Source organism: Meriones unguiculatus, chromosome 7 (assembly GCF_030254825.1).
Source record: "Meriones unguiculatus strain TT.TT164.6M chromosome 7, Bangor_MerUng_6.1, whole genome shotgun sequence".
NCBI classification, from domain to species: Eukaryota; Metazoa; Chordata; class Mammalia; order Rodentia; family Muridae; genus Meriones; species Meriones unguiculatus.
This window is the reverse complement of record NC_083355.1, coordinates 78240010-78302738: the sequence shown is the minus strand read 5'-3', so window position 1 is coordinate 78302738 and position 62729 is coordinate 78240010. Positions and strand designations below refer to the sequence as shown.

Sequence of the window (62729 nt, the reverse complement as noted above, 5' to 3'; positions counted from 1 at the left end):
GAAACTGCCAGATTGTTCCCTTAACATTTCTGATAACCTTGCGTCACTGCCAGTGCTTTGTATGCTCAGCTGTATTGAATACTTTTTAAAAATAGGTGGCATCAACCAGGCGTGGTGTCACAAGCCTTTAATTCCAACACTTGCAGAAGCAGGTGGATCTGTTGAGTTCAAAGCCAGCCTGATCTACAGAGTGAGAGTCTAGGACAGCCAAGGCAACACAAAGAGACCCTGTTGTGAAAAACCAAAAGAGGAAAAAGTGTTATCACAAGTTCTTTAATGAGAAATTTAAGATTCTCCAGACTTGCCTGAAATCCGCTGTTTCCCAGGTTAACCCCTAAATTGTCCTACCACCTCTCCTGAGCCAGAATTACAGTGTGTGCAGTACCATGCCTTGTCTGATTTAAAACAACTCATTATCTGGGTGTAGTACAGACAGTTCACCTGGTCAGTTACAAACAGATAGTCATTTAATTTGTGCTAAAAGTATTCATCACATGAAAGGCGTTTCGTGAGGATAAATGTTGGTGTTTTTGAGACCGTTTTGTGGGAGTATTTAGAACTGTCTTCCTCTTCAAAAATAGCCTAAGTATGGGGAATACAATATGGACATAGTGGAGTTGTGCCAGAATATAAAATGTAGGTCAGCTCTGGATTACATTCCAAAAGACATAGCAACATTAGAAAATTCCTCAGTTAAGACGCTGTCATTTGAAGTTTTCTTCTGGTATCTCTATTATCAGCATTGTGGTATATATATATATATATATTTTTTTTTTTTTTTTAATTATTTTATGTGCATCAGCGTGAAGGTATCAGATCCCTTGGAGCTGGAGTTACAGACATTTGTGAGCTGCCATGTGGGTGCTGGGAATTGAACCCAGGTCCTCTGGAAAAGGAGACAGTGCTCTTAACCACTGAACCATCTCTACAGCCCCCTGTGGTATATGTTTATAAAATGTTAAAAAATTGTCTTACAAAGGAAATTGTTTCAGAGATAATTCATCTAAACTTGATTTTCTTTCTTCTCTTTCAGGACTTATATAGAAACACCAACCCTCTCAAGAAAAAAAGCATAACAGAAATAAACCAAATGAAATCTTATCAGATACTACAAATATATCTATTACATGAACTATTTAAGCCCAAATTTGATACTTTAAAAACTTTTTGTTGTTGTTTCAGGTGACAGTGTCAAGACTTATTTCCACTTATAAGGTATTTACTCAATCTGAAAATAAATGCTGTGGTATGTCTGTGTCTGGATGTGTCATGTTTTCCACAAAAGCCTGGTTATTCCTTGGTAGAGGTTACAGAATGTTCCTACATTGAACCTAGACTTTAAAGTAGTAATGCAAAAGTCGTTTCTTGCTTTTAAAACACCAATACTACCTGAGATTCATCTGCTGATTTTGTTGGGAGGGGAGGGGCCAGGTGCATTCGCTGGTCTTAGCCAACCAGCACTCCTTTCAGTATGGGCTAAATGCATAGGTTGTAAAGTGTAGCACACAGAAGTTACACTGATAAAATACGTGTCTGTTGTAAGTAAATTAAAGGAGTGTTGGGCTACATATGATCATATAGCCCTATGATTATTGCAGCAGTATTATTTAACCCTCTATCACAACTAATAAGACAGACAGCTGTTAAGATTTTATACTTGCCTTATTTGCCTTGGGCCAGGCAGATATTCCTGCCTACACTGTCTAAATCACCTCACCATCCATCTCCCAGCCCCTACCCAATGCCATCCTCTTTAATCATCCTATCTTCCATCCATAATCTTATAAACTTGCTTTTATTCTTCATCTGGACCTTTTCACGTGCTTACTAGAGTCCTTTCTCCCAGCCCCACAAGGTTTCTTCTCCAGGACAATCCATCATTGTCCTCCTCATTCCCCTCTTCCAGTCCATCAGTTTCCCTTGATCCTTTCTTGAACCCCAAAAGCCTGGGAACCTTAGCCACACCTACCCGATTTTGCCCTCCCCAGGTATAGGTAGGCTGTTTAATCAACCAATCAGATGTCTTAGGCAGATTTACAAATGAATGATAAGTGTAACCAGATCTTAAGGGCTAGCAACACACATCTGACCAACCTCCGACACTTGTCTTTAAGTGTCTTATGTGGATGGCATAGTAGTTGAGCCACACACGTTTTAAGTCCAGCACAACCCAGCATCTCAACTCCATGACCAGGTTAGCTTCTTTGGAAAGCCCACAAGTTAAATGGGCACTACTTGCTTAAACCTGTATCCTCGACCTTAATTCAAATTTTTCTGCTCCTATTACAGTTATGACATTTGTGTTTCTCATTACTGAAAATACTGGTACTTAAGCAATGCACTGCCAGGAGTCAATCTTCATGTACACTGGTTCTAACCAGGTCTTATGGAGGGATTGGGTTTTGTATCAAATTATTGTGATTGAAAAGAAATTGATCCATATCATCCACTCTTTCAACAAGATAAAGGCAAAACTATTTACTCTTTATAAATATGGACAATAGCTTTCATCTGCCACAGAATATGATCATTCTAGTTACAGAGTGCTGAAGAGATAGCTCAGTAAATCGGACTTGTTGCTTTTACACAGGACCTGGGTTTAGTTCCCAGCACCCACAGCGTGGTTGACAGTCAGCCATAACTCTAGATTTAAAGTCATCTTCTGACCTCTGGGAGCACCAGGCACAGGCATGGCAGTGTATGTACAAATACACAGAAATATGACACAAAATGACCCTAAGATACATATTTTAATTTTAGACAAGACTAAATGGAATTTTAAATTAACTTGTGGGCTCAACCCTTCTGCCTCAATCTGGGCACTATGTTTTTTGTTATGAAGACTGCCCTCAAATTCAGGGATACGCCTGCCTCTGCCTCCAGAGTGCTGGGATTAAGAGTGTATCATCACACCTGAATAGCACCAAGATTTGGCGTGTGTGTGTATATGATTTATAAATATACAATTTATGTACATTGGTGTTTTGCCCGCTTGCATGTCTGTGTGAAGGTGTCAGGAATACTAGAACTAGAGTTAAAAGACAGGTGTAACCTGGCCATGTAGGTGCTGGGAATTGAAACTGGATCCCCTGGGAAATCAGCTTTTAACTACTGAGACAACTCTCCAGCCCCACCACTACATTTGCATAAAAATTCATCTACATGTTAATATTTTTCATATATCCTCGATTACTCAACAATATAAGACAAAATTTAATGGAAACTGGTCAGTGGGTATATATAATCCATGGGGCTAGTCATGTGGAACTATCACAGAAATGTGAGACAAAGGATGGTGAGGAGCAGGTTACATATTCTCATCATCTGATTCATCTTCTTCCTTCAGAGATTCCTGTTAAAAGAAAAAAGTATAAGTTTTTCATCATTATATCCATTGAACCTGGATTTTAAACATCTTTAACTACAAATTATTTATACCTAAAAAACACTAAGGGAAGATAACTAGCAATAATTATCTAGGGGGAAAAATGGGAGTTTTCTTTGGTGGTTGTGTGTGTGTTTTTGGTTGGTTGGGGCTCTTGGTGGTTTTGTTTGTTTGTTTTAGAAACAGGGTTTCTCTGTAGCCGTCTGGTCTGGAACTCACTCTGTAGACCAGGCTGGCCTCAAACCCAGAGATTCACCTGCCTCTGTCTCCCTATTGCTAGGAGTAGATGTGTGTGCCACCATGTACAGCGACCTTGAAATTTTCAAGCAGGCTTTTTTAAAAAACGAAACAAAGTGAGGTTTAGAGGTAGGACAACTATATCCCCATTAGAGATAACCTAAAACCTGTTTAAACATCAACCACACTGTTTTCTGACTCAGACCTTATACTGTTTAGAACAATGTTGATGTTGCTTACCTTGGCATATTTCTCAGCTTCTTCCCTTATGTCTTTTGGAACAATTTCATGTCTTCCTTTAGTTACTGAAAAATGAAACCATGTATTAGAAATGAGGACTGTGATTTGTAATCTTATGCACTAGGGAATCTACAGGTAGGGTTCATTTTTGGTTGTTTGCTTCCCCAATAATCATTGTTCCCAAGAGTAGCTAACTTGGAAGTAACAGTAAGTTGTTGTTAACAGTAAATTAATATTGACAAGGAGATAAAACATGATGTAGATTTTTCAATGACAATTATTCATGACAACTATTTATAACATCAGTTATTTCATTAACTGCTTAAAGTGCAAATGAATTCTAGAAAACATAAATGTCCAAATGTAACTTACATTCACCAACCCAGCTGAGCTCTAATTCAAACGCTTTATCCTTAACTTCATCATGTACTATGTAAATTCTGTAAGAGGAAAGAAGAAATTAACACAAATTTGGTCAAGTCCAAAAATAATTTCTAAAAACAGTACAAGGTAGTCATTGTGTCTGGTGTTACTTATAAAATGATATAATCCCCAGTCTAGTTGAACGTTAGAAAAGACTAATTAGGGGCTGGAGAAGAGATGGCTCAGTGTTAAGAGCATTTGGGTTTGCTTCTTAGCATGCACATGATACTGACTTAAAACCATCTGTAACTTTTTCCAGGATATCTACAACTCTCTCCAGTCTCCTTGGCATCACATACATGCATGGTACATGCAAGAAAACTATTTGAAGAAAATAAGTAAAATGGCAATTTGAGAACTGAGAAGCATTCCCTACAAATACTGACATTTCTATTCCTCATTTCAGTTTATTTTGATAGTGTTTCAAAGCTTCAAATTAAAAAAACAACAAAAATCAAGAATGAAAAACAGGCTCAAGTTAGAAAGGCCATAAAGAACTGTCTTTTCAAGATAAATAGTTCGTCAACAAATATTTCAAAAACTAACAGTAATTTAACGCCTCCCCTCCCCCTACAAGTACAAGTAGGCCAAATTCCACTCAAACTGTTTCTTATGGTGTAACAGGCAAACAAGAAGGAAACATAAGTTACAGTAACAGTAAATAACTGAGTGACAGCTGACAGCAATAGCTCATGCCTATAATTCCAGGACATTCCTGAATTTGAGGCTGTCCTGAAAATGACAAAAAACCCTCCCTATAACAGAAAAAGCAAAGGTAACTAAAGAAAGCTTTCTGTTTCCATCCATCCTTTTAGATGCCTTACTGTAATACCAGAAAGCACCTCAGTTACAGGATGGAAGGATGGCTTCCTGACAGTACCTTATAGTATACAAAACTGTGTAAGGTGCTAAAGGGCTGGCTGATTTCTAACAGTAACATCACAGACTGCCTCAGTGAAAGAAACTGGACTATACCATACTCAAACTATTTTGAGGAAATTATTTTACTTTCCAGTGTAATACAGTTAACTGATTAAACAAAAAAACAAAAGAAGACTGCTTCACAGATGAATGAAGGGAGAGAAGTCTTGGCAAGAATAGGAATAATAAAAAACAAAATCCCATTTTATTATGATAGATTCCAGACTTTTTTTCGTGTTTGTATTATCAAATGCAAAACCTGGAAAATAACTTGCATTAAGAACCAACTCAATAAACTTGTTTCTGTAGTTTACCTAAAAAGGCACCTAGTATTTAAAAAGTATTTAAAAAGGCACACAGTATTTTAAAAGCAAGTGCTTTAACATTTTTGTTTTTGTTTTTTTCTAGACGAGGTTTCTCTGTGTAACAGACCTGGCTGTCCTGAAACTTGCTCTGTAGAGCAGGCTGGCCTCAAACTCAGATATCTGCCCGCCTCTGCCTCCTACTTGTTACGATTGGCCTGCATTGCTACTCCTGACAAATTGATTACTCACCCTGAATTACCATTCATCAGGTTTTCTGACTTTACTGCTTAATATTTCATAACTTGTTAAACTGGACTCACCATAGGCCTGTAATGTAAAGCCTGCTTTCTTATGCTATTTTTTTAATGTTTTATTAAAAACTTTACTGCAGCTTGTATTACCAAAACAGCTTCATAAATCACACACAGAAATAGCTATAAACATATAAGTTAGTGAAGCTAAGTGTGTGGTTCAATGTCAGTACATGTTGAGTACATGTGAGGCTCATGTACTGCTCTAACACTACATATTACTGTTTCTTTGAGCTTCGTTTCTTTGGTTTCTCAAAACAGGATTTCTCTTTGTAGCTCTGGATGTTCTAGAACGCACTCTGTAGACCAGGCTGGGCTTGAACTCAGAGATCAACCTACTTCTGACTCTGAGCACTAGATTAAAGATATGCACTGCCGCCAACACCACCAGGTTAAGCACCATTTTTAATAAGATTTTGTGGTTTTCTTTATGTGTGTGTGTGTGTGTGCGCTTGTTGCCTGTGGAGGTCAGAAGAGGGACAATCCCAGGTCCCTTCAAAATGAAGTTACACCATGTGGGTGTCTGGGAATTAAACCCAGTTTCTCCTGCAAGAGAAACAAGTGCTCTTAACCTCTGAGCCATTTCTCCAGACCCCTAAGCATTCAAAAGTAGAGTTTCTAAATGTCTACTATGAGAAAACTAAGTTTTCAGGCATGGGAGCACATGCATTTAATCCCAGCAGAGGTAGAAGCAGGTGGATCTTTCAGCTTTCTAGGGCTGTGTTGTCAAAATTTTGCTTCTAAATAAGACTAAAGATGTAACAAATATATTCACACTCAGGCACTATATTAGTGATACTGCACATGCTTAGCATATACAAAGCCATGAGTTTCCAGTATAAATTCCCAATACACAAGAAGAAAATTTTCATCCATAATAGCCTTTTACGAGTTAGGGTAGCCATGCATGGCACATGCCTTTAATCCTAGCACTCTGGGAGGCAGGGGCAGGTGAGTCTACAAATGAGGCCTGGACAGCTACACAGAGAAACCCTGTCTCAAAAAAACAATACAAAGCAAAAAGAATTAAGGTATACAGAGATTAAGATTAGTAAGGTATTTTTGTGGGTGACAGATAAAGATTCAAACAACTTACATTTTTGCAACTTCTTTAACTACATCACGGCAAGTCATTTCTTTCATCTACAAGAAAAGCACACTGATTACTCCATGTCATGTGTAAGACTGGGAGTGATCGTGATGCACATTTTTAGGCAGATCGTAAGTCAAGGCCAGTTTGGCCAACAAATCAAGGTCCAGGACAGCCAGGGCTACACCTAATCATCTCCACAGAAAAAGAAAACGAGAAAGGAAGAGATGTGTTACGCTCCTATTTGCTTAACTATTTTCATAACAGTATTACCAGTGCTCACTCTTTAGCTTTTGACAATAGCTTAATTCAATTAATTATATAGGTGGTAATGAACTGACAGGTGTATGCTCTGAACGGAAACCAGGACCTCTGCAAGAATAGTAAGTGCCCTTAACCACTGAGCCATAGCTGCAGCTTAGGGACAATTTTTAAATTAATAAATAAAGGCTGTCGAGATTGCTTGGTTTTGCTACCAAGCCTGACAATCCGAGACTGAATCCTAGGACCCATATGGTAGGAGAGGACAGACTTCTTTCTGTAAGCTATCTTCTGACCTCTACTCATAAGCCATTGCATGTGTGTACTTAAAGAATTAGACAACACACACACACAAAAAAAAAGAATTTGAGAGACTGTCTCACTACATGTCCCCTTGCTGGCCTCTTTTAACACAGTAAGATTTCATTAAGCAAGTTATTAAAGGAATTTTATGTATAATACATTAAATGAATTGTGTTTCCTTTTATTTCATAAAAGCTAAAAGTACAAAGCAAAAGAAAGAAGAAAGAGCCTGGTGTGGTGGCACATGCCTTTAATCCCAGCACTTGGGAGGCATAGGCTGGACGATTTCTGTGAGTGCGGTTACACACACAAAAACCCTGCCTTGGGAAAAAAAAAAAGTAAAAAGCCAAAGGCAGGTAAGATGGCTCAGTATGTAATGGCATATAACCCCATCCCTGGTACTTGAAAAGTTGTCTACATTAGCAATTATTAATTGTTCCTTCAATTAACAACTGGATTGGAAATCAGAAAAATCTCATTAGGTGTCCAGCTGAGGAGTTTGACTACTGTAAGCCTCAAAAGTGTGCTGACAGCATACACCCGTGACTATAGGCACATTACTGTGTACTGTGTGAAGATTGAAATGCTGATTTCTGAGCCCTTCCCCTGTATCTGATTGTAATCCTTGTTCTAATAATCTCCTGTCTGAACATTGTGTAAACACCAATCCCCAATTGTTCCCTAATGTGTCAAAGAAGGTTCACAGCCAGTAAGGAGCAGCAAAGAGAATAGGGCTGGGGAGGAGGCTAGGGAAAGGAAGTGGGGATTGTGCTCCATGGAGAGGTACAGGAGAGAGCAGCAGGGGAAAACAAAGGCATATGTGCAAGTATCTCAGGGATTTACACTCGGAAGCCAGATCAGCTCCGGCCTTTACACTGCTCAGCTGTTGTGCCATAAAGCCTATTAAACAAAAATAGTAGTTTAGACTCAATTATCTGGGTGCTAGTGGGTTAAGAGAAACTGCGGGACATTTTTACAACTACCAGTAACACGACTGCAGCACTGGGGAGGCTGAGGTACCAGGGTAGAGTTGAAGGTACAACAAGAGGTTAAAAATAGTGTTTGAGCCTGGCATGATGGTACATACCTTTAATCCCAGCAGTTGGAGAGACAGAGGGAGGTAGATCTCTATGAGTTCAAGGTCAGCCTGGTCTACAGATCAAGTCCAGAACAGCCAAGGATACACAGAGAAACCTTGTCTCAGATAACGGAAAAAAAAAAAGATAAACACATTTTCATTTTTCATCACTAAAGTGATGAAAGATCAATACTGAGTGGTTCAAGTTGTAAGATGAAACTCAATGTTCACTTTCAAAGAGATTAATATTTTGCTGTTTCCTGTTTAGGACCAGCACACATGTCAGGCAGCTAATGGCCCCTGCCTGTAATATGAGCTCCAGGGAAGGCAACACCTTCTATCCTCTATCGGCAACTGCATTCGAAAGTGCACAGTACCATACATTTAATTAAAAAGAAAATCTTTGAAAGTACATGTAACAAAAGCAAGCCAATAGCCAAAGTAATTGGGAAAACTAGGATTTAAAGAAAAGATTCTAATTACTAGTAACAAAGTAGTAACAAGTGAGTAGTTTTCATCTTGGGGTTTTGTTTTGTTTCTCTGTGTAGCCTTGGCTGTGCTTTGAAGACCAAGCAGACCTTGAACTCACAGAGATACACCTGCATCTGACTCCCCAATTGCTGGGATTACCCAGCTAGAAGTGAGTAGTTCTAACGTGAGGTAACACCTCACTGTATTGCCCAGATTGGTCTCTAAGCTTGCAGCAATCCTCCTGCCTCAGCCTTCTGAATCCCAGGACTATAGGGATTCACCAAGCCAAAGTGGGTACTTTTAAACTTCCTAGTTTCCTTTAAGCAAAAAGTAAGGAAAAACACTTAATAGACACTAAGATTTTTTTTAAGATAAAAGCTATGTCCAAAGACAAGTTGTAGAAGGGGGTTAGGGGTGGGGAGAGCAAAAGTTTTTTTTTTGTTTTTTGTTTTTTGTTTTTTAATTGCAGCTGACCTAATAATGAACTTCTAGGATTTTTACAGCAGTATATTGTTTGGGGAAAGCAGTATAGTTGTTTTGGGAAAGATGGCTTAAAGGTTAATTGCACCTCGTGTAAGGCGGAGGAATTTAAATTCAGTTCCCAGCACCTACATGTTGGCTTACAATTATCACTAACTCTAGTGCCAAGGAACCCAATGCTTTGTTAGGGCCTCTTTGGGTACTGGGCATGCATGCATTACAGACATGAGCATAGGCAAAACACTCATAATCTTTAAAAGCTGTTTTGTATTTTTTTCGAGGCATTACAGAGGCATCAAAATCATAAAGCAATACATGATACAAGTCATAAATAATGTGTTACCAGGTTTCCTATTTAGCCCATTAGCTTTAGCCATAGGCTGCATTATATTTCTGGACCAAGGGTTTGTAACTACACTTCTAGCAAAATCCCAGCATTCAATATACTTTACCTGAAGCTTTTCTATTTCTGTCTTTGCAGCTTGCCTGGCTTTGCCAATGGCACAACCCCAATAACCCTATTTTAAAAAAAAAGAGAAGAAAAAAGTCAATTAGTATATATTATCTGATATCATTAATAGAGTTACTAGTTAGTCTTTTATTTGCTGGTTGTGGTGTTGCACACTTTTAATTCCAGAACCTGAGACAAAGAGGCAGGTAAACAGATAAATCTCTGCGATTCAGAGGTCAGCCAAGACTACATAGTGAAACCCTTGTCCTGACACCCTCCCCCCCAAAAAAAGTTAAACAAAATAGTCAAATAAATACATTCACATGAACATCAAGGAGTCTGAAACAGCAAAACTAATTCTAGAAGCATCTAGGTGGGGGCCACAGAGGCGGCTCAACAGTTAGGAGCACTTGGTGGCCTTGCAGAACCATACTTAACTCCTAGCACCCACATGATTGCTTATAAACATCCTTAACTCCAGTTCCAGGGGACCCAAAGCCCTCTTCTGACCTTTGCAGTCACCAAGCACAGAAAGGTATACACATGCAGACAAAACATAGACAAACGAACAAGAAATAAATGAATCTAGTTTAAAAATTCAGGTTGCCCCCACTTCCATGCTAGATTTCCAACAAAAGGCCTTGCAAACGCTAGGCCACTGAGCAGGGTATCTTGTCATATAGTCACATTTAAGATACAATGATGAGACAATCACAATCAAAATACTGTGTTTACTACGTAGTTCCTGTACAGTCATACACTTTCTCTGCTTCACTGCAATATGTTCATTAGTATAAAAATTTACTTTCCTTAAATGAGTTTTGGGTTCTGTCCTTACAATGCTGTGGTTTGAAGGCAAGGCCTCATTCTCCCAGGTGGTGCTGTTACTCTGAGACCAGGTCTTTAGTAAGTTGTCAAGATCATTTTTTGATGACCCAAGCTGACCTTGTATTTGTGATCCTCCAGCCTCACTTCATGAAGTAGCTAGAACTACTGGCCTCCATCACTATGCCCAGCTTTAAGAGTTTAAGCAAAATTTTATATAATCCAAATGAGATAAATGTTAATGAAAGACTATTTCACTACAGAAGAATCTTAAATAATTTAAAATTTACTTACATATGATACACCTGATGGGTCGATCATATAGAGCTGTGCACCATCATTCGCACTGTAAGACCCTAACATGAAACTGCATAAAAACAAATTGTTTAAAACATGGTTTGCAATCCCATTGTATTTAAGACCACTGTGATGAAACTGGAACTAGATCTTCTCATATAAATTGCTAACAGGTAACTTACAGTAAGTTCATTGACAAGACAGCTTCTCTACAGTATTCAGAATCTGTATGTGACTTGTTTGCTTAGTCAGCTTTTCTTAGGAAACTATTCTGCAATGTCGGAAGGGTAGCAAAAGGAGTAAGGACAGGTAATCAGAAAACAACTAAAAGGCCTGATGAGCAAAGTCACTGCACAATAGAAGGCCAAGAGAACAATTTGTGGTGAAAAGCACCTTTTCATTTTATAACCAGTACTTATTCCACTCGTTTCTGCAATGGTTACTAATAGCTCAATATTTTTATAGGTTCAACAAGATAAAATTAGATTGTTAAATGATCATGAATTAGCAATTTTTTGAAACTATTTCCTTTAGAGAATTCAGCCTTGTGTTAGCCAATTACAGCTTATGGAACATTCTAAGAGCCAACAATCCCAATCTGTGCCCAGCATTTCCCCTTCCAAACTGGTGCCATTCCCCTTTCAGAATATATACCTGATAATCATATAAGAACCCTTCAGGGGGCTGGAGAGATGGCTCAGAGGTTAAGAACACTCAATGTTCTTACAAAGGTTCAATTCCCAGCAACCACATGGTGGCTCATAACCATCTATAGTGAGATCTGGCGTACAGGCAGAATGCTGTATAGATAATCTTTAAAAAAAAAAAAAAGCCTTCAGCACTCTGGCCTCTGCACATCTGCAGTATCATTTCTACACCCCTTTTTACTACCTCTGCACTCGTTAAAATGGCCATTTTTCACACCTGCACATAAGAGAGTCTTCTTCACCCATCCCCCAGTGACCTCTCAGGAATAGACCAAACACTCCTTAATTGCTACTCAACAATATTCAGAACCAATGCCTGGATCCTAACGTTTCATCTCTAAGCTTTGTTTCATCAGTGTGACATCTGTGTCCCCACATTTAATAACTAATTCATGCTAAATGCCCAAGAAGCTACTATTCATGGAAAGGAGCTAATGAACATGGAATTCACAGAATGAAAGGCATTTTATAAAGTCAAAAGAAAGTTTCATGGGTAATTTCAGCAGAAACACTTAAGTAATGTAACAAATGCTCTACTGAACTCAAACGTTGCTAGCAAAACTCAGGTTTTCACTAGATCTATCATTTTATAAATATGGTTGATAAACAACTTAAAGGCAGGACTACAGCTATACTAGACTGTGATAAAGCACAGACAACTAGGTTTTGTTTTCTTTACTTAGTGACAGTCTCTTGTATCCCAGGATGGCCTTAAACTACATGGCTAAGAATAACCTCTGACCTTTCCACCCTTACCTCCTGAGTACCGAGATTAGACACTAGTATGCCTAGTTTATGAGTTGTCAGGAAACAGACATAGGGCCTTACTTGTACAGACACGCACCCTGAGTTACACCTCCAAGCAATAAAGTAATGTCTTCATTTCAAATATAGCAATTCTCCCAAGAACCCTTATGACAGTGTTAACAGCTAATCTACTTCTTGCTACAACTGAATCCCCTCTTTCTCCAGCTAAACTCCATCTTAACAGCAGAAACTGTGACTACTCTAAATTATGAAATGTAATTTTTGTACGAAATCCTTGCTGACTGCTTAAAAGAAAAATTGACCTCCATTTAGAACCATTTTACTTAGGTGTTTAAACAGCTGTTCCTCATGTCAAGAATCAGATAAGAGACTTACATTATAATCAGATTATAACATATTATTATTATAATCAGATTAAAACTTAAAAAAAAATTACGTTTCCTCCTGATTTTAATGATTTCTTTCACAATCTCAAAAGTTCTGGTGAGTTGTTGTTCTTGTTGTTTTTGGACAGGGTCTCTAGATAGCCCAACTTTGAACTCACTATGTAGCCTAAGCTAGCCTTGAACTTGTGGTAATCCTCTTGCCTCAGCCTCCAGAGGACTGAGATCAGAAACATGTAACATCGCACCCAGCTTTTTTTTATGTATGCTTTTAATGGTTGCCTACTACTTCCTGGTGAGAATTTATCTAAGTGCCTAAGAGGAGAAATCTGGGGACTCAGGAGCCATCTCAGTGAGGAGCGTGCTTGTTATACAGGCATGATGACCTGAGTGTGGATCCCCAGCAACACATAAAAGCTGATGTACCAGCACACCAGTGCAACAGATAGTAACTTAACAAAAGGCTAATTTGTGGGGGGGGGGAAGTCACTGTAAATGACTTAAAGGTCTCATAAAATTTCATACCTGCAGCCAAAAGGTCTAACAGCACTGTAGAGTGTATAAGCGTGTACATACATGGCCACTCTGTCTGCAAGGTGCTGTAATTATGAGAGGAAAAGACCTTATTAGTACATTCCCATTATTGTACAAAAGGGTTCTCAACATATTATTGACTTACTTTTAGAGGAATGTTATAGCCAAAGTTGGACCTAAAGTTGGAGGCTTCTTCTCTTGCTATGTCTGCCAAGGAGCGTGCATCTGCCAACAAACCTGCGACGGCCTGAGGAGAAAGTACCAGTTTAATACACAGCCCTGTAACAAACCAAAAGGCAGGCAGTTTATTACTGACTTATCTAATAGGTTTTATGTATCATTTAAATACGCTCGTTGCTTAGAAGTCTTTAAAAGGCATTTTGATATTTTAATGTCAGATCACAGCTAACTTATGACTTAGTTGTTCCATGTTCAAAAGGAACATTTTATCAGAGCTCACTTTCTCAAATTACCATCCTTCATAAGGTCAAAACAAAACAAAACAAACTGATCTTACACAAGATTGATTTTTATTTAAAGTTATACATTCAAAAAATTATTAAAAGCTTTCATCTAAAAGCTAATAGCCAAACTTTTGTAGCCAACTGGATGAAAACTGCAAGTAGCTAAAATACAACATACCGTTTTATAGAGTGGATGGCTTAAAACTACAAGTCCTGCCAATGTGTTAAGACACCCTGAGGCACTGAAGTAAACACCTAAGTAGCAATGTGGAGAATTTCACATTTGGAGAAAAGCGACAAATAGCTAAACCTCTGGAGTATCATATTCAAATAATCTTACTCAAACAAAACAAAAGGCTCTTTTTGCCTTGGTAAAAACAATTTGTGAAGTCTTATTATTGTCAAGTCACTTTTTTCTTTTTTGAGATGAGGTTTCTCTGTATAGCCTTGGCTGTCCCGGAACTCTCCTGGAACTTGGCTTTGTAAACCAGGCTGGCTTTGAACTCTCAGAGCTCCCTGCCACTGCCTTCAGAGTTCTGGGATTAAAGGAGTAAGCCACCATGCCCTTCCTGTCAGGTCACTTTGAATATGAAAATTACAGAAAGAGGAAATTAAGCCTTAACTTTCTCTGCCTCTTTCAGTGCCTAACATTTTGCCAATTTCTGTATGGCTAGGTTCTCTGGAGTAACACTGAACTCAAGTTTGAATCCAGCTTTTTTTTTTTTCTTTAGTAGCTGGGCATCTGTTAACTCCTAGGTAAAAGTAGGACTGTCAGAACTAAACGATATAAATTATGTGAAAAGCAATAACACAGCACACAGGTTGCTTTCTTGCCATTCAAGTAGCTGAGTTAGGACGAGTTCATTCTTAATTACACTTCTTACAGAGTAAAGCATCACCTACATATGATGATGTCAGTACATACCAACAGTATATTTACTGCTTGGATCACACTTGAGCAATGCATTCAGACAGCATATCAGCTGCATGACGAAGAGATGCATGAGAAGCTGCTCATATGCTCACTCCTTTCACTTCATACCATTTCCTCTTCCTCTACTATAAAGTGTTCTGTTAACATTTAGTGACAACCCCCATGATGGATACAAAAAGCTTAATATTCTTTGCCCGTAAATATTTATCATCCCCCTGGTGATCTATGCTGCTAAGATCTTAGTTCTGCATATTCCACATCCTTCACCCTCTCATCCTAAGGCAACCCGAGTTTTCTTGTCAACAGTAAGTTTATGAAATTGCTTTCTTTGTTAAAGATATGGAGTTGCTCAAAACCCAATAATATATATGGCTGTTCAAACATATATTACTCCCTTAATTTTAAATGAATTAACTCTTAAAAAAAGACTTTAGTGTATTTTGGTTATATAAAAAAATTGGAGAAAATAGGGATGAACATTTTAAAAGTGTGATCTCACCATTCCAACATGTCGATCAACATTAAAAAGTCGCTTATTGGATCCTTCTTCATAAAGTTTAGAAAGGACTAGCTTTTCTACCCCAAACACAACTCCGTCTTTACATCTGATCCCAATAGCTGTACTGAAACAAGAAGAAAATAATTTTAGCTGAATCAGAAGAAACTTAGTAAGCGTATATTTAAAAGAAAAAAAATCAAAGGGTTTTTAAATCCTGTTCAGATGACAGAATGATGGCCAGCACATGTAGCAAACAAAGGTATGTAATCCCAGTACTTAGAAGACCAAGGCAAGACCATCCAAAGTTCAAGGTTATAGGGAGGCCAATCTGGACTACATGAGACTTAGTCTTAAGGCTAACTTTGGGCTGGGATGACAGCTTAATTGATGGAGTGTTTGCCTAGCATCAATGAAGCCCTTGGTTCAATCCCCAGCACCACACAAAAGCAGGCATAGTGGTGCACACCTGTAATCCCAGCACTTTAGAGCAAGATTAGAAATTCAAGGTTATCCTCTACTACACAGTAAGTTAAAAGACAGCCCAAGATACATGGGACCCTATCTTAACAATAAACAAATAAAATGTAGTATTTAAAACATATAAAATACCTTTTTGTTCTGTTTTGCTTTTCAAGACAGGGTTTCTCTGTGTGTAGCACTGGCTGTGCTGAATTCACTCTGTAGACCAGGCTGGCCTCAAAATCACAGAGATCCACCTGCCTCTTCCCCAAGTGCTGGGATTACAGATGAAGGCCACCACACCTGGCCTTCTGAGTACTTTTTAACTTCAGCTGTTTGAACCTTAGTATGTAGAACTTGTGTAAAGTGACCTAACTGTATTTACAACTATAAGCCATTTTAGTAAATATTAGCAATGTTTATTAGTAATGATATTAAATAGTAAAAAAGTGAGCAGTTTACCATTAGGTATTTGTTGTTACAACCAATAAATTCTCTGTCAACTTGTGCTTTTCTTCAGGAAGGCTTTTTTTCTTTGTCAGGTAGTAAGGATGGAACCTAAAACCCACACATGCTGGGCAGTACTGTACCACTGAATTTACTACCAACCAGCAGGCCCCATATATTGGCTAATTCATTCAAGAACTTTGAAAAACAGTATCATATTTCACAAATGAAGAAGCTGAGAAAAACAAATATATGCCTATCACTAGCAAGTAATGCAACAATGGTCAAACTTCAGGTGTTAAGACCTCTGTTCTGAGAGCTTTGGGCTTCTGCCAGATCCTGTCTTCCCATGTGTCTGGTTAGGAACACCCCCTATAAGATCTACAGGGAACCAGGGCTAGGGAAAGACAGAACTATTATCTGAACAGAAGCAATATAAACTTATATTACTCAGGTAAACTAATATTTAAACTTACAACTTTTATTTCTAATATGTTAAGTAATGATATAACTGATACTCTGCACTAATAAATGCTTTTTGAGATTCCAATAATTTTTTAAAATATGAGGAATACAAATCTGAGCATAATGACATGTATTTATAATCTCAAAGCTGATGCCAGAGGATCACAAGTATTTTTTGTTAAGATTTATTATTATTTATATAGTATTCTGCCTGTCTGCATGCCTTCATACCAGAAGAGGGCACAGGACCTTATCATAAATGGCTGTGAGTCACCATGTAGTTGCTGGGAATTGAACTCAGGATCCTTGAAAGAGCAACCAGTGCTCTTAACCTCTGAGCCACCTCTCCAGCCCAGGCCACAAGTTTTGAGGCCTAGGCTACAGAAGTCCTATGATAGTTTGGGCTGTATACTTAGTATGGAAAATAAAATAAAGGTATAAAGGTTTGTGGGGCTGTGAGATGACTAAGTGGATACCCGTGATGACACAACTTCAATCCCAGTTTGAATGTCCATAACAGAAAAAGAAAAAAACTATCCACAAACTGCCTTCTGATCTCCACTCACACACACACTAAATAATTTTTATTTTTATTTATTTTTTTTACAGCTGGGTGGTGGTGGTACACACCTTTGATCCTAGCAGTCAAGAGGCAGAGGCAGGTGGATTTCTGTGAGCCTGAGGCCTAACAGTAACAACTTTCATAGCTGGGCTCTTCCCTGAGACTAAAAAGAAAGATTAAAATATCACCTTTGTCTTTTCACATAACCATCTAAAAGCATACTTTTTATTATTTTTAAATTATGTGTATGCACTTGTGTGGGTACATACAAAACCGCAGGTGCCCAACTCCCCAGGAGTTGAAGTTACAGGTGGGTTGGGAGCTGCCACTAGATCTGGGAACCAAACTCAAGAACAATACAGTCTTAACTGCTGGGCCACCTCTCCAGCCCAAGAGAATACTTTCAGAAAGCAGGTATCATCACAGCATTTGTATCTACTATAGTGCTTTTAAGAACCTACTGGTATAATGCTAATTTGGTATTTCCTAACTTAACAGGTACTCTAGTGGCAAAGCACTTCCCTAAATACCCCAATGCAAGAAAAAAGTTAGTCACCTTTTGATAACAGAACACAATCTTCAAATGATTAGCTTAAATGTTTCCTACCTGTTTGAGCTCCACACCCAGTTCATGAGATGCTGGAGATAAACCCAGGGTTTTGTACACACTATACAAACACTCCACCAACTGAACTACATTCAGAACAGTTTATTCTTTTTCCTAAACATATCTTTACAAGATTTTTGGGTTTGTTTTAAGACAGGGTTTGTGTAGCCCTGGCTGTCCTGGAACTCACTAGCCTGGCCTCAAACTCACAGAGATCTGACTGCCTCTGCTCCCGAGTGCTGGGACTACAGGTGTGCACAAACCACTGCCTGGCAAAAGATTTTTATTTAAGTGTATTTTTATTTAAGTGTATGTGCAAATGTGTGTGGGCAAATGAAGAGAGGGCAGAAGACGAGGGCATTAGAACCCTCAGATCTGGAATTACAGGCAACTGCTGGAAGTTCAGCTATAGCACTTGGATCTACTTGCCCACGATTGTGCAGCAAGAACTCTTAACCACTCATAAAGCTTTCTAGTCCCAGTACTGATTATATGTATGTATACTTACATCTTTAATTTCAACACTCAGGAGATAGATGAATCTCTCCCTACCCTAGCCTATACAGCCAGTTCTAGAGCATCAAGGACCACATGGTGAGACTGTTTTATTGTTGTTTGGCTTTTTAAGAAGGGTTTATCTGTGTAGTCCTGGCTGTCCTGGAACTCTCTCGGTAGACCAGGCTAGCTCCAAAGTCAGAGAAGAGCTGGGATTAAAGATACCACCAACCAAGACTGTTTTTTGGAAAAATAACAAGATGGCTCAGTGGGTAAAAGTTTATCGGGCAAATCTGATTACCTGTTTGAACCCTAGAACACAAATAAAGCTGGAAGAACTATCCAAGAAAGAGCTCTGAAGAGGACTAAGAAGTTGAGATTACTTCAGGGTATGATATTTGTTCATGCTAAAGCAATATAACAAAGCCTGATTTCTAAAACATAAAAATAAAAGATAATACCTGGTCAAAACATTCACTTCAAGTAAACAGTGCTTCTTACCTACTGTTTTCCACAGCCTTCATGGCATATTCAACTTGGAAAACTCTTCCATCCGGAGAGAATGTAGAGGCTGACAGGTCATACTGACAAGAAACGGAGCAACAGTGAGTTTACAGGACAAGTTTCTGCCAACAACAGTCACACAGATTTTCTTTCTAAATGGTTCAAACACCAGAAATGTGTCCTATCCACAGAAATTGCTTTGGAAAGAAAGTAGTATGGTATAGCAGTTGTTCTGAGAAAACTACAACCTTCCATTTCTGCTACTGAAAAGTAATGGTCCAAGGAAATGCAGACATGCTCAGGAGTTAGAAGCACCTGCTGCTGTTCAGAGCACCTGGCTTGGTTTCCCAGAACTCAAGAGTGTAACTGCGGTTTCAGAAGATGCACCACCCTCTTATGTATCTCCATGGGTATCACAAGGTGCACATATACACATGCAGGACATTCATACACATAGAACAAATCTTAAAAAGGGGGAGTTAGACGCAAACCTTAACTGGCAGAACTTTTTTCACACAAAACTCTTTTTTAAAAAAAGCACTATTAACCAGGCAGTGGTGGCTGACACCTTTAATCCCATCATTGGGGAGGCAGAGTTGGGTGGATCGTTGAGTTTGAGGCCCACTGGGGCTGTTTTCCAGAGAACCAACCCTGTCTCCAAAAACCAAAAACAAAATTATAAAAAAAAGAAAAGTATTGTATGGTAGGAACAAGATTAAAGTCTGATCATTTACATTTGTATCTGTGCCAGGAACCACGGAAATACCCTGGTTAAACAAATCATTTAGCATTCAGCAACATTGAACGAGCATCTACTGTATTGAGCTACTATGTGAAAATACAAAGATCATCACCCATTTATAAAGTCTTTTTATTTTTCAATCAGAGGAAACACAAACCTAGGGAGAGCAAAGCATTACAAATATGATCACAGCCAGGAAGAAAACAAAATGAAATGAAAAGGAAGGGACAGTAAGAATTACTGCAAATGGCTTCAAGGAAAACCCTGGTAGGGCAGTCAGACCTCAGCGATGAGGGAAAAGCCATCTATGGCATTAGGAAGAATTTCCTGGCACGTGACTTCAAGCCTTAAGACAGACATACACCTAGCCCAAGACAAGGTAGAGAAGATGTCTTGAACACTGTAAATGAAGGCGAAACGGGCAAGGGTGAAAGTCCAACATGCTGAAGCGTCAAGACTAGGTTGGGATAGGTAGTTTACATTTTATTCTTGCTGCAATGAGGTGCTGAACTGGAAATTCATGGTTTTTTATTTGTCTCTTTAACATTTACTTATTGGGCCTATGCTACAAGAGGTCAAGAAACAACTTTGTTTTTGCTTCCTGCCATGTGGGACCTGAGGATGAAACTCAGCACCTCAGGGGTTAAACTCAGGTGTTAAGTCTTGGTGGCAAGCACCTTGACCCAGTGAGGCATTGCAAAGGCCCAGATTCAAATATTTGAACATATCACTCTGGCTGGAGAGACACTCAGCAGTAAGAACACTTGCTGCTCTCCCAAACAATTTGTGTTCAATTCTTAGCACCCACATAGTGCCCCTACAGCCACTTCAGTAGCTTCAGCTCCAGGAGATCTGACATCCTCTTCTAGCTTCAACACACAACAGGCACATATGCGGTGCAAAACACACACACACACACACACACACAAATAAGCAAGCCGACCAATCACTCTGGCTTTGGGCTGAAACAAATGTAGAGGCATGACTATGGAGCTCAGCTATACAAACAATGGTGGCTTTGACCACACAAGAAAAAAGAAAATAACCTTTTGAGGGCACCATTAAACAAACAAACCAAAACTTGTGGAGCTAGGAAAGGAGCTCACGTAGCAGCGCAAGGTCTAAGTTTTTATCTGTAAGCATGTAAGTACACATATGGCAACACACACACAAACATATGCAAAGGGGGAGGAGCAACACAGACTTGTTAATGGATAGCTCTTGGTGTAAAATCAAAAAGCAATTAAAGACCAATGATTTTTTTTTTTTTTATCTGATCAACCAGAATTGGGCCATTCACTTAGCTGAAGACAACAGGAGACTGTCCACAGGGAATTTACAATGCTACTTTAATAATACTTTCTTGCTGCATATCTAATAAGGATGGATGACCAGCACTCAAGAGGCTGGCACAGGAGGCAGCAGAGTTCTAGGTTAGCCTAGACTTCATAGTATGGCCCTGTCTCAAAATCTTCCCACAATAATCTTAAAAAAAAAAAAAAATGAGTATGGTTACTATCTCTTGAGGCCCAAGGCTGACCTTCCCATCTTCCCAGAGGTTGGCGTTTAAAAAAAAATTTTTTTTTAATCATCAGAGGGCTGGAGAGATGTCTCAGAGGTTAAGAACACTTGATTGTTCTTCCAAAGGTCCTGAGCTTAATTCCCAGCAACCACATGATGACTCATAACCATCCGTAGTGAGATACAATGCCCTCTTCCGGTGCACAGGCACAGATGCAGGCAGAATGCTGTATGAATAATCTTTTTAAAAAATCAAATGGACAGAAATGATCAACAAATAACTAGTATTCACAACTCTTGAGGGATGTAAGGCCAGAAAACAAGCCTTCAACAGTAAAACTTAAGTCTCAGTGTTAACACTTCCATACCAAAATATTCCACATGGTTCTATCAATTGACTATTGATGGAAAATAACATTAATACAAGGGCAAAGCTAATTTTCTGTGAGATATATTATTGGGCATTTATTTAAAAAAAAAAAAGTATTACACGACTTCGAAACCACTTAAATCATTCTCAACATAAGGAACTCAAAACACCAGTATGTGGACTTAATTCTGAGCATCAAATCTTTGTGTTTTGTTTTGTTCTTTGAGACAGGTTCTCTATGTAGCCCTGGCTGTCCTGGAACTCATTGTGTAGACCAGGATCCGCCTGTCTCTGCCTCCCAAGTGCCGGGCCCCGCACGCATCAAAACCTAGGAACAAGGATAACCAAAAACCCTATTATTCGTTGCCTTTACTTACTGTACGTAACCAACAGATATTTGCTGCTTATATACGGACACAAAGGTAAAGTAGGGTAAATTACTGCACACACGCGTACATTTAGCCCCAACAATAAGGAGGGTTATTTCCCAAATCTCTTAACACTCTCTAATAACTTGAGGCACTTAGGTCCCTAGATAACCCTTTAAATGCTTTACAGATTCGCGAACAGCAGAACAAAGGAGAAAGACAAAGAAGCTCCAGATGGAGCCTTTCTTTGCGTTCTGTCCCGACAGGTCGGAGGGGCTGTCGGTGTCAGGAAGCCGGGGCAGGCCCCTAGTCGGCAGCAGGCGGCCAGGCCACACGACGCTCCGGCTCAGACCCGGCGCTGCAACCCGCGGGGCGCTCCCGAGGGTCGGCCCCGATGCCCGCCCTCCCGCAGGCCCCGCGAGTTTGCACTTTCGGTTTCCTCAAGCAGGGGATGCAAGTGACTCAGCAACCCGGCTTGTCGCTGCGCGGGGGCGGACACAACGGGCCCGAAACGCCGCAGCAGCCAGACGCCCCCCCCCCCGAGCCTGAGGCCGCGGCCAGAGCCGGGGCTCCGGCGGCCCTCCGAGCCGCGGCCGGGCCCCGCACCCCTCCTACGCCGAGCCGGAGAAGACGGCGCGGAGACACTCACCCCGGTGCCGATGGAGCTCATGGTGCCGAGCCGGGCCGCCGCCGAGGGTTTCCAGGCCCGAAGCGCCGCACCTACGCCGCACACTGCGCAGGCCAGTAACGGGCTCGCCCATAGGCTGCGCCCTCCGCCAATAGCCTTCCCCCCTGCGGCCGGCGGAGGATTGTGGGAAGGGCAGCGGGCCAGCCGCGGGCGCGCGGGCGCAGAAGCCGGGGAGGCGGTTTCTCGCTCAAGCCGGTGCTGTGTGAAGTTGTCACTGGAAGTGCCAAGGTCAGAACCTGGTTCCTAGTAGCCCTAACGAGCTAGGCTTCGCCACCTCAGCAGTCCCGTTACACAGACGACAGTACTTAAAAGCCGGGGGAGAAAAAGCCGCTTCAGGAAAAGGAACAAAAAGGCCGAGTGTCCCCTAGGTCCGTCTCCAGAGTCCTGGCTGGACGTCTGGGTTTAAGTGGAGGCGAGTGGTAGGCATAATTAAGCATTCCTGGCCACGAGGTGATACCTTTCCATCAGGGTTTCCACGTTAGCCTCTCCTGCAAGCTGACAAGTTGTGTGAATGTGAAATCTGCTTGTGGGAAAAGTTGTCCCTCTGGCAGGAACCAGGGCTTCACTCTTTTCCTTCGCCCAGCATGAAATTCTTGGAGAAGTTCCAGTTTCTTAGAGTCTTAGCAAAGCGAGGAGCACAAGGGTTTCTTTCGAATATCTTCATTCCTGCCGCGAAGATTACAGAACTAACGTGTCTCGGGGAACTCCAATTGGCAGGCTCATTCTATCAGGTCAATATGGCCTGTCTTAAGAATTAAGTCGGGGAGGGGGCCAATAGATAAATCAGAGAAGTGGGCATGGGACCTGACCTTGTGGTTGGTTTTAAATCCGATTTTAAATAAAATGGAGAAAGCATTTTATATAAAGAAAATCCTGTATACTTTTATTTTATATAGTCAGAAAACATTTTCCAGTGTGGTGATGCAGGTCTGTAATCCCGGTACTCAGAAGGCTAGGACAGGAAAATCTCCAGTTCAAGGCCAGCTTGGAATATGAGCCTCTGTGACTAAAACAACACCCAACACCATCAACAAAAACACGTTTAACACACACAACTGCACTCTCAGGCAGGTTTATTTTGGTTGTTTTGTTGACACAGTCTCAAGTATCTTAGGCAGGTCAAAAATAACCTTGGGCTCCTGATCTTTCTCCCCCCACCTACCAAAAGCTGGAATTGCAGCCCTGGTCCATCACTGTAAGCCTCAGTAATGTCTCTAGAAAAGAGAAGACGATCCAACGTACGCATTGCATTCAGTTGTCCTTTCTGTCTCTTCCAGTGTGGGACGAAGGTTGCTTCGTATTTAAGTTTCCCTGGCATTGGAGTCTTTTAAGTGTTTTTATTATTTTTAATTACATGTATGATGGGAGAGGTTGTGCACATGAGTGCAGATGCCTGCAGAGACCAGAGAGGGCTTTGGATCTCCTGGAGCTGGAGTTGCAAGTGGTTTCTTTGCTCCTAACCCCTGAGCCATCTCTCCAACCTCAGCATTTACAATCTTTGTATTCTTTTGGTTCGTTTGTTTTGAGAAAAGATCTAGCAATCCTCCTGCCTCTGCCTCCTGAGTGTTAGAATACAGGCCTGAGCCACCTCACCCCACCTATAAATATTTTTAATTAGCAAAAAATAAAATGTACCTCCTTGGTTCTAGTCTGCCAACTTATAAAATAATAACTAACAAACTAGTTAGAATTGTGGAGGGGGAAAAGGTTAGTATTTATGACATTTGAAACTTAACACTTTAAAATACTTAGGCCCTAGGGTTACTTTGAGTTTTTCAATGTAGTCTTAGCTACACTGAACTCTGTCTTAGAACAAAGATCCTCCTTGAGTGCTAGTTTTTAATGGCATGCGCCACCACACCCGGATGCGAGGATTAAACAGAAGGCTCAGCAGTTAAACCCACTCTGACAGGGCAGCTCAGACACTGTCAGAAACTGTAGATTCTCGCGTTCTGATGCCCTCTCCTGGTGAGCAGACGTCAATGCAGACAAAATTCTCGTCCGTAAAAAACACTTTGAAAGAATCCAAACCTTTTAAGGCACAGCTTTTTTTTTTTTTTTTTTTTTTTTTTAATTAACTCGGGAAAGTTGTCCTTATCGTTATGTGTTTTGTCGATCAAGCAATAAGGATTTTTTTTGTTAGTCTCGAGTTTATGATAATTAAAAAAAATACAAACTATTTGGGTATTCTTTAATATAGGCTTTCCCGGTTTTGTTTTTGTTAGTTAGGCTTTAACTTGCAATTCAGAACAATAAGATTAATAACCATCCCCAAACAGACACGCTCAGCACAGAAATGTGCAAAATTCCTTACCTGGGTAAATTCACTTGTAGCTCAGAAAATACATGCGTCCATGGGCGACTATTCCATCTTCTTGGCTTGTCAAATGAGTTCAGGAACTTGTTCTCGTTTATTCTTAGAATTTAGCAACTCTGTCTTCCTTCTCCTTTGCTTTGGTTTGTTGTTTGTTGTTTGTGGCTTTTTTCCTTTATTTTTTTTTCTATATGATAGTTCACATTCTTACCTTTAAGTTCAGAAAATATAATTCTTTCCTTTTATTTTATCAGTTTATTGGATGTATTTTCTTTCCAGAAATAGAAAATCATGAAGACTTAAAAAAAAAAGTAAACACTTCTCAAAAGTCCAAAAATCAGCCCTAATTCTCAGCAGCCCGGCTAGCTCAGTCGGTAGAGCATGGGACTCTTAATCCCAGGGTCGTGGGTTCGAGCCCCACGTTGGGCGCTGCTTCTTTTGCTGTCATTTTGAGTTTTCTACTTAGATTTATTCTCAAACACTGGCCAGTACTAACAGAACACACTTAACTAAGGTGGATCCCTAAGCTGAGGTAATTAAAATACATTCACTATTCATCTCTGCAGGCTACACCGTTCGCAAACTGCGCTTGCGCACGCCAAAGCCAGGCCCACGCCCTTGGTTTGGGTTTAAAACAGGAGCAGAAAATTACACTTTTAAATTTGCCTTTTCTGTTTAGTTTTTCATTGTTGCCGGTGTCGGGCAGCTATTTTTTTTCTTCTCTTAATAAAGCTGTGGGCCCTGATTTTGGATCCTTTCCCAAAACACGAGAGATCTGATTGCCAAAACAGACGTGGGCGCGGGAAACAACTAACTTCCTTCTTTGCAGACGCTACCCCACCCACTTCCGCCTTGCTGCAGCCAAAGCAGGGCTTCTCCGGGGTGCAGGAGGGCGCTCCCCCAGGCTGGCCGCCCCTCGGCCGGCTGTGCACGCGCACCGCGCGGCGCCGCTGGGGACGTGGACCCTCCGGGACGCCGGGGAACCAGCACGCCGCTCCGGTGCGTGGCGGAAGAAGCCCAAGTACCCCTCCCTGTCCCGGGGCAGCTCTGCTTCCGGGAAAGGGGCGCCCAGCCCTGGAGGCCCGGCTCCTTCCGGCGGCCCCGGCCTCCCTCTCCTGCTGGCCGCCTGCGGGCTCTCTCGCTGGACCGATCGGATGGCTTTAGGGGTGTCTCCTTGAGTGTGCGAAGATTCTGCTGTTTATCTCAAAGCAGACAGAAAACATCTCCCCTCCCCGCCCCTGTCTTCTCGCTGAGACAGTCTACGTTACAACTCCCAGAACTTGTACACCAGGCCGGCAGAGAAGCGCCTGTGCTTGTCTCCAGAGTGGCCGAGCGTGAGACGACTCGCCCGGGTTCTCTGGTCTCTTCAGCAGTGCACCCTGGCTTGGGGTGTGGTGAAGGAGGCGGAGAGATCGCCTGCTGCGAGTTGGAAGGCAGCCTGGGCCTAGATACCCAGCGAAAAGCACTCATCAGTTCCTTTAATGCTGTGGTGCTTGGATCTCCTCCCACTTTCCTGGTGCTGGCTCTATTTTTTCCGTTTCCCAGCCCATTCTTTCCCAGGCTTTCTCGTCCTTGTCATGCTCCCTATCTGTCAACCAAACGGCCATCATCTCCACTTTTCCAAACCTAATAGTTAATTGCGACGCCTAATCCATTGGTCTATCAGAAGTATATGACAAAGTTGATGACTTCATCTTGGCTCTCCTCCCTTGACTTCTACTACATCAATGCTCTCCTGATACCCACCCCCTAAATTCTCTCATACATCACTTTCTGACCTTAGTTAATCTCCCTGCACTCCGCCCAGCTCCTCCCACCTCCCCTCTCCCCACACTCCTTTAGAAAAGAGCCCGGTGATGGCGATGGCAGCACTTCGGAGGCTGAGGCTGAGGCTGGCAGATCTCTGGGAGTTCGAGACCAGCTTGGTCTACAGAGTGAGTTCCAGAACAACCAGGGCTACACAGAGAAACCCTGTCTCAAAACAAAACAAAAACAAACAGAAGAGCAGGCCTATGAGGGATATCAGCTGAACACAGCATAACAAGTTATAATAAGACTAGGCACAAGCCCTCATTTTAAGGCTGGCCAGGCAACCCAGTAGGAGGAAAAGGGTCCCAAGAGCAGACAAAAGAGTCAGAGACACCTCCCATTCCCACTGTCAGGGGTCCTACACAAAATAAGCTACAAAACTATAACACGTGTTCAGAGGACTGAGGTCAGACCCATGCAGGCTCATGATTGCTGCTTCAGTCCTGGTGAGCCTGTGAGCCCTGCTTAGTTGATTCTGTGGGCCCTGGAACCCTCTGGCTCCTACAACCCTTCCTCACACTCCTCAGTGAGATTCCCCAGCCCCACCTAAGGCTTGGCTGTGGGTCTCTGCATCTAATGACTTTCTGGTGACTGGTCACCCCACTTGAGTTCTCGTCTTCTCTAACTTGGGAGGGCTGGGTGGATGAGTGCTCTTTGCTCTTGCCGTTTGCACACCCCGACTCTGTGAACTCTGTGACACAGGGCCTCCTGGTGAACTGTACTTATCTAGGATGCAGATGCTCAGCGTGCAGGGGCAACTCTTTTCACACAGCCTTGCCGGGGGCTGCTGTGGTCAGCACACATCATAAACTTAGGCACTATTTCTGACCAGAGTTTTAAAAGAAACAGCAACAGCCCAGCTACCTGGCCTTTCAGTCTGCACTCCCTTGGTGGGTTTAAGATTTAAATACTAGCTTTTTGCTTAGGATTCCTCACTCTATATTGACCTTTTTCTTAAATACGTTTGTTTGTTTTTGAGACAGGGTCTCACTGTTACCCTGCTGGCCTAGACCTCAGTATGTAGCTCAGGCCCTCAACTCAGAGAGACCCTCCTGTCTCTGCCTCTGAGCGGCTGTGATAAAAAGACAGACGGCATGATGCATGGCATGAAATTATTTTTTGAGATAGTTTTTTTTTTCTGTATAGCTCAGCTTGGCATGTGACAGTCCTTATGCCCCATTCTCCCAGGTGTCTGAATTAGAGCTCTGAATGTCAAACCTGAATAGCCAGTTGGATATCTAGTTAGACGGTTTCAAACTCACTGCGTGGTTCAGGCTGGCCTCAAACTCATGGCCCTATGCCCAACTGAAACTTAAACTCATGATCTGTCTTGAAAACTTGTTTCTCTGGCAGTTGTCCTGTTCTTTGTGGTAACACTAGTTATGCAGGCCTGCAACCTTGGTACTGTTATAAACTAAAATGCAGCAAGTGGGGGTGATACCACAGCATACCCATGCCAAAATGTGCCCCAAGAAATTAGACCATGGAACAGATGTGGTATAAGGAGTTTTATTGGGGGAAGGGAGAGGAGGACCTGGGAAAAGGGAGAGGCAGCAATTGAGTCAGGTACACAGGCAGATAGGAGCAGAGCATGAAGACGGGAACGGGGAGGGGGACAAAGGGGAGGGTAAGGGGGGAGAGAGACTGCTGAGAACAGAGAGAGAGATGGGGTGGCAGGTGGTCCTTTTATTGGGCCACACACACGTCTTACCCAGCGACAGGTCATGACAAAGCAATTGCTAGGTCCCTGAAGGCACACAAGCAGAACTGCTAGCATGTTAATATTTTTTAATTAAAAACGAGGTCGTAGGAAAAGGTGGTGAGGTGGGACTGACGGTGTTGTGTTTAGACTGCTTCCTACTGACTGGGGGAGGGGCAGTGACATCTTTGAGGACCCTGAGAAAATTGGGATGCTGGCCAAATCACAGGAGAGCTGGCTTTTTCACTGGGCTGTCCAGGTTAGTGATCTCTCCCCGCCCCCAATTCTCCCTTCATGGACTCATATTTTATTAAAAATTGGCATACTGCTGGGCACGCCTGTCATCCCACCACTCTGGGAAGCAGAGGCAGGCAGACCTCTGAGTCTGAGGCCAGCCTGGTCTGCAAAGTGAGTCCAGGACAGACAAGGATACAGAGAAACCCTGTCTCAAACAAACAAAAAATCTGGCATACCTCATTTCCAAACTCTCACCGACACAAACAGAACAAATAATTCCCAATTATCTTACATCTAAACTTGCTTTGCTCTACGTCCTCACTCTTAATCTTTTATTTCTGATTTCTTTGCACTCTGCTCTCAAAAAAAAAAAAAAAATCTTAAGAGTGTAACACCAAGAAGCCGTGTAAGGTGGCCCACACCTTTAATTCTAGCATTCAGGGAGGCAGAGGCAGGCAGAATGCTCAGAGTTCGAGGACAGCCTGGTCTACACAGTGAGTCCCAAGGCATGCCTCCAAACAAAACAAACCAGGAGTACAGCACCATACCAAGTTCTTTTTTTGAATATTCAGGACAACAGGGCTTTTCTGTGTAGCCCTGGCTGTCCTGAAACTCACTCTGTAGACCAGGCTAGGCTAGAACTCAGACTCACCTGCCTCTGCCTCCCAAGCGCTGGGATTAAAAAATTGTTTAACCACTGTCTGGCTACCAGGTTCTTCTTTTCCTACTCTTATTGCCAGGAAACCATCTCCTTCGAGTGTTAATTTCTTTATATGTAGAGAATATAGCAAGACTTGGAAAGACTCAGAAAAGCAAAGTGATTAAACTATGAGTGGCGTTAAAGTATACACAACAGAGCCTGTATTCATTCCAACTCTTATCTGGACACACACAGCACCTGACTTCAGGAGGAAGTTCATTAAAGCAAATGAGGAAAACCAATAAAAGCTAAACAACAAATGAGTCCATTAGTTGATTTTGGGGGAGGGGGGAGGGAGCCAGGGTTTCTCTGTGTAGCTTTGGCTGTCCTGGACTCACTTTGTTAATCAGGCTGGCCTAGAACTCAGAGATCCACCTTCCTCTGCCTTGCTGAGCAGTGGGATCACAGGTGTGCACCACCATGCCCAGCTGAGTCAAACAGTTGAAAAAAAACCCTCCTGCTAAAGCATACAGCACAAAAACAAAGATTAATATCATTATGTTAATTAAGAAATTATAAAGAGGGCTGGAGGGATGACTCAGAAGTTAAGAACACTGTCTGCGCTGCCAAAGCTCCTGAGTTCAATTCCTAGCAACCACATGGTGGCTCACAACCATCTATAGTGAGATCTGGTGCCCTCTGCTGTCCTGGAGGCACACAAGCAGGCAGAATACTGTATAATAAATAAATCTTAAAAACAATTATAAAGGATGAATTGCATTTCGTAGAAATGTAGAGGTTACATGTTTTTTAACATAAAGCCCCAAAGTGCACATTTTTAAGAGATTTATTATTATTTATACAGCATTCTGCCTGCATGCCTGCACATAGGAAAGGGGCACCAGATCTCACTGTAGGTGGTTAGGAGCCACATGCAGTGGAGAGATGGCTTGGCGAAGAGCGCATGCTCTTCCAGAGGAGTTTGGTTCCCAGCACCCACATCAGGTGACTCGCAGTATGACTTGATGCCTCTGGCCTCCATATCTGCATCACCCACAGCCCTGCACACACACACACACACACAAAAAAAAAAAAAAAAAAAAAAAAAAGCTTAAAAAAAACACTGAAATGACTGGCAATGGCTAGTACTAATGGACTGGATCCATCACTAAAAATAGTAAAATTAAGGTGGGCACAGTGTAATCCCATCCTGTAATTCTGTAATCTTGTAATCCCAGCCCTCTGGGAGGCAGAGGTAGGGGGATCTCAGTGAGTTTGAAGTCAGCCTGGTCTACAAAATGAGTCCAGGACAGCCAAGACTACAGCAAGAAACCCTGTCTCAAAACACCAAAAAAAAAAAAAAAGGGAAAATTAACAGTTTCTAATGCTCAAGACAGGTATGTAAACTGTGGAGGAAACTGGACTTTATAATAATAAACTCCCAAAACTGAACAGCTTAGCTATACTTTATTGATATAAATACAACATATTTCACAAGCATCCACTATTTTGCCATACTACACAAGAGATAAAGTCAAACAAATACTAATGCAAAGAGAAAATACAGAAATGCTTTTGTTACAGAAGTCATCTATATAAAGCATCCCACATACTTTGTACAATTCACTTCTAATTGATTATTTGAACTTAAGCAAGGCTTAATTTATTCAAACATTTATTTTTCAGTGGAAAATGCTCTTTTCATCAGCGGTGGCTGCGTTTTCCCAACATCAAACATCATTTCCAAAGGCGGGTTGTTGAGAGAACACCAGTCAGGTATGCGGCCCGTCTGATTATAATATTCCTTTGAAATGGAACGGCTCCCAAGGATATCTTGCAATGCTCCAAAAACAGCTCCTGTGTAGTGAAAATACTTTTATAGCTAAGATGATATATCAGAGAGCTGTAAGCTGTGTAAATCCAGTTTTTAAAAAAAGATTTGTTGGGATTGGGGGGATAAGGGAGGAGCTACAGCTGGGATACAAAGTAAATAAACTTTAATTAATATAAAAAAAAGTTAATTTAAAAAAATTTATACAGTATTCTGCCTGCGTGTGTGCGTGCACACCAGAAGAGGGCACCAGATCTCATGGTTATGAGTCACCATGTGGTTGCCGGGAATTGGACCTTTGGAAGAACAGCCAGTGTTCTTTATCTCTGAACCATCTCTCCAGTCCCCACATACATCCATTTTAAGAAAAGAGGGGAATGGTAAATTCAGCAATGTAGATCAATCTCTCAATTACAGTTCAATGGGATTCTGAATAATGGACGGGTCAGCCATAATTCCTACGCTGAAACCTAAATGACCCTTTGCAGATTACAGTGAATATATTACAAAATCTAGAAGAAAGTGAAATAACATGAGGTAGAAAAATTTTCAACTTTAGGAAAGACAAGTTTGGTGTTTTTTTTTTTTTTTTGTCATAACTTTGTTATATATCATTAAATAAACTAACATTGCAAAACCCAATAGACATCATTTAAAAGTTTAAAAATTTTTATACTGAAAAAAGTCTTACAAAGCTGCACAAGGCAACCTTTATAAAATCTAATTCTCGATGAAGAAAATCAAGATTGACCAAATTCTAATCATTTAAAATCCTAGCATTTGTTCCCTCTATGTGACTCTGCCCCCGGCTCTCTCCTAAAACGCACAATGCAGGAGTGTACACTTCTGTTCCTGTTCTTCTCGAAGCTATTCATTAGACTGTGCTTATCCCGAGAGCACTGGGTGAGCTCCACGGCAAAGCAAAGGTCAGTTGAGGAACCATCTCCACCATTAAACAGGTGTTTTACGCAACAGCAGCTAGCACCAGAATAAAGTTGACACTTTCATTCCGAGGGATGACTTTAAATAAATAGTTCACTTATTATGTGAGACAGGCTCTTACTATGTAGTCTTGGCTGGCCTGGAGCTCACTAGGTTGTCTTCAAACTCGTAAGAGATCTGCCTGCCTCTGCTTCCAAAGTGTTGTGATTAAAGGCCTGTGCTACCAAACCCATCCCTAAGGATGAAATTTACTTAAAAAAAATCACAGTGTAAAGGAAAGCAGAAACAGGCATATAATTCTACAAATTCATATAATTTAGAAAAAAAGTCACTTTAATGACATTGTAACTTTAATGACAATTATTTGTTCATTTGAGGCAGGTCTCACTTTGTAGCTCAGACTGGCTTGGAATTCACTATGCTGCCCAGGTTTGCCCCAGACTCTTGACCCTTCCGCCTCAGCCTTCTAAATGATTGGACTTTGGGGCTTATTTCTCAGTGGAAATGTTATTTTCATCATAAGCGGCTAAGCTCTCCCAACATGAAGCATCACTTCCCAGGGGGGTTGTTGAGATGTATAGTCAGGCACATGAGCCAGCTACCAGCTATGCTGATGAGGTGGGGAGTTTTGAACAGTGGATCATCTACTCTGACAAGGTCATTAGTAATACCACTCAGGCTCCGTGCTTACCTCCCAACCAGGCCACACAATTAGCCTTTGCAGGCGGAGTATGAATTCGAAAGTTCTTAGTGCCAAGTGTCTTTTTGTATTTTGGTTTTTCTACCAAATACCGTATTTCTGCAAGCAATCTGTGGAGAAATCCTGGCAACATAGATGTGCCACCTATGACTACCAAATTCTCTGCCAGTTGCTTCCTGGTATCTATTGGGCACTGTTGAAAAAGAAGAAAAATTATTTTAATCGGATGAATACTGTCTGCCTAGACTCAGTACACAGACATGGATACTGTGGAGAGCAGCGGCCTCTGTGTGTGTAAGACTGTAATGGTTCTTTCATACAGCAAGCAGAGTGCCATGGAAACGCTGCCACACATGTACACGAAACCCTGAGTATTTTAGAACAAGAGTTTTAGATTTAGTGGTTTCTGTTTTAGACAGGGTCTCTATAACACTGGCTGGCCTAGAATTCATGTAAAGGCCTAGCTGGCACTGAAGTTAGAGATCCCCGCCTCTGCCTCCAAGCGCTGGGACTAAAGGTGTGTGCACACTCAACCTCTGTATAACCTTCCACAACAATCTCTGAACGTGTACGTGTGTGCGTGTGGTGTGTGTCTGTATGTGTGCACGCATATAGGTGCCAGGGCCTGTGCAGAGATTAGATGGCAATGTGCAGGGGTGGGCTGTGTGCTTCTGCTGTGTAGGACCTAGGGACTCAACTCAGGTCATCATGACTGTTGGCAAGTGCCTTTACCCACTATGCCATCTAGCTGGCCCATACCTTTATTACTTTAAAACTGAGTAAATTCCAAGTGGCATAGTCAGTATTATAAGCGTACTCATTTTTAAGACAGGATAACTAAGATAGGCAAGGAATGTGAGAACAACTATCTTTTTTCATATAGGTGAAGAAAGCATGAAACACTGAGCCACCACCATCCTCCCCGTTTACTTCTGTTTTGTTTGTTTTTTGAGACAGACAAACAAAGCCAAGAATTCACCTCACACCTGCGTTAGCCTCGAACTTGCAATCCTCCTGTCCCTGCCTTTATTATTATTTTTAAATATTTGTTTATTATGTATACAGTGTTCTGCCTACAGAAGAGAGCACGTTATTGGTGACTGTGAGCCACCATGTGGCTGCTGGGGATTGAACTCATAACCTCGGAACCATCTTTCCAGCCCTGTCTCTGGCTTTAGAATGCTAGGATAACAGGTGTGTGCCACTGCACCTGGCTGAAAACTAATTTTTTAAGTTATTTTGTTTATACTACCATACCGAAGGCCCGTTGCTGGGGGGGAAGGTAAAACTTTCAGAGCCTGTTTGGAGGCTCTAACAGGAGAACGCAGCTATCTGTGTGCCCTGACTGGAGACACTACTGAAAAGGTCATACTGGTGGTACATCTTCTGGAAGCTGAGCTTTAAAGGAGAGAATGGACTCTGCCTCGCCTGCCAATCACATCAGCCTGTCACCTATGGGGTGCTGGATGTCCCAGCCAGATCATCCTCACTCCAACCCTCTTGGGACTCATTTTAAGAATGAGGAATGAAATCGTACTTCAATGAGTGGTGTCCCACAGTGAAGCCATCAGGTTTGGTGGCAAGTACCCTAAGCCACCTTGCTGGTCCTATAAATATTTTTAAAATACTAAGAAAAAGCTTTTTGTTTTTTTTTTGTTTTTTTTGAGACAGGGTATTAATATGTGACCATGAGTTGTTACAAACTATGGTATCCTGGAGTTCTTCATCCAACTGCTTTGGCCTCTCAATGGGTACTATGCTCAGCTACATTAACTAGAAAATTCCACAGAAAAGATAAAGAATGAAAGCCAGGTGTGGTGCTGCATGCATAATCCCAGGACTCAAGAGGAAGAGACAGAAGGATTTGAAGAATTACAAGTTCAAGGATAGCCTGGTCTACACAGTGAGTTACAGGCCAAAAACAAAACAAACAAAAACCCCCACAAGTTAAATATTAAAAAAGTAACAGTATTCTATAAAAACTATAATAGGAAATTAGTGATAAAAAGGGGCCTGAAAAAATACTTTTCTTATAAATATATGAAAAGAACAACTGCAGAAAATAATACCTAAAAATTTTTCTTTGAAGGACTGTTACAACAAAGGAAGCTATAAATACCTGTAAAAGGGAATCCAATATTAAAGTGGCAACTGATTTCTCCTCATTATCTTGTTCAAAAAGAATTTCCACAACTGAATCTCTAATGAGATACGAAGAAAAGAGAGCATGTTATAGGCATCATATGATACGACATAAAACACAAAGCTTTTCCATTGTAAATGGGGGCAGTAGATCCACTCCCAGGACTGAAATGGGGATTCAGGGACCTGGCATACAGGAAGCATTTCCTCAAGCACTAGCTACTGCTGCAGTAAGATTTATGTGTTTTAGATTTCATTACACTTCCTCAAACATAACAACAGAAAAGACGTTACACTCTGTAAAAGTTAACAAGAATCAATGTGTTGCTAAGTTGGAGATACATGGGATTTTAAAACCGACTAAAAAATCTAAAAAACAACAACCTTTGTTTTTTAAGTTTTTCTGAAGCAATGTACCATGTAACTCAAGCTGACTCGAAGCTCCTTATTCTCTTGTCTCTACGTCCCTTGTGCTGGAATTTCAGATGTGAGTTATCACACCAGGCATCCACTTTTTTTTTTTATTTTATTTTAAAAAATACACAAAGCTAGGTATGGTGACTCATACCTGTAATCCCAGCATAAAAGAAAGGTAAGGCAGAAGTATTGCCACAAATCTGAGGTCAGCCTGGGCTACATAGTGAGACCCTGTTTAAAAACAAAAACAAAAACAGGAGAGCACCAAGGACATGACAAAGACTGCATAACGTATACCTTTATCTTCCTCTCAAATTAGAACTTTCTTCTGGGGTACCATGAGAAAGGTCTTTGGGGTGAACAGAGTATTTTTTCATTGTACATATTTAAGACATACAACACAATGTTTTGAAACACAAATGCATACTGAAATGACCGCCTATCACCTTTCAGTTACCTTATTTCTGGTAAGAGTAGCTATGCTATGATTTATTCTCCCAGACACTTTTCAGTATGTAACATGCATTACCAGCTACAGTCATCATCTTGCACATGTGGCATAATGTTATTATGTACTGTATAAAGACTATACTTGCATTATTCAAATGATTTCTCTGCCCCCATACCTAGCTGCAATCCAGACATGGCACTGTTATAGTCATGCTAAGAATCTCAAGTTTGTGTAAACATTGCTCCCTCTTTATTCTCTAATTTGTCAATAAAGTTGTTCAGCCAATAACTGAGCTAATAACTGGGCTGGACTTCTGTTTCCAGCAAGGGAAGAGTAAATATTCATTTGGCCAGGAGGAGAGGCCGAGAAGACATGAAAAAGCAGCTGGAGCAAAGAAAAGCCAAAAAAATGCAAGCATCTTCGGGATTTTGGCTCACAGGAGTTAGATCAGCTTAGAGAATTAACTTAGACTAACATTGCTCAGTTACTATACATAAATGTTGAATAAAACCAAAGCATCTGTCTTATGTGGGGCTTGGCTGGGTTAGATAAAAACTGCCAGCTACAATGTAGCTTCAACATGCATAAGTACTAGTTTATGTCCTTTAATCTACTTTCTTCTGGTTCCCTCTATCCCTAGGAGCCACTGTTGTATTCTATTTCTAGATAAAAGATTAACCAGTATTTTTCTTCATCTATTTGGCATAGTTCTTTTAATCAAACTAGTAAAATTTCATGTTTATTTGTATTTTTCTTTTTTTAACATATTTTTCAGAATATATGCACATTAAAAAATAGATTTACAATAGAAAATATTGTGCCTTACATGCACAAAAACTTAAATGAACTAATGATAAAATCACACATAATTATGGCTCAGACATAATATCTACTGTAAACCAATTTTATCAAGTCAATTTCATGACCATAATAATTTAAAATGTTATTGCTTATAGGTCACAGAAATCTACACATAAAATTGCACAGAACTATACATACACTGTATGCCAATACCAATTGACTACTTATTTAAATTTAGAGACAGGATCTTTCTATGTGGTCATGGGTGTCTTGAAACTCACTATGTAGATAAGCCTGGCATCAAACCCACAAGGACTCACCTGCCTCTGGCCTTCCAAGTGCTGAGGTTAAAAGCATGCACCCCCTCACTCAGCTTCTGTATTTTCTTTTAAAACAATCTCTAAATCTAGAATTATGTGAAAATTAAAAACAACAACAACAACCACTGATCCTTTTTTAAAAAACTTTTTAAAGACAGGGACTCACTATATAGCCTTAAGTGACCTTGAACATATGACCCATATGCTTCATCCTTCTAAATGTTGCCATTACAGTTCTGTGCAGCACACCTGGCTCACAGATACACTTGTAAGCTGGGTATAGTATGCCTCCTGCCATCAGCTCAACTACTACGCATTTACCAGCCTCCCAGGCTGCAGACAAAGGCAAGCAGCAGACGAGACAGAGAGACCTGTAGGAGTTCTACAAAGCTCCTTAGAGATGAGAAGCACTTTTCCTCCCCTTCTCTTCTTAGGCTAACTTGCTCGCTGCATAAGACAGAGAAACTATGACTCCAGCAGCCACACAGAAAAAGAGAGGGAAGGATGTTCTGGTTTCTATCAGGAGCATTGGGAACTGTCAGGGTTTTTCTTTTGCTTTTCTTTCTTTCAAGATAGGGTTTCTCTGGCTGTCCTGGACTGCTTTACAGACCAGGTTGGCCTTGAACTCGAAGAGACCCTCCTGCCTCTGCCTCCTGAGTGCTGGGATTAAAGGCGTGCATCATCACGCTCAGCTAGCTGTCAGATATTCTAAACTTGGATTCCATGACAGACACAGCCACATTGCTGAAGTCACTATCTTCATGTTTGTATAACCTGTGTGGCCAAGACAAATAATAGCTAGAATGATACAAATCTAACATCTAGTGAACATCTAAGCTCCATTTTTGTTTGTTTTTTTGAAACAGGGTCTATCTTCATTTACTGTAGGTCCCACTAAACAATCAAGAGAAAATTTAAAATAATAATTTAATAAAATAACATTTAATTTTATTTATGTATTTATTTTTGAGACAGGGTTTCTCTGTGTAGGCTTAGCTGTCCTGTACTCACTTTGTAGACCAAGTAAGTCTCCAAGTCACAGAGATCCACCTGCTTCTGCCTCCTCGAGTGCTGAGCACCACCAAGCCCACTGGGTACTCTGATTTATAATCTTTAACTTCTATGTATTTATGCTCATTCCCTTGACCTCTCACCTTGTTATCTTAAAACTTAAAAGAATATCCAGTATGGTATATAACTGATAACTGTTCTTGTTTTGTTTTGTTTTCAAGACAGGGTTTCTCTGTGTAGCCCTTGCTGTCCTGGACTCGCTTTATAGACCAGGCTAGCCTCAAACTCACAGAGATTCACCTGCTTCTGCCTCCCTGAGTGCTGGGATTTACAGGTGTGCACCACTGTGCCCAACTTTTCTGTTAATGCAACTTTTGATATTGTATCTTAAAAAAGAAACTTTTAGGGGGCTGGAGAGATGGCTCAGAGGTTAAGAGCACTGGCTGGTCTTTCAGAGGTCCTGAGTTCAGTTCCCAGCAACCACATGGTTATGGTGGCTCACAGCCATCTAGAAGGTCTACATGCGACAGAACATTGCACACATGATAAATAAATAATTAAAAAAATAAACCGTTAAGGCATCAGGTATGCACTTATTATAGCAGCACTCAAGGTGGCTAAGGCAGAAGAACCCTGGGTTGAGGTCAGCCTGGGCTACAGTATGACACCCTGGAAAAACAAAAAGGAAATTTATAGATAGATTTCATAAAATTAGAAATATAAATAAAATTACACTGTTAGCAATATAATTACACCATTAGTAATATGATTATATAAATCCTTAACAGTAGTTTTTGTTACATTATCTGAGAAATAATGAAACAAATAATAAAATGTGAACTACTAATGGATCCTACAGACTAAATTTATGTGATATGATACATTCCTTCTAACAAAACAAATTTTGGTTTTTTTGTTTGTTTGTATGCTTCTTCAAGACAGAGTTTTTCTGTGTAAGCCTGGCTGAGCTGGTACTTGCTTTGCCTCAAACTTGAGAAGATCCACCCGACTCTGCCTCCCAAGTGCTGGGATTAAAAGTGTATGCCACCACGTCATAACAATGTATTTAAATTTTAATTTATTATTTCTATTTTATGTGTATGGGCATTATGCCAGCATGTGTATCTGTGCACCATATACATGCAATGCCCACGAAGGCCAGAGGAGAGCTTAGGACACTCTGGAACTAGTTGCCATGTGGGTGCTGGGAATTGAACCTGCCTCCTCTGTGTTCACTGCTAAGCCATCTTTCCAGGCCCAAAAACAAAGTTTTAAAGCACACACAAGCAAATAACTGATTACAAATAAAATCCAGCCATTTTACAAGTTTTGTTAGAACACAGGTGTCATCATTCACTTATATATTGCGTATGTATATATATACATATACACACACACACACATATATATATGTATGTATATATATAATGCAGTCAATTTTGTACTCCAGCTGTAGAGCTGAGTAGGTGCAAAGACTATATGGACCTAAAAGTCACAGACATTTACTACCTGGTTGTTAAAGAATTTAATACCGCTTCTCTTAAAACATATTTCCTGCTGCTTTTTGAAACATTCTTAGTTTCATTAAAATAATTCTGAATTACTCTGATGAACAGAAAAAAATTTTTGTTTGTTTGTTTGGGTCTTTTTTTGTTTTTGTTTCTCAAGACAGGCTTTTTCTGTGTAGCCTTGGCTGTCCAGGACTCTGTAGACCAGGCTGTCCTCGAACTCACAGGAGATCCACCTGCCTCTGCCTCCCTAAGCACTGGGATTAAAGGCATGGGACACCACAATCAGCTAAAAGAGAGTATTTAAAAAACATTAAAAAACTGAATAACATCACTGACTAAAAGTGAAGCATCATAAAAAACATTTTACTGTTAACCTGGAAAACCTAAATATTTTTCAAAGCCAAACATTTAACTCATTATTTTGTTCATAAAAATTAATGTCTAACCTGATTGATCCAAGCACATGTAAAATCTTCTCTCCATCTAATGGATAGTCAACATTTGGCGGTGGAGAGGGACGCTAAAATGTAAAAAAAAAACAAACACAACAAGGTATAATTATAAGGAAACATGTATCTAACTTTCGCAAATGATAAAATTTTTAAGCTTACCTCATTATTCCCATCAATATTAAATTTTGCTGCTTGGATTTGTAGTCCGCGCTTCAGATCACTTACAAAACATGTACGCACTTAAGAAAGGAAGAAACGAGCCTTCATCACTGCTGTTGCTCAATGAACGGTGAGCTACACCTTAGCTAAACAATCCTGCTCAGGGGTCACACAATTTAAATATTCATCTTCTGTGAAATCGTTCATTATTTTATTGCTTTTATATTAAACAGAGTTGAGGTTTTATTACAGTATTTTAATAAAGGCTTAAGCATGAAGCTTATGAGAAAAAAATGAGGTGCCAGAGAGATAGAGAATGGAGGAGGCAGAGAGGGAAAAGAGAGGAGCCCAGGAAGAAAGATGGGTACGTTTAAGAGCAAGGGTGCAGGCTTCTCTATGGGAGTGCCGCCTACAAAACCATATTCTAAAATTACCTCTGCAGAGTCATTCTGCCATTTCATAGCCTTTGCAGAAATGTAACTAAACAAATCAACTGCAACACCATGAAAGGCAGCTCTTCCAATTAAAGAGCATTTGTCTTCAGGTTTTCTATCTCCCTTTTCTCCTTGTCAGCCTTTAACAAATCTCAGTGAAAGCACAGACTCCACTTTACTCCCAGCTTGAGTCTCTGTGGTGATCCCTTCCTGCACAGCACATCCAGCAGTATCACCTGCCTGCTACTCTATCATTTTAATTTTTGTATTTTGAGCACAGAAGACTTTTTTTTCTGCAAATAACCTTAAATAATGTCTTTAGACAGTGAAGTAAAAAGTTAAAATCTGAGGAAAAGCTGGGGCTGAATGCAAGAAATCTAATTACTTCAGCCAATGTAGTGGTGGTGCATGCTTTTTAATCCCAGCATTCAGGAGGCAGAGGCAGGTGGATCTCTGTGAGTTTAAGGCCAGCCTAGTCTACAAAGAGAGTTCCAGGACAGCCAGGGCTGTTACACAGAGAAACCCTGTCTCGAAAAACAAAAACAAAAATTCTGCTGGGGGCTGAGAGATGTCTCAGTACTTGTTCTTCCAGAGGACCCAGGTTGGTTCCCAGCGCTTACACGGTGGTTCACAAGCATCCTAATCCCTGTTGCAGGGAACCTAACCTCTTCTGACCTCTACAGGCAACAAGCTCTCATGTGGTGCACACACATACATTCAGGTAAAACATTTATACAAATAAACTAAACTAAAAAAAAAAAAGAAAAGTTTCTGTTGTTGAACATGTTATTCAGCAACATGGCCCTTCCCCCGAGACAGGGTCTCAATAGAAAGCCCTAGCTGGCCTAAACCTTGCTCTATGTATGTACTTGCCTCACATGCTAAGATGACAGACAGGCACATGCCACCACACCTGGTTCCATTTTCAATACATTTTCTTTCTTTTTTAAAGATATATTTATACAGGTACATACACTGTTTGTATATATGCCTGCATGACAAAGAGAGCATTAGATCTCACTACAGGTGGTTGTGAGCCACCATGTGGTTGCTGGGAATTGAACTCAGAAGCTCTGAAGAGCAGCCAGTGCTCTTAACCACTGAGCCATCTCTCCAGCCCCTGAATATATATTCTATCTGTACTTTTAGAAACATGTGCCCTTGAGGCTAGTACTAAAGAATGAAAGAGACCAAAACAAGAACTTTAGGGCCAGAGAGATGGACGGTGTTAAGGCACTTGCTGTCAGGCCTGGTGACCTGAGTTATCCTGAAGACCCAAGTGTTGATAGAGGAAACTCCACTTACCTTTAATATCTTCCAGGATACTTTCTGGAACTGAACCTGAAAAATAATTTTATTAAGAATTAAAGAACTTTAATAATAATTTCTAAAAATCCTATTACAGTGTATCCAGTTCCCTGTTTAAGTAAAACTAAATAACATATAACTACTGTAATCTTTTTAAAGGCCTAACAAAGAAATCAACTTTGCTTTTAGGGAAGAAATCTTCCCTAAGTTAAACATTCAAAGTCAAAAGACAGTAGAGAAACTGATCCCAGGAGTGTAAAAGTAGTACGGGAGGCCAGCATGGGGCTCAGCAGCACAGTGCATGCACAAGGACACACGAGGCCTTGGGGTCAGGTCCCAGCACTACAAAAAGATAACAGCAATTACCACTTAAAATACAGTAGGAAAGACTGAGAAATCTTTCCAACAGACAGAGCTTCGCTGACTATCTTCTAACAAAGCACCCAGAGGAACACAGGGCTTACAGACAAATTACTCCAAAAGAGGCTACGTTCTGAGTTTGCATCTTTCATATGACAATAGCTGCCAGTGATATCACAAACCAGTATGTATTTGGGGGAGGAAGGGCATATGCAATGGCACACACATGGCAGTAAGAGGGCAGTTTTTCCTTTTACTATGTGGGTAAATTTAGACCAGCACATGCTTTTATTCCCTGAGCCATCTTGCTGTCATACGATCCCTAGCACATTTAAAAAAAAAAAAAAAGTACATAAAATCTTTTAATCTTTTATTTCAAAGGGTGTATTTATTTTTTCTTAGCAGACATTAACTGCACAAAACAATGGGATTCACAATGAATTACATCTCCACACATGTAGGTAACATAGTTAATCACATTACTCCCCTAGCACTCTCTTTTGTTTCCCAACCCTTTCTAAAGATGACATTTAAAAAGAAGAGTAAAAGGCTTGACAAGCTGGCTTGGGAAGATGGAGCTAATTGAAAATTCACCTGAGACTCTCTAGTCCACCTAAGATTTTAATCTAAGCTTTGCTAAGGCCTGCAGAGAGTACACTTTACATTCTTTTACATCTCTGGTCATTCTCTGTGATTCAGCAAGTTGTACTAGTTATGACTTCTCAATCTCTAATATTTATGGGCAGGAAAGATCAGAGTAAGTCAAAGAGGGTTCACTATGGAGAGCAATCCCTAGAATGGAGAGTTCCTAATATTACAGTTAAAGCTCGCCCCTACCCCGACCACCAGTTGGGCCTCAGTGTGTTGGCAGGGCCAGTTCAAATACAAGGTTCCTGCTTCAGTCTTTTGAGTAGCTGAGATTACAAGTGCATGCTACTGTGCATAGCTTATGGTCAGTTTTTTGTTTTGTTTTGCTTCTTTTTGTTTTTGGAGACAGGGTTTCTCTAACAGCCCTGAATGTCCTAGAACTCACTCTGGAAACCAGGCTGGATTGGAACTCAGGAATAAAGGCATGCATTACCCCACCAATCTGGCTATGGTCAGTTTAAAGTAATGTCTTAAAAAAAATTCTGGAATGCTATGCTGAACTTACCTATCTTTGGAGACCTTTCATAATTTAACTATCATTATTGATCTACTAAAATACTAACAAAATTTATTTGCTTTAGAAAAACTAATCAGCCAGGCAATAGAGGCACATGCCTTTAATCCCAGCACTCAGGAGGCAGAGGCAGGCAGTCTGTGAGTTCCAGGCCAGCCTGGTCTGCAGAGAGAGAACTAGGACAGCCAGGGCTATTACACAGAGAAACCCTGTCTCAAAACAAAACAAAACCAACCAAAATCTGAATAAATGACAGATAACACATAGATAAACGAATCAATTTTCTATAATAAAATAAAAAATACTATTAACAATCAAGAAAAAATTTTAAGAAAACATGAAAAGCAAGGTTAAATAAATGCCCCTAAAACTGAGTATTTTTCCTTTCCAGCATACTTTTCTTACAAAGGCCCTTCAGTTTGGCAAATGGGTTTACTAGAGGGACAACTGCTCTGCTGAGGAAAGACAAAGCAAACGTTGTAAAAGTTGACTTTCCAGTTGGTCATGTACAGGGAACAAAATTCTAAGCAGAGTGTGTGGGTGGTGGGAGCCAGTCCTTAGGTAAAAAACTAGGATGAAGACAGATGTGCAGATAAGTACTCTTGGTGATGGGGAGAGTAAATTTCTAGCTCAAATAAGCAGTAAAAAGGGTAGAGTTAAGGCTAAGGGGTAGATTAGAATGGAACTGTGGAAAAAGTGTAGCAGATAAGAAATTTGGGTTAATCTGTAGGAGCTAAAAAACTTCTCACCAATTTAGGGAAAAGCTACCACTGACAACAGTACGAAATAAAGCAAGTCAGCAAAGGCCATGCCCACAGGAGGAGATGAGGGTGAGAGTGCAGGGCTCTGCTTTTACAAGTGCAGTGGCAGGAAAGGTAGAAATGCCACAGGAGAAATTAGACAGACTTTTCTGCCCAAGAACTGGAAAGCTTTGCTAGTTCTGTTTTCTAAAAGGAGAAACAGAGATGATGCTATTACCTGTTTAAAAAATTAACATATAATTATCTCATTTTCTCTCTCCCCTAAGATGTGATGACCTTTATCTAATAACATAACAATGACAAGAGAAGCCAAGTACTTGAAAGGCAGAAACAGGCGGAACCCGAGTCCAGCAACAGCCAGCACTGCACGAGAGAATAGTGCTGTGTTCACCCCACTGCCAAGAGCACTATTTTTTTTTTTTTTTTTTTGAGACAGGGTTTCTCTGTTTAGCCTTGGCTGTCCTGGACTCTTGTAGTCCAAGCTCACCTGAACTCACAGAGATCCCCCTGAGTCTGCCTCCCTGAGTGCTGGGATTACAGGCATGCGCCACTGTGCCTAGCTAGGCCTTAAGTGATGTATGTAATTTGTATCTAACAATCTGTTGAAAATACGAGTATCAAGTTCAGAAAGATCAGGCCCCATCTGAGAATCAACAGCATGCAGACAGCTGTGACTTTAGTCAGAGTGCTTAAAAGCCAGAGGAAGAAAGAAGGAAAAAACAAAGGAACAAATCAACCAAGTGCTCCATGGAACCACTAGTAGAGAAATTAAGAGCAAAAAGAAGGAAGGAAGAATACTCAGAAATAACGGAGTCCACAGAAGAAAGACTGAAGGCAAAGGGAGGACAGCTTAGGAGGACAAGATGATTCAAAATACCAAGAGTTCTAGGAAAGATGGCTAACAGACAGCTGGGTTTACTGACAGGGCTAGAGCAAGGTCAAGTGTGGTATAGAGACATGAGGTTAACTAGCAATGGGCAAAGATTAAAATGTAAAGGAAAAGCATGAAGAGCAGAGTCCACTCAAACAGCTCATTACCCATCACTGAGGGAAGGCTCTGTCCTTTAGCAGCACCAGTGTCAACAGTACATTGTTCCAATAGTTGAGTTTCCAACTCCCTGAAATTTGAAAAAGTTATTGAAATTAAAATAGTGCAAATAATAACCTCTTCTTATTTAATAGTCACTACATAAGAAATCATGATGTCTCACATAAAAATGTTTGTATTGAGGGTGGGTCTCTTGTAGTCCAGGCTGATTTTGAACTTCCTATGTAGCTGGGGGTGACCCTGAACTTGATTTTCTTGCCTCTACCTCTGAGGTGCTGATGCTAACTAGGATCAGAGGTGTGTATCACTGTACCTGGTGTTATGTAGTACTGGAGATAGAACCTCAGACTCTATGCATACTAGGCAAGCACTCTATCCAGAGCAATACACATGCTTTTATCTTTAAAACAGAAATACACTCAACCACCCCATTCCATACCAAGACTTCCCATATCCTCCTCCAGGTTCTAGTGTGGCCTCTTCTTTGCTGCCTCCACCACCCAACTCCACAACCAGACTTCCCCTGTCTTCCTTGAGAGCCTAGCCTGAACTAACAAAGGAGTCCACATGCTCCGATTTCACTGAATGACTACCAACACTATGAAAAATCAAGCCAGTATCTTCTAAAACCTACCACCACCTGGCCTTTAACATACACAAGTTAATAAATGTAATAAGCCACATAAATGGACTTAAAAGAAAAAATCACATGATCATATCAATAGGTGCAGAAAACGCCTTTGACAAAATACAACATGCCTTCATGATAAAAGTTCTACAGAATGTAGGGTTAGAGGAGAAATACCTCAAGATAATAAAGCAATATAGGAGAAACCCACAACCAATATGAACAAAAGTTTGAAACAATCTAATTCAAGTCAGGAACAGGACAGAGATGCCTACCATCCCCACTTCTTTTCAAGACTGCTCCAAATACTAGCTGGAGAAATAAGGAAAGAGAAGGAGATTACAAGAATACAAAGAATACATAGAAACAAGTCAATCTATCCCTACTTGCAAATGATACTATACATTAGAGGTCCCCAAAATTCTACCAGAAACTTCCAGAAATGATAAACAAATTCAGCAAATGGAAGAGTACAGAATCATCCTGCACAAATCAATAACTTTCTATATAACAAACATACAGAGAGATCACAGACACACTGCCATTCACAACAGCTTCAAAGAAAATAAAATATCAAAGCATAAACCTAACCAAAGTGAAGGAGCTCTACAACAAAAACTTTAAGCCTCTGAAGAAAGAGATGATAAAGATTTTATTAGAAAATGGAAACAAAATCTATCCTCATGGATTGGTAGAATTAATATTGTGAAAATGACTATTCTACCAAAAGCTTTTTACAGATCCAATGCAATCCCAATAAAAATCTCCATCTCATTCTTCACAGAAATAGAAAAACAAACAAACAAACAAACAAACAACTATCCAAAAATTCATATGGAACCACAACAGACACAGGATAGCTAAAACAATCCTGAGCGAAAACAATTCTGGAGGGATTATAATTCCAGATCATATTTGTGTGTGTGTGTGTGTGTGTGTGTGTGTGTGTGTGTATATGTGTGTATGAGAGAGAGAGAAAGAGATTTTTGAGGCAGGGTCTCAGGTATTTATAAAAAAACAGACATCTAGATCAATGGAACAATATCAAAGACTCAATCATGAGCACACATAACTTCAGCCACTTAATATTTAACAAAGATGCCAAAAACATACACTGGAGGGGGAAAACATCTTCAACAAATGGTTGTGGGAAAACTGGATGTCCACCTGCAGAAGAATGAAATTAAATCCATTTATCACCTTGCAAAGAACTAACTCCAAACGGATCAAAGACCTAAACACGAAACATCACACACTGTAACAGCCAGAAGAAAACAAAGGCACTACATGACTTAGGGGTAGGAAAGACCTCCTGAATAGGACTCTATTTGCCCAAGAATTTTAGGGCCAAGAGTTGACAAGTGGAACTTCATTTGAGACAAAAAAGCTTCTGCAGAGCTAAAGAAACAATCAACCGGGTGAAGAGGAAGCCAACAGATGAGACACAAACTTTGTTCCTTATTCATCTTACAGGGGAGTAACTCTAGAACATTTTAGTCATCTGAACGTCCCATTCAAAAAATGGGCCTAGGACATGAGCAGAGCTCTCAAAAGAAGGGAAACAATGATTGAGAAACATCTCAGAAATGGTCATCATCCCCAGCAATCAGAAAATGCAAATCAGAACAACTTTGATATTTCATCTTACTACAGTCCCAATGGCAAAGAGCAACCAAAGAACAGACATGAAATGTGGGACGGGATGCAGGGAAAAGGGAACCATTCCCTGTGGCTGGGACTGCAAAGTGGTATAGCCACTCTAGAATCATTGTGTAGAATTCTCAAAGAGCTAAAAATAAATCTACCATATGAGCCAGCTCTAATATTCTTTGGCATATGCCTAAAGGACTCAACATCCTACTCCACAGATATTTGCTCAGCATGTTCACTGCCGCCCTATTCACAGCACAAATGGAGACAACTGAAATGTACTTTCTGTACTGAATGTACAAATGGATAATGAAAATGTGGTACATATACACTATGGAATAATATTCAGTTGTTAAAAAAAAATCATGAACTTTGCAGTAAATGGATAGAACTAGAAAAGATCACATTGACTGCAGTAACCCAAAGCAGAAAAAACCATGTTGCATGATAGGAGGCTCTTGACTCCAAATCTTCAGACATAGTTGTAGTCTTTACCCCTCATCAAGGAAATTTCTCTTTACTACAAAGACTGAACTTCGTAAAACTACAACCAATCAAATTGCAGAGTTGTGAAATACAGTCCAGATGGATACACTAGAAAACACTCCTGCACCTCTGACTTAGAACACTGTGGAAAAGGGAGTAAAAAGACTGTAGAGATCAAGAGGGTCAGGGAGTTTGCTGTAAGGTTTTGTCTCCTAGTAATATCAGAAGCTACATCCATGAAGTCTGACCAAAACGAGTCCAAATGTGAGCTGATTAAAAACATTATCAATGTACATGCCAAAGTGGGCAGGGAAAAGTCCACAAGGTCTCAACTCTACACAAAGAACTACAGGCAACTGAGGAAAGCTGCAGTGGGAGAGGGGATCTTCCCTGGCGGACAGCAGACCAACTAGTTGTCTAATGCCAAATGGCCAGCCCCGAGAACACACATACAAGCAACATTACATGGACTCAACAGGTTATATTTAAGAATATACATGTTTACAGACACAGACACACACAATTAGTGAAAAAAGCCGCCATGAATTTGAAAAAGGAGATTAGATGGGAGGGAGGAAAGGCAAGGATGAAATGTATTTATATTACAATCTAAAAAAAAAAATCATGAATACATTCAAATCTTAGAGAATGCAATAAGCTAAAAATCAGCTTTCAAGCATTAGCTTTTAGCACTGGTGCTAAAACATGGAAGAAACTTACTTGTGAAGAGCTTTTCCTCCTAGGGGTAGTGCTCCCCAACAGTTCAGTACTGGGATGCCTTCATAGATCTATAGTGCAGTCAAGGACACCATCATCTGAGGAAATACAGTGTTTACTTCATATTTACATCACCCTCTGCAGTGCTGTTCTGATCATCCCTGGTGACAAACTCTTGTTTTAGAAGTTACAGAAAAGTCAGCAGCCAAATCTTTTTTTTTTTTAATATATTCGGTTTTTGATTTAAATTATTTATTTATTATGTAGACAATGTTCTGTCTGCATGTACACCTGCACACCAGAAGAGAGCACCAGATCTCATTATAGATGGTTATGAGCCACCATGTGGTTGCTGGGAATTGAACTCAGGACGTCTGGAAGAGCCGCCAGTGCTCTTAACCTCTGAACAATCTCTCCAGCCCCAGCCAAGTCTTTTAATAGTGTTTGCCAAAGAAAACGGACTTAAATGTGCACATGCACGCACACATCACAATTCACTGATTAGGGCAGTGGCACCCAACAAGGCAGCCACTAGCAATTCAGGCCTACTGAGTGCTTAAAACTCAGCTGTTCAGAACTCTGACACCTTTAAGAGTCTAAGTAACAAGGCAAGTTTAATAAAGGAAAGATTATCTCACAATTTTTACACTGACTACACAGAGAAATATTTTTTACATCCTAGGCTAAATAAAGGATACTATTAACTTTACTGCTTTACTTTCTATGAACTTCTCAGACGTTTTTAACTTTCATCTGGACCACCTGTATTTCTACTGTCTGGGCTGAGGATGCTGCACAAGACCCTTTTACCTTCCTTCAGACACTGTCAACATTCGGCAAGCACAATGCTTAAGAAAGTGACAAAGAACACGACGAGAGGGTCAGATTGGACACACACAGGCTGCTACCCTAACCAGATGTTTACATAAACTTACCCCAACCTGCAAATTTTCTTACTTATATAAAAAGAATAGTACTTACAAGGCAGGATTGTTTTGAGAATTAAACACAAAGCACTTCATATTTGAAAAACTATTGTCTGAAGTTCTTTGGGAGCAAATGATGAGATTATTTCCCTCCTGTGTACATTTTTCTCATATAAATCTAGATCTCAAAACTGCTAGTCTAAATGTTCATATACTTTAACTACATTTTTTGTTTTGTTGTTTTTGTTTTGTTTTTCGAGACAGGGTTTCTCTGTGTATCCCTGGTTGTCCTGGACTTGCTTTGTAGAGATTCTCCTGCCTCTGCCTCCCAAGTGCTGGGATTAAAGGTGTGCACCACCACACCTGGCTTAACTTTTCCTGAAGCAACATTCACTGTGACAATTCTATAGTGTCTACCTGTATTTTAAGTGTTTATATTGAAAGGAGTATCCCTATTTATAAGACCACTCGTAACACTCCCCTACATTCCGAATTACTAGCTGTGCCTTATCCAATGACGTAAGTGACATGTTAGGTCCGACACTAGAAGACCACCTTACCCAACGCAGTTGACATGACATGGAGCATCACCACTATTAGCTATGGGAACTGAGGCCAAGAGGGAAAGCTCCTGGGTGGTATGCTGCAAAGAAGCACAGCTCGGATTTGTCCTTACCTGCCCTAGCTCATAACCCAACAGCATACTATTCTGCCAGACTCCGCACACAGGAAAAAACGTTTGTTTGTTTTCCTATAAAGAAGGCCAAATTCATTCTACCCTTATTTTTTTTTCTTAGTTTAACTTTCTCATTTAAGTTTGTCCAATTATTCTTTGACTTCTTTTCTTAGAAGGTAACCATCCTCATTAGCAGCCAGGCATCATGGTGCCTGTAATCCCAGCACTTAGGGCGGCAGAGGCAAGTGGGTCTTTGTGAATTCTAAGCCTGCCCAGTCTACAAAGTGAATCTAGGACAGCCAAGGCTACAAAGTGAAAACATGTTGCGGAAAAGGAAAAAAAAAAAAAAAAAAACAAAGAAAGAAAACCCAAAACAAAAACAACAAAAAACTATCTCCACTAGCTGATAATGCATCTTGAAAATGGAACATAATATTGACCAAATCTACTCCTGCAACATAAACTAGGACTGAAGCACAAAGACAATTTATAAAAAAATTTCAAATCTATTAATATGCCACATAACTCATACTATACACAGTAATTACTTTAGTTAAAAAGGAGTGAAAATAAAACAAAACCCCCCACAATATGAGCTAGTTGATAAAAAAAGATACAGGCAACACCAGGCTTTCCCTATATCCACAATCCAGGACCATGGCAGAATTAATCCCGAGTGTCAGGAGAGCCATCAGATGACTTGGAGCAAGTAAGACAGACGGAACCTGGAAAACAACAGAGCAGCAGCGAGATCGGGGTAGATTAGTGTCTGAAGGCATCTGAATTGTTTGCAAATAGGCTGGAAAAATTCACAGGAGCATTGCAGTGATTTGTGTTTGTTCAACCAATTATTGGTATTAAATGAGGAACTAAATTTCTGATATAGATGAATTTATACAAAGTACACTGCAAAAAAAACAGAAGTAATTTAGCTAGGTTGTTTCATTCCCAAATGACAATTCTGAAATATTTTTATCAACATACCTCTTTTGAAGTGGAATTTTTGAAAGAGATAAAAGCCCAGAAAAATGTAAATTCAAAGGAAGATAATACTAAAAAAGGAAATGCCTTTGCATATTTTTATTTATATCCTCCTCCCTCCCCTCCAACCTGCATTCCTCCTTCTTTCCCTCCTTCCGTTTCAAAGAGCAGAGCAGGGGCAGAAAAAGTCTCGCCAGGCTGTCAGTGAAGTGCCTCGATGCTCTGCGCACACTCTCAAGGGCTGGGATTACAGGCATATTCTCTTAGGCCCAGTCTTAAGAAACAACTCTTTCTACTTAAGACAAGATCTCGTGTAGCTCAGGATTTTCTTTTTCCCTTTCAGATTTTGTTTTGTGTCTGTTGTGTTGTGGTGTGTGTGTGTGTGTGTGTGTGTACGTGCGCGCGTGTGCAGCGCACATGTGGAAGTCAGGGACAGCTTGCTGGAGTCAGTTCTCTCTCTACCATGTAGGTCCTGGGGATTGAATAAACTCAGGTTTATTCAAGCAAGCACTTTTACCCACTGAACTGTATCAACAGCCCTTCCAGGGTCTTGAACTTGTTATGTAGTTGAGTGTAGAGGAACGTTAATTCAGAACATGGCTGCTCTGGCAAAAGATCACATCCAAAGACCTCCTAGATCTGTGTGATCAGGCTGGAATACAAACACACCTTTAATCAGAGGCAAGTGGTTCTCTGTCAGCCTGGTATATAGAGAGAGCAAGTTTCAGGTAAGGAAAAGCTTAGGTCCAGGAGTGGTAATACAGGCCTTTAACCACAAACAATGGAGGTAAAGTTAGTTTGTAGACGAAAGCACCCATGTTTGAAAGTGATGTCTAATTGAGTGGCAGAAAAAGTGATGAAACAGAGAATGATCTAATAGAAAAGGATATGGCCAACTGTAAGAGAACAGAGAGAAGGAAGCTACTTAAGGGAGCAATACAGAGACTAAGGAGGGAGAAGGCAGTTTTACTGGGAGACTTTTACAAAGAGAGGTTGAATGAGAGAACAAGCTAGACACAGGTGAAGACAGAATGAGCCAGAGAATGGGAAGGAGCCAGAAAAGCTTGCAGGAGTTAGTTTGAGGCCAAGCAGAGCAATGCAGAGGTTGAGCGAAAGGGAGATTGAACACGTTAGCTGGGAGAGGAGTTTAGCCAGAAGAGCCGAGTTGAACCAGCCAGCTGTGAGTTCAGAAAGAACAAGAAAGGGTGGATTTATTTAGCAGTAAGTCTCAGAGCTGAAAACATTCTAGGCCTAGGTTAGACTGCATTGGATTGAAGGGACAGGGTATGGGGGTACGGGATGGGGGAAGTTAAGCCTCCGAGACTGCAAATGAAACAGATTAATAAAAGATACTTTTACAGTTAAGGATAACCTTAAATTGCTGAGTCTTCCTTATCAACCTCCTAAGTGTTGAGATTATAAAAACATGCCACCACTCTGCTGGGCAAAATCTCGATTATCATTATTTGCAAAGTTTGTAATATGAACTATATTTTTAAACCACCAAGGGCTGGCAAGATGGCTCAGCAGGTAAAATCACCTGGCGCACAAGTCTGGAGACCTAAGTTTGATCCTTGGAACACATGCAAAAGTAGAACCGACCCAGAGCTGTTCTGTCCTCTACTCTGACACTGTAGCACACCATCCATCATCAGGTGCGCACACACAGTAATAATAAAGCACACACAGTAATAATAAAAACTAAAAGAATTCAAACTCCCATCATAATACAGCGGCCTAAAGAACAAAACTACACGCTACAATCCTCTTGGGGACTTTTTTTTTTTTAGTGAGAATTTGCTAGATTTAGCAGTAGCACAAATACAGATATTTAATCAAAATATTAAAGTCTATCACAATAAAATGGCAGATATAATAGCTGTATTATTATTTTACTTTCTTTTTACTTAGAGAAGGTATTCTAGTCACATAGGAGATGAAGACATCAATGGACACCCAACTGAAATCCCCAAGTACAAACACAGAGAAGCTTTTCACTCCGGTGAGCTGATCTGCCTCCCAGAGCAGTGGACTCTCGAGTCAACAGCATCAGGAAGGGCAGTGGCTACAGGATGTGTTTCCTCAGATTTGTTTTAACAAAACGACTGACAATCACTACCCTTGCCGGGGTATTTTTTAATATTAAGTATATTTTGACTTTGGCAAAACACATAAAAATTTTTACGTATAATTAACTTTTTTCTGAGACAAGGTCTCAAAGTAGCCTAGGCTGACCTCAAATTCACTATGTATAGGGGTGATCTTGACCTTCTGCTCCTACCTCCCAAACACTGGGATTCCAAGGCAAGCCCGACGGCTTAGCTTACATCTAATTTCTAGTATACTGTATTTATTTTAAATAATCTTCCATTTTCCTCTGTTAAAAACCTCTAATTTGGGGCTGGAGTGATGGCTCAGCAGTTAAGAGCACTGGCTGTTCTTTCAGAGGTCCAGAGTTCAATTCCCAGCAACCCCATGATAGTTCACAACCATCTATAATGCACTCTGATACCCTCTTCTGGTATACAAGTATGCATGCAGATAGAACACTCATACACATAAAAAAAAAAAAAAAAAAAAAAAAAAAAAACCTCTAATTTCAAGGTGGAAACTTTTAAAAATTTACAAAGATTCCGGCTTACTATGAAATATAATAATCTTACAGTACATTCCAATTCTTATAAAATGAAGATTACAGGTAATGTTACTACACTTAAGAAGTAAGCCCCATTCCTGGGTCCTCCCATTTTATCTAGAGAAGGTAATGGTGATATATTCCATCTAAAATGAAGTTAAGGACTAAAATCAAAGAACTGAACACTTGACAACAGTCAATACATCTAAACAACATAAACTAGAAAAGCATACAAAAATACATAATAAACCTCACAGCACTGAATGTCTTTTTCACCTGAAAGTCTCCAAATAGACTTTTAATATATATATTACATTGAAATAAGTAGCAGAAATACCATTAAGAAAAAATTTCCCAATTACCTAAGCTTCAGCTTAAGTGTTAACTAAGTATGAAACAAGCATTTAATGAAAATAAATGGGCAACTTGAAGAGGCTTCTATTATATTATTCTGAAATACACTGAATAATACATACAAAGAAAGAGATCTGTGGACTTGGTTTAAAATTTGAGTACTTCAGCAAAAAAAAAAAAAAAAAAAAAAAGTTAATGGCGCATTTCCCTAAAATGTAGTAGGTAGTCTACGGCCATACCACCCTGAACACGCCCAATCTCGTCTGATCTAGAAGCTAAGCAGGGTCGGGCCTAGTTAGTACTTGGATAGGAGACCGCCTGGGAATACCGGGTGCTGTAGGCTTAAAAAAAAAAAAAAATGTAGTAGGTATGATTTATTTATTTTCTGAACAGTGTACATACCAGGCAAATGCCCTACCACTGAGCTATCCCTCAGCCTTCCTTCTACTTAAAAACAACTTATTAATTTCATTTGAAAATAGGTATCTTGAGGAGTTGAGAGGTCTCCTCAGGAAAGTGCTTGCTGTGTAAGCCTGAGGACTTGAGTTCAGATCCCAGTGCCCATATACAGAAAGCTAGTGCAGTGGCACTCTGTAAGCCCAGTGCTGAGGAGACAGAGACAGGAAGATCACAAGGACTCCATGGCCAGCCGGGCCAACAGAATCCACAAGAGACTGTGTCTTGAAAAACAAGGTGGAGGGGCTAGGGACACGACTCAGTTAGTAGGACTGCTTACTCAGCATGTGTGTAGCCATGGGCTCAATCCCCAGCACTGCATGCAAACAGGTGTGAGGTGCATGTGCAATCCTAGCACTTGGAGGTAAACACGTGTGCTGGCTAAGCTCATGTCAACTTGACATGGGCTCGAGTCATTTGGGAAAAGGGAACCCAAGTGAGAAAATGCCTCTACAGGTCAGCCCATATAGCATTTCTTACTGAATGACTGGATGGGGCTGGAGGGTGGAGTCAGCCCAACATGGGCTGGCGGTCCTGGGCTCTATAAGAAAGTAGGTAAAGTAAGCCATGACAGCAAGCCAGTAAGAGGCGTCCCTCCATGACCTCTGAATCAGTTCCTGCCTCAAGGGTTCCGCCCTGACTTCCCTTAGTGATGGACTGTTACCTGGAAGTGTAAATGAAATAAACTCTTTCCTCCACTGTTGCTTTGGTCAAGGTGTTTCACCACAGCAATAGAAACCCTAACTAAGTCAGAAGTTGGTAGCAGGTTTGTAGGGATAGCTGTGACAGACCAGAAAGACTATGGAACTCTGAGCTAAAAATGCCATTGAGCGCTGAGAGCTCAAATCGACTGTTCTGGTGCTTAGAAGACTGCTGAAAGCACAGCAGGTGATGGAGACTAGGTCAAGACAGGAGGATGAAAAGTTCAAGGTCAGCCTCAGTTAGACAGCATATTTGAGGCTAACCTGGACTTCATAAGACCTCAAAAATGTAAAATAAGTAAGTAAGTAAATGAATAAATAAATAAAGATGGATAAATGATTAAGGAAGATACTGGACCTCTGGCCTCTACAGTTACCCACATACACATGTACACACAAACATGTCCATATACATACACACCAAAAATAAAAATAGGTACCTCGAAGTATTTGAAGAGAACACGAGTCAGTGTCTCTCTGAAGTGGGAAGGACATAATACTGACTCAATAACCACAACCCGACGGTCTCTGGGATTCACCAACAGATGCCTGAAAAATGATAGTTTTGTTTTTAAAAGGAAACAAATATCTGTACTCTTTTTCTAAGTTAATGCAGTTTAAAAATAAACTGTACTATCATATATTAAGATGCTTTATGAAAAAAGTCATTTTATTACTCCAGGAAGATGGTGTTTCTGAGTTTTTAGTGTGTGCCAGACATTGTAGCAGGAGTAACAGCCATTATCATTACCACCATTAGCCATTAAATAGATATTTTCTTTTGTGAATTTGCAAAGGTAGTAAGTATAAGCTCATAAAACTCCAGTCACTATAAATATTAACTTGAAAACCACATGAGTCTAATAAATTTATTGCCCAGAAAGTACTAAAAATTATTTGTATTATTTTCTTTCATTCTTGTAGATATAATCACACATATTTAAGCAAAACTATACATTCCATAGTTACTCCCCCCTCCCCCGCCTTTTGTTTTGAGACAGGGTTTCTCTGAGTAACAGAGCCCTGATTGTCTTGGACTCACTTTGTAGACCAAACTGGCTTCTCCAACTCACAGAGACCTGCCTGCCTCTGCCTCCCTGAGGGCTGGAATTAAACGTATGAACCACCATGCCTGACCATCCAAACTTGTTCTTTAATGTGCTTTTTTCACTTTTCAATACATTTTATTTTTCTGACTCACTACAGACAGATACAGAACAGCTCCCCATTCCCCTTTGCTGCTCAGGATAGAACTCAGAGCTAATAAGCAAGTGTGCTACCACTGAGCAAAAGGCCTTAGCTCCCGATAATGACTGCATAATGTTTCACACATTGATACCCAATAATTTACTTATCAATCCCATTTATCTGTCTGTCTGTGTCCATCTATCTATTTATTTACTGAACTTGATTTGTCTTCAATGTTTTCTTATGATTTTCAATTTTCTAATCTTCAAGTGTGTTTTTCTGAAGGCTGAAGACAGGGATAACAAAACACCTCCAGGGGTGAAGGCATCTGTCCACAGCCTGAGTTTGACTGATGGGGCCCATGTGGGAGAAGAGGTGGACGGATGCCCACAGTTTATCTTCTGACACCATACATATACCATGGCACACAGGTGCCCAGAGACATGCATATGCACACGCATATTTTTAAAAGTTCCAAAATTTTCAAAAAGTTTAAACAAAATTGGTGATAGAATCCAATTTCTTATTTTCTTCTTTTTTTTTAACATTCAGATGCAATATAACCAAATATTCTTATAACTGGCATTAGAAAAAAGAAAATCTAACTGCTGAAGTTAAGAAAAAAACAACTGTGAAAGGAAGTTTTCACCTTACCTGAAATACAGTATGTGGATGAATTCCTTTAGGTAGGAATATAATTCTTCTGTATTGATATTATACTGAACAACTTTGATTGGCTGTAAAAAATTAAAATGTTTTCTTACATTAACAAAACAATCTTTTGTACTCTTATTTTACTAATATATTTCCTCATAATAAATGGAATTTACATTAAGGATATAAAAATTAAAAAAAGGTTAACCTTGGGCTAAGGCTGTAACTCAATGGTGGACTTGCAGAACATATACAAAGCCCCAGGTTCAATCCAACATTGCATAAATGCATAAAACTTAATGTGGTGGTGCAGGCTTCTAAAAAGGCAGGAAGATCTGAATTTAAGGTCACCGAGCCAATCTGAGTTATATAAAAATTTATCTTAAAAACAAAAGAAAACCAGGTGTGGTGGGATTACACACCTGTAATCCCAGCATTCTGGGAGGCAGAGGCAGGTGCATCTTTGAGTTTGAGGCCAGCCTGGTCTACATAGCGGATCAAGAACAGCCAAGCCTACACAGAGAAATCCTGTATAAAAAAACAAAACAAAACAAAATAAAAAAAAATCTCAAAACAAAACAAGTACCTCTTCCCAAAAGAGTAGTTTCTTAAGTTAGGAATTCAGAGGACAGGCAATGGCTGAAAAAAAAAAAGGGCAATTTTGAATTGTAGAAATAGAAGTGTATGCCTACAAAGCAGTGTTTATAAGCTTTTTTCATAATTCATCTGACTTATCATGTGGGCATGACCGATGATTAAAAGTCAGAAGAGCGTGAGGACATGAAAGAGGGCCGGAGCACGCCTGAACAGGTAAGAGCACTGGCTGTTCTTACAGCAGACCTTGATTTGGTTCCCAGCATGCACATAGTAGCTCACAACTGTAATGATAGTTCCTGGGGATCTGGCGCTCTCTTCTGGCTTCTACCAGCACTACAAGTATGAAGTGGACTTGCATATGTGCTGATAAAACACACACATAAAATAAAAAGAATTAAAAACAAAAAAAAAAAGAATCTTAAAAAAAAAAAAAAGGCAGCAAAGGCTTTCTCAAATATTCTATACTTGGTTCATTCCCTGGATTATATGATTGTTGCGTATCATGCCATACAAAACTCAGACCTCAATAAAGTTGATTTAAAAAACTCTTGAAATTATATTTTATTTTTCTAACTTTCACGTCTCATTACTTACCAATATTTGTGTGTGTGTGTGTGTGTGTGTGTTTGCGCATGCGTGCACATGCGCAATGTGTGAGTGTGAGGTCACAGCACTTGTGTGGGATCAGATGATAACTGTGAACTGGTTCTCTTTCCACCTTTATGTGGTGTTGACCCCCACTGCCAGGCCTGCTTGACAAGCACCTTTAACCCACTAAGCCACCTTGCCAGTCCATAGTTTTCTTTTTTTGTTTGGTTGGTTTTTTGTTGTTGTTGTTTTTTAAATACCTTTGACATGCCAGCTCTTTTTATCACACTAGGAATTATACATCGTGGACCAGTTTCTCCCGCAAATCCACACCTGCAAAGAAATAGAAAATTACACACTCAACTTACAACGATAATAACATCTATTAATAATTTTATATCATACATTAAAGGAAAGAGCAAAATGTATCAAATTTGTTTTTGTTTTTTCTTCAAAACAGGACTTCTCTGTGTAGCCTTGGCTGTCCGGGACTCTCTTGTAGACCAGGCTGGCCTCAAACTCACAGAGATCTGCCTGCCTCTGCCTCCCAAGCGCTGGGATTACAGATGTGCGCCACCACACCTGGCAGTGTATCAAATGTTTAATACTGAAATAAGCCAGTATCTCATTTTAAGGTCGATTGCATTTTCCCCACTGTTTAAATTCGAGTTGAAGTTAAAAAGTCATTTAGTTTCACAACCCCGGATGGATCTACACTGCGTGTCCTCTGCTGTTATAATGTTCTTGTGGAATGTGTACAATTTACCCTTGTTCACTCAAATGCTGATTTCTCTACCCCACTGTCTGGTTTCAATCCAGACATTGCATGTGATGCTTAGCAGCACCTGTCTCAAGCTGGTGTAAACATGCCACCATTTGTTCTCTGTATTGTCAATAAAGCAACCAGCTACATGCTGACCAATGGAGAGAACAGAGAGGGACATCCTGGTCCAGAAGTTAGAAGAAGGAAGCGAGTGGGAGGGTAGGAGAGCAGAGATCAGCAGGAGAGGATTTGGAAGCATGAGGAGAGATGAACCAGACCTAAGATATGACTAAAAGCAAGTATAATGTTGGAAATTCTGAATGGGAGGAAACTATGCGGGCTTGGAGGTTTAGGATGGTCAACTATTGCCCAGCATTGTGCTCTGGGTTAATTTTTAAAATCCTAGTCTCTGTGTGGTGATCTGGGTATACAGCTGGTTTAGGGATAACCACCGTTTAACTAAAAGATAAACCAATAATAAATATTAATAACCCACAACAGTCCTCCTTCCAACAGCCGCGCATCACTGAGTGAGAGGCTATGGGACGTGCATTGTCAGGTAACTTAGTTATTTTGCAGCATTCTAAGAGTGTGCCTACGTGAACCCAGAAACACAGCAGAATTCACATAAAGCTATGTGACTGCCGTTAAGACTACACACTTAAAACATGCTACTATACTACAGACTGCAGGCAACTATAACAGCGTTCTTGTATGTCTAAATATATAGAAACAAGGAAAAGGTAAGTATTTATGCAGCTAAACACAGCTTAGCATGAAAAAACAGGAACTATAATCATTCAGAATAAAGAAACTCTGGTTAATGACAACCCACATGTGATAATTCATGACATCATGTATGTCATCTTTCACTGATGGAATGTTATTCGCTACCTGGCACATGAATATGATTCAGATCACATTATTACTAATTTCATCATTCTGTTATTAGTTTTAATATTAATAAAGTACTATTACTAATGAAGTAACTGCTAGCATGTTACTTCTCAAGACTATTCTTTTAACAAAAAATTTTTATGTGTATGAGTGTTTTTCCTGTGTGTATGTATGTGCACTAAAATCATGCCTGGTGACCAGAGAGATCATTAGATTCTCTGGAATTGGAGTTAAGGTGATTATGAGCCATCTGACATGGATGCTGGGACTAATCCAGGTTCTCTGCAAGAGTAGCAAGTGCTCTTAACCACTGAGCCTGCTCTCTAGCCCCGAGACTATTTTCTTGTGTGAATCTGACAGTTATAAGAACTTCGTGTACTGTGAGTGTAAATAAGCTTACATTCACAAAAGAACTTCAATTGCTATTTATTGCTATTTATTTATTGTGCCTATGTGTGGGCAGGTGAATGATATGCTGCACAAAAGGAGGTGACAAGCCAACTTGTGGGCATTGTTTTTTTCCTTCCACCATGGGTCCTGAGGATTGAACTCAAGTTTTCCCGATCGGCAGGAAGGAACTTAACTAGTGGAGCCATCTCACTGGCCCAGCTGTTGTTGTTACTGCTTTTATCTGACAGGGTTTCTCTGTGTAACAGACCCCTGGCTGTCTGGGACTCACTTTGTAGACCAGGCTGGCCCTGCCTGCCTCTGCCTCTTTAGTGCTGGGACTAACGGTATGTACCACCACACCCGGCCAGCTATTATTTTTTAAAGCTGGATATTCCACCCTTTTAAAAATTAGCATTTAGGGACAGGAGAGATGGCTCTGTGGTTAAGAGCACTGGCTGCTCTTCCAGAGGATCTGGGTTCAATTCCCAGCACCCACATGACAGCTCACAACTGTAACGACAGTTCCAGGATCCAACACCCTCACACAGACATACACAGGCAAAACAATGTACAATGTACAGAAAAAAATTGCTTAAAGTTAGTATTTAAGCCAAGCATGTAGGCATATTTGCAATGCCAGCACTCAGAAGGGCAGAGGCAGCAGGACAGGAAGGTAGGTCCTGCTTAGGCTACATCAGATGCTGTTTCAAACAAATAAAAACAAAAGAAAAATTAGTAGTCAGTGCTATATTTCTGTTGTGTTAGAAAAATGTTTTGCTTTTTAAAAAAAAAGTCGCTTAAATCACATCTTTTGTTCGGGGTACTTTCTGATACTGCTATCCTGTGCCTAGGTATCTCTCTCTCTCCACTCTCATCTCCGTTATTTACATTCAGTGTTCCTCAAAGGCCTGGTCAGAATGTAAGGGGGCATCTTAAGTTCTTCTCTGACAGCATTTTCAAAACTCTTACATACTTCCTGCTGTGTTTTCGATCATATTCCTACCTAATAATTTATTTTTTTCAATGTACAGCCAAAATAATTATTTTCGGGTAGTAATCTCTAATAATTCATCATATTGTTTTTAAAAATACATATCCATGTGCAAGGGCCTTGCAGAGAGTGAGAGAATAATCAAGAACTATGTTTAATACAATTTTGTAGCTTCTAAGGACCCATTTCTTGTGACCATTTATTTAGTAGTTATTTAACATCTACTGCGGGTTGGGCAGTGCTCACAGATGGTTAAAAAACAATTCAGACATCTCTATTTCACAAACTCATATACATGATATAATTCTGTCATGTTTCTCGAGCCTAATACCTGTATCTTATATGCACATATATGATGTAATTCTGTGTTTTCTCTTGAGTCCAGTACAAGGACTCTTAAATGGTAGGTCCAAAGAGCTCAAAAATGTCCATCAAGTCCCTGACACTGTCCAAATGTTCCAGGGTTTGTGCATCTGTGACTTTGATCTCCGCCTCTGACTGCCTCTTTTGAGGAGTCCTACTCCCATGTTTAGAAATCGCCTTTTTCTTTTCTTTTTTTTAAAGGACAAAATGTGGGTCTAAGAGCTTAGGATAACCAACTGAATTTCCAGAGCTATCGATACGACTTCGCGTCTTCATGTGCCCCGGTTCCCTAGATGGACAATCTATTTCCAGAACCCACAGGGCTCCACTCCATAAATGTTTTAAGACGGAAAGAGCCGGCAAGCGTTCCAGCTGGATTGTTGCTTTCCTCTCTGATGCACCCAGAGGTAAGCAGAATCTGGGCCTTCGCTGTCAAACCGGAGCTTCCGGGCCTCTCGGACAGTCCACATCCCACTCAGCCCCCCGGAGCCTCAGGGTTCGCATCACCCAAGCGGATCCGCCCTGACAACACCCTCTCCCGACAGGGGCTGGGCCGGGCCTCAAAGGCTGGGAGCGCACAGGGGAGGTGCCGGGGGCCAGCGCCGCCCTCGGCCACTCACTTGGTGAAGGCTTCTCCCAGGTCGATGACGACCGCCGTCTTCTCGCCGCCGCTCCCGAGGCCCTCATAGAGCGGCATCGCGGCGAGGCTGACGGACAGACGGCGAAGCGCTCCGCCGGGCTAGCTCGGCGCGGGGGCGGGCCGGGGTCCTCGCGCGCCTGAGGGCCCGGGCTGGCCAAGGAGAAGCCTGACGCTGCGGAGCCGAGGTGGTCAGGCGCGCCGGGCACCTGACGGGGCGGAGCCTCCCGGGTCCTCCCGCCCAGCGGCCTGCGGCGCTTGCGCGGCCCCTGGGCTGCGGTTCCAGATTCCGCGTCCAGACCTTCCCGTCTCGTGTTGGGCGTTTATCCTGACGTTTAGTGGCAGAC

The 62729-nt window shown here is 40.6% G+C and overlaps 2 protein-coding genes, 1 non-coding gene and 1 pseudogene across 4 annotated transcripts; 2 read left to right on the top strand and 2 right to left on the bottom strand.

The window, feature by feature from the left end:
• Positions 1-3189: 3189 nt before the first annotated feature.
• Psma3 (proteasome 20S subunit alpha 3) lies at positions 3190-22706 on the bottom strand. 2 transcript variants are annotated; one of them, XM_021642635.2, is made up of 11 exons: positions 22557-22706; positions 18904-18986; positions 15368-15491; positions 13616-13717; positions 13462-13535; positions 11076-11148; positions 9958-10023; positions 6919-6965; positions 4235-4302; positions 3863-3927; positions 3190-3352 (listed from the first exon to the last, which is right to left on the bottom strand). In XM_021642635.2, exons 1-11 carry the CDS (start codon positions 22575-22577, stop codon positions 3308-3310), a joined length of 768 nt encoding a protein of 255 aa, XP_021498310.1. In that variant the 5' UTR covers positions 22578-22706; the 3' UTR covers positions 3190-3307. The 2 variants fall into 2 exon arrangements, with proteins under 2 accessions (XP_021498310.1, XP_021498311.1); XM_021642636.2 differs by having other exon boundaries at positions 15368-15486; positions 22557-22578.
• Positions 22707-25265: 2559 nt separating this feature from the next.
• On the top strand, positions 25266-25338 carry Trnak-cuu (transfer RNA lysine (anticodon CUU)). Its single transcript has one exon. It is a non-coding gene; the product is annotated as a tRNA-Lys (tRNA).
• Positions 25339-30742: 5404 nt separating this feature from the next.
• On the bottom strand, positions 30743-62528 carry Actr10 (actin related protein 10). Its single transcript, XM_021642642.2, has 13 exons — positions 62366-62528; positions 58602-58674; positions 57157-57239; positions 55755-55863; positions 50805-50912; positions 48589-48656; positions 45095-45174; positions 41771-41806; positions 40032-40111; positions 39867-39940; positions 34887-34968; positions 32759-32960; positions 30743-31151 (listed from the first exon to the last, which is right to left on the bottom strand). The coding sequence occupies exons 1-13, from the start codon at positions 62440-62442 to the stop codon at positions 30970-30972; spliced, it is 1254 nt and encodes a 417-aa protein (XP_021498317.1). The 5' UTR covers positions 62443-62528; the 3' UTR covers positions 30743-30969.
• On the top strand, positions 54383-54500 carry LOC132655579 (5S ribosomal RNA; annotated as a pseudogene).
• Positions 62529-62729: the final 201 nt, after the last annotated feature.

What these genes read in the sequence shown, in the direction of transcription:
- Actr10 (XM_021642642.2), bottom strand. Translation starts at nt 62,442, where the DNA reads ATGCCGCTCTATGAGGGCCTCGGGAGCGGCGGCGAGAAGACGGCGGTC. An exon ending in ATCCACATACTGTATTTCAG is followed by an intron (nt 55,864 to 57,156) that starts GTAAGGTGAAAA and finishes ATCATTTTTCAG; the next exon opens with GCATCTGTTGGTGAATCCCA. An exon ending in ATATTGATGGGAATAATGAG is followed by an intron (nt 39,941 to 40,031) that starts GTAAGCTTAAAA and finishes TTTACATTTTAG; the next exon opens with CGTCCCTCTCCACCGCCAAA.
- Psma3 (XM_021642635.2), bottom strand. Translation starts at nt 22,577, where the DNA reads ATGAGCTCCATCGGCACCGGG. An exon ending in TGAGCTCCATCGGCACCGGG is followed by an intron (nt 18,987 to 22,556) that starts GTGAGTGTCTCC and finishes GTTTCTTGTCAG; the next exon opens with TATGACCTGTCAGCCTCTAC. An exon ending in GTTAAAGAAGTTGCAAAAAT is followed by an intron (nt 4,303 to 6,918) that starts GTAAGTTGTTTG and finishes TTCCTCTTACAG; the next exon opens with AATTTACATAGTACATGATG.